This window comes from Bactrocera neohumeralis, unplaced genomic scaffold (genome assembly GCF_024586455.1).
Source record: "Bactrocera neohumeralis isolate Rockhampton unplaced genomic scaffold, APGP_CSIRO_Bneo_wtdbg2-racon-allhic-juicebox.fasta_v2 cluster09, whole genome shotgun sequence".
NCBI classification, from domain to species: domain Eukaryota; kingdom Metazoa; phylum Arthropoda; class Insecta; order Diptera; family Tephritidae; genus Bactrocera; species Bactrocera neohumeralis.
In genome coordinates, this window is record NW_026089622.1 from 19,844,805 (window position 1) to 19,916,893 (window position 72,089).

At 37.2% G+C, this 72,089-nt stretch overlaps 1 protein-coding gene across 5 annotated transcripts; it reads left to right on the forward strand.

Annotated features, from left to right (window-relative positions):
* Nucleotides 1-25,759: 25,759 nt before the first annotated feature.
* On the forward strand, nt 25,760-48,277 carry LOC126764137 (spermidine synthase). 5 transcript variants are annotated; one of them, XM_050481938.1, is made up of 2 exons: nt 25,760-25,954; nt 47,460-48,277. In XM_050481938.1, exon 2 carries the CDS (start codon nt 47,536-47,538, stop codon nt 48,196-48,198), a length of 663 nt encoding a protein of 220 aa, XP_050337895.1. In that variant the 5' UTR covers nt 25,760-25,954; nt 47,460-47,535; the 3' UTR covers nt 48,199-48,277. The 5 variants fall into 5 exon arrangements, with proteins under 5 accessions (XP_050337895.1, XP_050337893.1, XP_050337892.1 ...); XM_050481936.1 differs by lacking the exon at nt 25,760-25,954 and adding an exon at nt 27,017-27,218; XM_050481935.1 differs by lacking the exon at nt 25,760-25,954 and adding an exon at nt 30,074-30,274.
* Nucleotides 48,278-72,089: the final 23,812 nt, after the last annotated feature.

Below are 72,089 nucleotides of genomic sequence, written 5' to 3' on the forward strand. Positions count from 1 at the left end.
AGCGCCCATATGGTCGCCTGGATGCAGTGGCACGCAGATGAGGAAACTTCAGACCTGCCAAAATACTGCACTCCGGACCACTACAGGATGTCTCTTGATGTCTCCGATTGAACACCTCCATAGTGAGACGCGCATGCTCCCGGTTAAGGAGCATAACGAACTCCTCTCCAGGCAGTTCCTGCTGGGATGCTTTCGCAGAAATCACCCCTGCAGCCATCTGCTTGGAGCGGAACCGCCTCCTAGGAGCATCAAGAGGTCATTCCTGGATTACGTCGACGACGTCGTACAGTACGCCGACCGGACTTCGGACGCAACTAACTTTCGACAGGTACTGACCGCCATTCACAGCGGAGCCATCAACACCTTCACCGACTCCCTTCCCGTGAATGGCGTTCTTGGAGTTAAACCACCACCCATCGCAGACGAAGAGCTCCAGCTGCCGCGAGAAACGCGTGTGACCCTTGCGCAACTTCGTTCTGGATACTGTAGCAGGTTAAACTCCTACTTATCCAGAATAGACCCTGACATACTCGATGTATGTCCTGCATGCAACGAGTCTCCGCATGACACTGACCACCTCTTTGCATGCCCCACAAACCCTACCCATCTAACACCCTCCTCCCTTTGGTCCGACCCCGTCGAAACAGCACGTTTCTTGGGCCTACCGTTAGATGACCTCGACGACAACACAAATGATATTTACCATCCCAACAGGGATTGAATCTCCGTTAAAACAACAACAACAAGGAGGGTCGAAAATTGAATTTTCAGTGTTAAATGAGTGAAAAGTGATGCTAATTTTAATGTACGCCTACAGATTCGCATATTTACAATGCGCAAACGACTAAGGATATCAGTTATAGATATTCTCCATATATTTGGTATCAATGCACATATGTAAGTATATAAGTATATATGTGCAATTTGACCCATTTAATGATGAATTCCATTAAATCTCTTGAAATGTATAATAAAGTCATATTTGTATTATTACTTAAATATTTAATTAATATAATTATAATTAATATAGGTTTATTAAGTTATATATTTATATATGTTTTTATTTGCTTTGGGCATTAGAAGTTTTGATAACATCTTAAGAGGCCATGTCATATGCATAAAAATATGTGTACATGTAAACAGATTTTAAAAAACCGTGCACATGAAGTTCACATATTCACATATGTATGTAATTTTGTGTGAAGGTAAACAAATTTGAAAGAACCATTCACATAAAGCTTGGAAATTTGTCTACGCATAACTGTGTATGTAAATATATACACCCATTGTTTCATACAAAATCTCCGTTGTCACGGACAACCAATGGCCGAACTTAACGTTTTGCCAAAAAGTCAAGTTGTCGAAGAACTGACGCGACGACAAAGCGTCACAACGTTGTGCTGTTGGTAGAAAATCTGAGCTGTGCCGAAAAAAATAAACGAGTGGCCGCCGATTGTCACCGCTTCCCTTGCCACTGTACAGCTCCGCCTACAAACCAGCGTAAATATGTATGTTTTTAGGTGAGCTTGCATACATATCGACGCAGCTGCGTAAAAATATTTCAGAATTACAAAATATTTTTTACATTCCTTGACAAATACAGTCAATCCCGGTTATGCGCCACAATCAAAGATATAGATTTTTGTGGTTTGTTAAAAATAAAAATATAATATGATATACATATAAGCGAGTGCGTATACTTAAGCGGGTGGTACTTAAAACAATAATTTCTATGTATTTCAAAAAACAAACCGTGAGATGCAGCAAGATATACTTAATATAGGCTGTTAAGAGTGATGACGGAGGGATTTGATTTTCATTTGAGCGGAGTACTACTTAACCGGGATTGACTGTACATACACATAAATCAGAGAACATTGAATATTTTCTTTGAAATATTTCTAGACTTGAAAATCGACAAATAAACTATGTTGTCAATTTTTTTCTAATATACTTTAATACTTATATTTGCGGGGTTGTCACTTTTTCCTTCCATAAAATTTCAGAAATATATTCAATTTATGAATTTTAGGTATGGTCTTTGGTTTATGAATGAATCAAATTTGCTCGTTGAATGTGCGCTTGCGTTCATGAATGAAAATTTTGTTGTTGTGTAATTTACTATAAATTTTGACGTCAGCAATTTGGCTGCCATATTTTTCTAAAACAATATTTGTAATTTTTGCGGGTGACATATCTACATGTGAACGCATGTAAGTATGTATGTTGTGTATGCATTATTTGTGCAGAGAACGTATATTTATAGAGAAGGTCCAACAACGGTGTGAACTGTCAAAAGCTAACAAAATGCGATGAGCGTGTTTCACGACAGCTCTGCTAAGAAGGAGAGATTTTAACAGTGGCGCGAGTTAATATCGTTTTCACGATATGAGTTTAAGAAAACGATTTTATTTCTACGCCGAAATGCGTGCCTTTATTGATTTTCCTAAGAACTGATTTTAATATAAGATCTTACAGCTATTTATACCAGTGAAATGCAGCTGCTGCTATCTGCTTGCAACTTCTTTGTTGTAATTCGATATCTGTTATCTTGCTATCGCTTGTTGGCATTGTTGAGATGCGGAGGTGGTTATCGCAGTGGACTATTCCATTGCCAGATGTTTGTTGTTTATATGTCGAGAATGCATTTCTAGATAATGCATGTTTGGTTGGTATTGTAATAATAGTTCATTTCTATTGTTCGACTGATAGTGCATGCCAAAACAAGTTCTATCGGTTTACATAGTTCGTTTTTGTTTAGGATGTATATTAACAGATAAGATGTATGTGAGTGTGTGTGTGACCCGGAGCGAGGCTATGTCGTTAACTCGCGTGAACAGAGCTGAGCATTCAAAGAAAATTATGCTCAGAAATATACATTGCTAGTACATTGCTTTTGCTTTAATTTTTAAACGTTTACATGCCATCATATTAATTGATATGATTATCATTTTGCGAATTTTTATGAATAAATGCAAAATTGATAGCATTCTAATTAAATTATGGTATTTTCAAAATATATATTTGTAGTAAATGTGTGAATAACAGTTAATTTTTAAATATTTCTTATGTTTGGTAATATAATATAATTTCATATATGAATATGTGTGTATATATGCTATATATGTATATATATGACATACTATCATAATATCCTAAAAAACTTAATATACTATATTACAATAATATTGTATGTAAATTACATTTCTTCACTTAAATTTGCATACGCATCTAGAGATTAGCACATAGTTACATACATATATATGTACATATGTAAGCCGAATTCAAATTCAAATCGTGATATTATCATTTATCAGCAAAAAGTGTGCGCGAGTTAAGGAATGTATTCCTTATAATAGTAACAAACATCAAAACAACCTTTTGTTTCAGTAAACAGAATGCAGACAAATTGAAATGCAAACAAGTATCAAAACAACATTGAGTTTGAATACCACAACAACCTTATCCTAAAACAAAGCAATTGTATCTAAGCAAGCAATATGTATGTAAACAAACCTAAGCAAATAATATAATCTATATCTTAACCAACTATAACAACTTAACCATCAACTAGTAATAAGTGAACATACTAGTTAGTATAAATAGAAGTAAGAAACATGTAATAAGTTAGTCTTAAGAGTATAAATAAAGAGTACACATTTCGGTGCAAAATATATTCTTTTGACTCATTTTTACTTATTGTAAAAATTAACTCGCGCACTGTTCTATATGTACATACTTGTACATATCGTCACCTGAAATGCAAAATAACGTAACAACATTTTCGGAAATTTACAGTTGCTACAGTAATGAAACATGAAATAAAATGGGACATGAGTGAAACAAAATTTTAATATTGGTTAAAACTGGTTTATATCTGACCGCAGAACCTGAAAATGTTGATCATATGTAATATTATGTATGTAATTTGAAGTAGAGAAGCGTAATCAATAAGACACTCAATTTCGAACTTTTTGATGATACGTTATTTTGCATTTCAGTTTTTTTTTTTTTTGTTTTTTGTTGCCGTAGGGGGAATCTTCGAAAGATACCGTCCTGTTTCGGACGGCATGCATGATTCATCCTACTCGCGCATGTGCCGCCATTGTTAACAAGTGCGGACCGTGCGGGGTAGGACGCCCACGTACTAAACCCTAACTCCGTCTCCTCAAGCTATTTATTTTCCTTGCGGGACCGCCGCTAGGCATTTCTTCGCAAGGATAGCTTTAGCCGGTTGGCTCTCGTTCTAAGAAGTTTCCAAGTTGATCACCCGTCTTTCGCTCTTTGTTTGCCATTCCTTCCTTCTAAGCTCTATTAGGGCTGTCGCGCTCCATTCTCTAACAAACTTCCACACCTGTTGGGAACGTAACATGTGTGGTACAATATTTTCAGGGGTTAGCCGCTCTAAGAGAAATTGCTCTAGCTCTCTCTTTCATCTTTATAACGGGGGCACAGAAAGAAAATGTGCCACGCGCTCTCAATCCCGTTTCCGCAAAAAGAGCAGTTAAAGCCATCGTTATGTCCATATTTGTGTAAATACTCTCTGAAGCAGCCGTGCCCAGTCAGGAACTGCGTCAAGTAATAGTCCGTTTCACCGTGATTTCTCTCTATCCACACCTGCACGTTTCTGATTAACGTGTGTGTCCAGCTACCTTTTGTTGTTTCGTCCCATCGTTTCTGCCACTCGTTTAGGCTGGTTTGTCTTTCTTGCTGCTTCTCTTGTTTATTTAGCCGTCTGCCCACGTTTTTCGCTTTGTCATAAATTCTTTTTAGCTCCAGCGCCATAATATCTGGAGGCATGATACCTGAAATAATTCCAGCCACTTCTTGTGATATAGTCCGGAAAGCGCAAGCTACCCTGATTGCACTTAACCGAACTACTGCTTTTGTCGTATTCGCATATGTTTTGCGCAGCAATGCTGGTCCCCATATGGGTGCGGCGTACATAAGTACTGACTGGCTAACTTTTGCCAGAAGAGCGCGTCTGTTTTGACTAGGTCCACCTATATTGGCCATTATTCTAGCTAATGCAGCCGTCACCTTTGCTGCTCTCTCATAGGCTTTTTCGATGTGGGTCCGATAATTTAGCCTCGCGTCAATAATTACACCCAGGTATTTCAACGATTGTTGCGTTGGGATATTGTCTCCATCGATGTTGAGCGTAGTCGCCTCTAACTTTTTTCTACTTGTTATTAGTACCGCTTCAGTTTTTTGGCCTGCTAGCTGGAGCTTTGCTTTTGTGAGCCATTATTTTATTTTTATCGCCACGTGGTTGCATAGGTCCTCTATCTGGCTTATTTCTTTTGCCACTACCGTTACTGCTATATCCTCAGCGTACCCGATTATTTGTATTTCTTTGGGCAAAGGGAGGCGGAGCACACCGTCGTATAAAACATTCCACAGTAGTGGCCCTAGTACTGAGCCTTGTGGTACACCGCCTGTTACAGTGTAGTTTTTAGGACCTTCTTCTGTGTCATATAGCAGTAATCTGTCGGAGAGGTAGCTAGATAGTAGGTAGAGTGGTGTCTTCTTTTGTTTCAGGGCTTCCATGATATGCGGCCAGTAGGCCGAATTGAAGGCATTTTTTACGTCGAACGTCACAACCGCGCAGTATTCTTTGGTGCCATATAACCATCTGGTTCCTTCAAGTGCATTGCTTGCGACCTCTGTTAGCTTTTTTATGGCGTCTATTGTCGACCTGTGCCTTCGAAAACCATATTGGTTTTCGGCTTAGCCCGGTGACTGTCTTTCTAGATGTTGTTCTAGCCGCACGCAGATTATACGCTCCAGTATTTTCCCCATTGTGTCCAACATATATACATAATGGTCGGTAGGAGCCTGGCTCTCCTGCTGGTTTATTTAGCTTTTGTATAAGCACCAGCCGCTGCTTTTTCCAAATCTTAGGGAATACTCCTTCCTGTAAGCATTGCGTATAAACTTCCGTAAATGGGGTGGGTTTATATTTAATAGCGAGTTTCAGGGCCTTATTTGGTATGCCATCTAGGCCTGATGCTTTAGTGTTTGCAAATCTCTCTGTTCCTTCAATAGTTTCTTGGTCAGTAACTAGTGGTACGTTTGTAGCTTCTTTTATTTGCTGCCTTTGTATTAATCGCGTCGGAAAGAGCGTTTGGACAACCGTCTTTAATAGTCCAGGGCATGTAGGCGCTTGTCCTTTATGGTCTTTAAGCTTTGACATGACGATTTTGTATGCATCACCCCACGGGTTTTCTTCGACCTTGTTGCATAGCTCTTTAAAGCAACAGGCTTTGCTCTTCTTTATTGATTTCTTCAGTTCACTCCGTTTTCATTTAAAGTGCTCGTTGTGCTTTGTGGCATTCACTTCTCAGGGCCTCAATAGTCTCATTCCACCAGTATGCGGGTTTCCTGTATGTGCCTTGTTTTTTCCTACACATAGCGGCATCGCAGGCTTTACTGGCATGTTTAACTAGGCATTCAGCCTTCTGTTCTATGTCCATAGCGTAGTTCGGATTGTCTTCTAACATTAATTTGTAGATATCCTCATCAAGTGTTTCGGCTTTCCAGCCTCTGGTTTGAACCTTTTTAAGAGACTTAGGCAATTTGTGCGTTCTGTCGATTTCTAGCAGAATTGCCAAGTGGTCACTGTGTGTGTACAGGTCGCTCACTTGCCATGTACACGACCGCACTAGAGAGCTACTAGCGAACGTTATATCGATTACAGAACCGCAGCCGTTTTTTTTCGAAAGTATTTCTGTTACCAATATTCAGCAAGACGGTGTTCAGTACCGAAAAGGCCTTCAGAAGGGTTTCTCCCCGTCTATTTGTGTACGCGCTACCCCACTCCACTGCCCATGCATTGAAGTCATCTGCCACTATGTTCATTGCGGTGTTCGACACTTCTCGTACTAGATTATCGATTATTCTTTCATATTCGTCTTTTGCGATGCTTGGCGGAATGTAGCAACTATAAAAGTTTATTTCGCAGATTTTTGCCCACGTTTAATAGGCTTGTCCTGTTAGTGGCTTTTCTTGGAACATGTTTGTTCCACAGGCACAAATGGCCGCTTTGCCCGTTAGGTCGGAGGTCCACTTTGCTGAGCTAATGTTTTTATATTGTTCGCAGACTATTGTCACGCCGATTTTCTGCTCAAAAACTGTATGCGTAAGTAGATCTTGAGCTGCTTCGCAGTGGTTGAAGTTGAGCTGTAGAACTCTCATATGTTGGCTCTTTTGCACGCTTCTTGGTAGATAGGACATTTCTTGCTGCCTATCTGATGGTCAGACTTCTCTTTTCCTTGTTTTTTACATGCACTGCAAGACGGCTCCTTGCTGCATGTCTTTGCGAAGTGCCCTTTCTCCCCACAATTGAGGCAGCACTGACTCCTATCGTCTGAGTTTTTGCAGGTTTTCGCTGGGGTGGCCATATTCCAAACATCGGAAGCATTTCTTAAGGTTCGGCTTCTCCCCAATTCTACACACAACCCATCCTATTTTGGTTTTTTTGGCTTCAATAAGTAGCCTAGCCTGTAAGGCGGGGAGGCTTATCACAGCTGTTTGGGTGCCTGCGTATGACGCCCTAATGCCTCTGATTGAGGCTTTATCAAAGTCCTCTAGTTTTCCTATTTGCATGCGAATAGCATAGGCAATGTCTTCCTCTCCGGTTATTTCATCCAGATACCGGATTTCCACAGTGGTCTCACTCGTTAGGGCTTTAATTTTGGCTTGATCTCCAAGCACTTTGCCTATTTTGCTGGTGTAGTCAGCAGTGTGTTCCATTTGCGCGCTCTTAAGTTCCATTAAAATTTCCCCTTTAGCTGTCTTCCTTATCCGGGTTACACTTTCACCCAGTTTCTGGAGCGCATCTTCTTTTTTAACCGCCTTTAGGATATCGCTGTATGTCATGTTAGCAGTTCGCTCGATCACTATCGCACAAGGCCTTGGTCGATGCTTATATGCAGCCTTCTTTTTCTTTTTTATTTCCGTCCAGTCATCTTGCTTTCCCGGTGTCTTTCCTTTGTTGATTGAGGTTAACGTATCTACTTTTTCCTCGTTATTTTTACCCTTCTTTGGTTCTTCTCCATGGGAGGTTTTATTCTTTTTTGGAGGAGTCTGCCTTTTCGCCTGTTTTTCCTCGCGAGGTTTTTTAGGCGTTATTTCCGTTGTTATAGGCATATTTAGAATATTCCGTCTTGCTTCCTTGCTCTTCTGGTATTCCTCGTTATATTGCCAACGAGGTCCCTAAGATTGTTGTTTATTGTTCGCTGCGGTGGGCGCATCAAATCTATCATCTTTTTAATTTCCTCACCAAGCTCCGTCATGTAGTCGCCGCAAGGTTTTACTGCCTTCGCTGGCGGCGAAGTCTTGCAGCGCCGGTGGCGAGGATCTTGTCAGCGTCGGTTTTTCTACGCTTAGCATCTTTATTGGAGATCTACTAAGTCGCGAGGACCGCTTGAATGGATCTATTTCAATTACGGGTGTCCTTTGCAAGTCAGTTCCTGCCGCTTTGGTATTATTCGGGTCTTTCGGGTTTCCCGTGTCATTTCCCAGTATAGTAGCGTAGATGTTACTGCTACTGTTGCTGCTACTTCTGCTGTCGTTTATGTTGTTGTTTTTTCTCATATACAAATCCATTCCTTTCTATTGTACCAGCGCATCGTGTGTAGGGGGGCGGGCCGAAATAAACAGGAGCGGGTGTACCCTCGGTGGCTATGGTCCCGGTAAACACGGACGGACCAGAGCTCGCCCGGGGCAACGCAGACTACTAATCTTGCGCCCAATGCACACTCCTTGACCAGATCCCGAAGGGGTTGGTTACTGATAGAAACCGCGGCTAACACCTCGGCAGAGCAAGGCATCACCCTATCCATCTCGACAGCAGAGAAGTCGCTGAAAAGATTTGAAGGGACTCCCAGTGCGCCGCGATGTACATCGGTCAAAACTTTAACAGCCGCACCTGACATGGTGAACAGACGCTGAGAAGGAAGCCCCTCATTGTGAGTCTGTCGCGCCTGGATTTTTATATTACCCACCATGCCCATGCATGATGGGGTGACGATATGCATATCTGTACGACATTGCCGAACAAATAATGTATACACAAACTAACATACAAATATGCGTACACATGTAAATATGTCACCCACAAAAACTACAAACCTTGCTTTACAAAGACAACAATCGTTTCAAATAGCATCATACATACTTATTACATTAAAAATTACAAATATTGTTCTACAACAACAACAATAGTTTCAAATAGCGTCAGCAGCGTCACAAGTCAATATGGCAGCGAAATAGTCTATGGCCAAATTTGTAGAAAAACACACAACAACAATATTGTCATTCATGAACGCAAGCGGACTTTCAACAGGCAAACTTGCTTCATTCATTAAAACAAACACCATTACATCTCCCGATCATGCCTTTGCCGAAGTTATTTTTGGGTGCTCGGTTCCTCAAAAGGCCTATATCACCCAATAAAAATTTATTTACATAAAAAAATGAAAAAAACAAAACGTTAACAATTCATATATAATAGTATAAAAAAAATAACAAAAACAATATCACTTCATATCACAGTATATTAATATAATACTTAAAACTATAAAAATAAACGTATATACAAATGCCAACATTTAAGCCCCAAATTCTATTTCGTAATTAAAAACTTTCTTATCTTTATCGTTCTAACTTTAGAGCCTCTTAATGCGAATCTGCTTAAAGAATTTTAATTTAGTATAAAATATTTAGCTCATTGCAACCACTAAAAGAGGAAGATAAAAACTACAAATGTGAAACACACAAATTTTTATTCTTAAAATTGGGTAGAGATAAATCTTTATTTAAAAATTTTGTCACAAAATAAATTCTAATTCTAATAAATAGAGCAATAACTACCTTTGGGTCACTTCACAACACAAGAAGGGCCTAATATCTTTTAATTTAGAAAAAAGAATTTCACCTAATCCTATTTTATGACAATTTCTGTCAAATTCCTCAACAAATTTTGTTTCTAAATTATTAATAAATGCAACAAATTCTTGAGGCGGCTACACTAAGTTGCATTTATCGATCTGGTTATGGTGTATGAAGATGAATTCATCAGAAGGAATTTCATCTCCTAAATAAGGTAATGGCAGGAGGCATGTGTGCATTTTAAAAATTTTCAAATAAAGGTATCCGCAAAAATAATTAAAAGCATTTTCCTTTAAAAAGTTAATTTATATACTACTATCTAAAGTAATGGATCTAACAATGGAGTGTTAAACCCTGGAAATCCTGCCAAGAAAGGTCACTTAAAAAGGAATCATTGCACACATTAAGAAGAACATTATAGCTATGTTCTGAAATAACTGTGGCTTCTCACAGTTACCTTTTGTTACGATATTTACGTAACGTAAACCCCACGACTTCCTAAATAAACTAGAGAACATGAAAGGTGTTACTCTGGTACCTCCCCTACTTCTAATCTTACCAAAAAAATGCTCTAAGCTGTCCTGATATAGTCGTCTTGTCTTTAGGTAAGGATATCCTGAGTGTGACAGCAATCGCCACAATCGTCTTAAACTATTAATTTTAATTAACCACCCCTTAATAAAATTTAAATTATTTGTTGTGTTGCTTCCTAACTCATCTACGACCCGAATTTGTTTTAAGAATTTTTCTGCCTCATCCAAAAACTGGTTTTGCTCTGGGGAACTTATAAAAACTCTTTTAGTGGGTGCAATGGCCTCAGTGAAACTACTATTAAAGATATCGCATAATTTATTGAAAAAAGAAACGAAAACCGCAGTATTAATAAAGCTCATACTATTTGAGCTTAAGGCTCCCGAGCTGTAAAGAGAAAGCATACCTGAAGCGACCGTATTACTTAGCACTTGAGACGCGAATTTAACTTTCATTTTTTGAAAGGTATTGGGGTAAATATGAGCATCGGTTGATTTATGCGCACACCGATAACTCGACCTGTTCTGTTTATAAAAATGGACTATATCTGACCAACATACGCGACTATTTTTAAAATCATCTTTATTTTTCATATTTTGTAAGCAGTTTCGACTACATTTTAATAAATGGGGGCTATCGTCAAAAAAACATATTTCCTTACCATTAACGTTGAAAAAAGGCCGTGACATTGAAACACCTAACAAATTGGCTAAATTTTGAAAATTGGTACCCTGGTCACAAACAAAATGGCAAGGAACTAGCCCTATTTTTTTAAGGTGGGTAATAGCTTCAAGAATATATTTCGTGAGGACATCCCCTTTACCTGAGCCTCTAATAAAAAAATAAGCTAACGGCTGGGACCAAGGTTCCCACCTATACCCTGCACCATTATGGTCATTGCAGTTGTGGCTATTCTAGATGTGAGATTTTCATCGCCATATCATACTGCAAATGACATTTCAGTGACATTTCATCACAAGAAACTGATATGAACTTTTTTTCGAAAGAAAATCCCTTACTCCTAATTTGTAAAGACTTTATGCTGCTTTGGGTGCAACCTGGGAAACGAGGCCAATCTGCGACAAAATTATGTAACGTATTTTCTGAGGGAAAACTAAGTTGGTGCTTTAGGTAGCGGTAAGCGATTGGCGACAAAAAAAATACAACCAAAGCTAAAGTTTTAAAAAAACTATCATATCGCCGACCGTGATTTTGGCTATTACTATTTAAAAAACTACTCCTTATACAAACACCTAACTGAGGAGGAACTTTGCTGCAAACTATCTCAAGAGGATCTGACTCTTCCCTAAATGAACTACTTCTTAACATTTCCCTACATCTTTCTAATTCGTGTGCACTTTGCTAACTTTGCTGGCTAAAAATGTGCCCATCCCTGATCTAAGTGTATAAATTGGATGCTCAATTTAGTGGGAAACATCTACCACTTAATTTTTAGTTCAATAAGCACCCATTAGTTATGCAAAAGAAAACACATTATTGTTTTAATAAGTTATAAACCATGCGACCATATCGCGCAGGACCGCTAAGAACTTAATTGTATCTCCGTAGCGCACAGGATTGGTGTTGATCGAAGTAGAGTTACGAAATTGTTCCTGCCCGATGTCCATCCTCTTTGTTTAGTGAGTACAGGTGTGGTGAGTTGTGTTGGTATTTTATTGTGGTGCCATCGGCTGTGGTGTACTGAGCTGTGTTTAGCTAGGAGGCGCCAGTTTTTCCCGGTTAGAGTGGATGGAGGCTCAACTCATTTAAACATCCTGGGCCCACTAGGCGAATATTTTGCCAGTATTACATGTATATGCTGTTGTATTTATTTCGGCGTACTGCTGGTAGAGTTATACAAATGTTAAAAACGGCTTTGGTTTTAAACATAGTATTTGGTATGTATAGTATTTCCTTTTACGAGTTTGTAACTGCTTTTCGTATTTTTATACTCTCGCAACAAAGTTGCTAAGGGGAGTATTATAGTTTTGTTCACATAACGGTTGTTTGTAAGTCCTAAAACTAAAAGAGTCAGATATAAGGTTATATATACCAAAGTGATCAGGGTGACGAGTAGAGTTGAAATCCGGAAGTCGGTCTGTCCGTCCGTCCGTCCGTCCGTCTGTCCGTCCGTGCGTCTGTAACGTGCAAGCTGTAACTTGAGTAAAAATTGAGATATTGTGATGAAACTTGGTACACGTATTTCTTGGTTTCATAAGAAGGTTAAGTTCTAAGATGGGCAAAATCGGCTCACTGCCACGCCCACAAAATGGCGAAAACCGAAAACCTATGAAGTGTCATAACTAAGCCATAAATAAATATATTAAAGTGAAATTTGGCACAAAGGATCGCATTAGGGAGGGGCATATTTGGACGTAATTTTGTGGCCCGCCCCCTACTAAGTTTTTTGTACGTATCTCGGAAACTACTATAGCTATGTCAACCAAACTCTATAGAGTCGTTTCCTTCAGGCATTTCCATATACAGTTCAAAAATGGAAGAAATCGGATATTAACCACGCCCACCTCCCATACAAAGGTTATGTTGAAAATCACGAAAAGTGCGATAACCGACTAACAAAAAACGTCAGAAACACTAAATTTTATGGAAGAAATGGCAGAAGGAAGTTGCACCCAGGCTTTTTTTTAAATTGAAGATGGGCGTGGCGTCGCCCACTTATGGACCAAAATTCATATCTCAGGAACTACTCAACCGATTAACTTTACTTTACTTTACACAAATACGGTATTTGAAAAATATGTAAATGACGGATAATGAAATCTCGATTATCACTCTATCATGCTAGAGTATAAAATGTTCGGTGACACCCTAACTTAGCCCTTCCTCACTTGTTTATATTTGCGGTTGTTTCTTTGATAGGTTTATTATTTGAGTTTTTATTTAAAATGTCTTTACCATCGGCTTGTTAAACTAGCTGTTTATTATTTGCTTTTTCTATGTTATCCACGATTGTTGCAATGTTTTTTATGATCAGCTTATTAAGGACAGTAACTCCACGCCTGGCTCAGGTTTGGTCGGAATGGGTGCTCTTTTGAAAATATACCCTGAGGTTAGTGCTGTTAAATGAGAGGGATCCTGCGAACGTAAGGTGAATGGCCGTGAATTGATATCGACTTCGATTCTTGTTAATAATGACACAATTTTTCATAATTAATTTGAAGCTTTTACAGCTGATTCCCATAAACACCAATGAGAGGAGCGCTTATGTAGATTTGATATGAGCGACCTTTTCTTTTTGTAAGTCCAGGTGTGCATAGTATCGCATTGGGCATATGGTGATCCCTTAACGTTAATTTTAAGTTTTCCCATATTGTATTATAGGTGTCGATTTTTCGACTTTTTGGGGAATTTTGTTATATGTTATATTTAAGTGCGTATGCACTAATTTGCCAAGTAGCAGAGCGCCACCTCTTAAAGACTGTTCAGGATTTTTTTTTCATTATTGGCGAAAGCAATGCTGCGGAGTCGAAAATGTGTATGTGTTTTTAATAAGTGCATAGTTCTGACTTTGTGTTTTATACTAATTTTTTCAAAATGGTGGCTGGGGTGGGAGTTGTACGACGTAAAGGCCATTATTTAATCGAGTAGTTGTGGCTTTAGAGAAGTGCTCACAATACTGGTCTTATATAGTTTTGTTTGTTATGGAAGGTTTCCCTAACTATTGAAATTTCCTTAATTGTGAATTAAGGTATTCGTCCTCAACTTGAGTTGGCATGGTGGTAACTGGTTTCTGACTTTTTGTGCCTTTGAGCAACATGGTGTCTCTTGGCTATTTTTAGAATTTTGGTTTTCAGTATTTGCTTTTGCAATTAAAGCGTTTGAGCATTTTGTGCGTTTCAGCAACATGGTGTCTCTTGGCAATTTTTTTGAATTTCGGTTTTCGGTATTTTCTTTTACAATTAAACCCGTGGTTCTTGTTTTGTGACTTTTGTAACAGTATAAGCAATTAAGTTTACTTTTGCGATTTGTATATGTATGCGCGTGTGACAGGCAATCTGCGCAAAGGCTTTGTGACCTGACAAAATTATTTCGTTCGTTATCTTTAAGTTTTTAAACTTCTCACAAGATGTGAGTTTATGCCTTCTTGTACACAGTTCGATGTAACGTTGTTTCATAAAAAAAGCTTCTACAAGTATTTAATTTATTGTTGCTACTAGATTGGTGTCTATTGAAACTTCTATTGACGTCGTTTTTTACGTTTTTTGATTTTACTAGTATTTTAACTACCCTTTCATTTGCAGCCACGTTGGGCATTTTCTCCGGGGTGGAAACGATTGCTCCCACAAAACTAACGATTTTTCTGGTAATTCTGCTGTGCTTATTTTTACCAAAATAGTGTCCCAATTGTCTGTGAGAAAGTTTTGTTTCGATAGAACTGACAAACAGTGGATTGAAATTTAATAAATTCTTCACTTGTTTCGTTTGGAGTTTTTGGTAAGTTCATTAATATCGTCACACACTTCTGGACTGTTCGTATTGACTTCAATATTAATTTTAGTTTTTATATTTAAAATGATCTTTTTGATCAAAATTATTGCTACGATAATAAGTGATAATGCTATTCTCGGAGATCCTTTGAATAGGCTGACTATATATTTGGTTTTGATTTCTTTAATCTGTTGAGTCTTTGAGGTCTTTTAGATCTTGTAATGGAAGTACTTCCTTTTGAATTGATTATTGCTGGTAATAGTTTTACAAACAATTGGTTTATATTTGTAATATTTTTGTTTTCTATTGTTATGCTTCAGTTGTAGTATTTTATATAAAACTTTCAATTTTCAATTTATTTCCGTGTCAATTTTAAAATATATGGAGAGCTATTATGTTAAGCAGTAGACTTTATGAAATTTCTTCAACCACTTGTTTAAACACAGTATTTTTTTTCTCGAATATTTCTTTAAATACACTGATTTCTTCGTTTCATAACATATGTAAACGAGTTTACAGTTCCGCCCTTAGACCATTGGGTTGAATAATCAAAATTCTTTTATTCATCTTTATTAAATTTAAATTTAATATTTCAACATTTTCTTTTTAATTCTAATTTAAAACTATCGCTCGATTGTTACATTACATATTCTCTCTAAAATAGATGTGTTAATTATAATTTGTTCCTTATTATTGATTAAGACATTATGAATTATAAAATCTTGGAGGAAGTCATGTGTAGAAATTCACGCAAGTGAGGAAAGTTATCTCATCGCCATTCACTTGTTAGTGGCCAGAAACGCTCAAGCAGCTCATGACTTTCGGTATTAGACCAAGTAGGCGAGCTAAAGTGAGAAGGCGAAACATCCTCTCCATAGTGCTTTGCGCCCCCAATGAAAAGGAACAAAAAGACTCGGAGGAGAAACTCCCCTTTTGATTACGACCATGGCAAACGAATTTAAGATTACGATTTGAGGGCATGCACCTGGCATGTTCGGTCTTTTAATTGGGGAGGTGCCGCTGCCCAGCTGGCTGATGTCCTCGTTAGAGTGAAGGCTGACCTCACCGGCATCAAAGAAATGCGATGCGTGGTAGGAGAGAGACTCGATCGCCGAGTACTGCCATTCACTCTGGTGAATGAACGTGTGTGTCTAACCACAGTCCACATCAAAGCGAAATTCTCCAACATATCGCCGATTTGCGCCCACGCCCTGATGGAAGAGAAGGACGAAATGATCTAAAATGCTGCCCCCGTCACAATGTCAAAATAGTCCTTTCAAACTTAAACGTCAGGGTGGGCAAAGAAGGTATCTTTTGCAAAACGGTCGATAAATTCAGCCTCAATAATGAAACATCCCCAAATGGGTTAAGGCTGATCGAGTTCGCCGGGACCCAAAATATGCTTATCTGTAGTACTAGATTCCGGCATTGGAAAATTCACCGAGGTAGGTGACAGTCTCCGGATCAAAAAGCCTTCAACCAGATCGATCATGTTGTGATAAACGGAAGACGCGTCTCCAGTGTTTTAGAAGCGCAGAAAGAACATCTGGTACGATGAGGAGTGCCGTGTCGCAGCGAAGAGAAAGCAGTCGGCTTATGTGACAACGTTACAATCGACCACAAGGGGATGGGAAAGATACCGAGAGTTGAAGAGGGAAGCGAGACACATTTGCAGACAAAAAAAAAGAGAAGCCGAAATGCGTAATTATGAAGAGTTTGACAAGCTGGCCGAGGGTAATGCTAGAAAATTCAGACACTCCTTGACTCGACCATTACCCGTCTGAAGAACAACAAAGGGGGGTCAATGGATTGCCGGCCGAGCTTCTCAAACACGGCAGCGAAAAACTGATAAGGAGCATGCATCAGCTTCTTTGTAGAATATGGTCACACGTAAGCATGCCTGACGACTGACATTTAAAGCCCACCGTCAACAAACACATTGCACCATATCAGTGTGGTTTCGGACCTTGAATATCAACAACCGACCAGATATTCACCATGCGCCAAATTTTAGAAAAGACCCGTAAAAAGGGAATCGACACGCACCACTTCTTCGCCGATTTCAAAGCTGCAAAACTAACATGGCTGTGTAAACGGACATCGCTGAGCCGTTCGATCTGCAGAACTTAGCCGAGCAGGTACAATCTTCTATAAGAGTATAAAGCAGCTGGCTTATTGGCTTCAACAACCGCGCCGTTAGTTCTGCTTTCTTCAGAATGGATAAAGCAGCGAAGCAAATGGGTCTGGTGGTGAACGAGGGCAAGACGAACTCTCTCCTGTCATCAAACAAACCATCGCCAAAAATAAAAAAAAATAAAAGTTTGAAATTTACCACTGTTTGTATAAAGGCTATTTCTTAAAACACCAATAAAACTAACGGTAAATACATTTTTGGTCTATCCCATTCCACTGTGGATCCGCTTGTATGGAACAGCGGCCAAAAATAATTTTCTTGACATAGCGGGTTGAAATTCTTTCCAAAAATAAAGATAAGAAATAATAAAAAAATTTGACAAATCAAACGACTATATCCAATAGCTCCCATAGGAATGATCGAAGCAAACTTAATAATTTTTTTTTTTTTAAATAAAATTGAAATTATTTTATTTTATCTACATTGCAGTTATATTTTTAGAAAAATCTTGTTTTACATATACATACACACACACACACATATCATCAAAAATCCAATATAAAAAAACAATAAAAGAAATATTAAGGAAACAAAAATTATATAGAATCATCTAGTAATTCATAAACAGATTTCAACAAAGTCGACTTGTCTTTTTTTGGAAGTTGTCTCTATCCTGTTATAAAGGGATCTGAGCGCAACAATAGTGCATTAATGACATCTGTGTTTGTTAAAGTACGTGACACTTTCCGACCGTGCTGAAGTCTACATTTTTTTAATTCCTTGTTATTGGACTCTGCAGCTTCCTCCGAAAGCTCTCCAATCGACACTAATGCATGCTCTATCACAGCAGAACCATGTAATAAAACCTTGTGAACGGTTGCCGGCAAATAGTACCATGGATATGCAGTTATCAGATCTTTAGCTGTATCCAGCGCGTGGAGTTTAAATTTCTCCGTATTAATTTTATACTCCGATGCCAAGGCTTGCAATAATGTTGCACACCTATGAATCAAACATTCGTCAATTCCTGTGATTTCGGAACTCACGGCTGCATTAGAAAAGAATTTTCTTGCGATATTTCCATCGTTGGACGATCCTCTACCTCCATCTCTAGGTTTGTCCACTATTATACCCATTTTTTCGCGAAATTCCGTCTGAATTTTGTTTTTTCTCTCCAATACTTTACTTTTCTTCTCTGTGTCTCTTACTTGCCACATTTCAACCTCTAGTTTATATGAAACATGTAAAAAGTATTCAAAGAAGCGTATGTATGAATGCAGTGGAGATAAGCCAAATTCATAAAATGTTGTGCGAACTTCTTTACTCAAACATTTTTGAAGATCGTTCATTTCTGTTGGCCGTGCTGAACATATATAACACTTTGCTGCGGAAGATTCGCTGATCGCGTTGCACACTTTTCCATCTACCATAGTAAGGTGCAAGCTAGGTGTAATAACTATTTTTCTATTAGATAATTATTCAAAGAAAACATAAACAAAATTTAGATATTTATTTATTAACAGTTTTGCAAAAATATACACAGCTAGAAAAGACGAAGACAGACCAACACAGCACAATAGACAAAAGGACAACTTAAACGGCCTTAGTATTTTTACGATTATACAGACATCTGCACATTTCTGCAGATAAGTTTAACACATTCAAACCTTAAAAGTAAGACAAACACAATGACATACAAACCAATTTCTGGATTTTCTTGAAACACAACTAAAACTTCAACTAAACATAAAAAAGACGTTCACAAAATACACAAAATAGATACTATCAATAAAACTAGTTTTTCATGAAATACTTTTCAAGGATGTTAATTATTAACACCTTGATTTAAAGTTAATACCTTCAACTTCAAATTGCATTTTAAATAATCCAATTCCGAGCACTCTAGCAAACGTTTGATCTCTTTGAAGTTCGATTTTAATTTGACAACATCACTCTGCGCGCAGCTGCGTTGCGAAAATGAACACGTGTTCACGCTTTCAATGCTGTTTTTAGAAAGTCCCGTTAGGTTTTCAGAAAAATGCGTTATGGTTTAAAGAAGATTGGACATTTAAGAGACAATTGGTTTACATTTTGTTTCAATCATGTGTGGTTGATTTTTTTTGATTTTTGGCCTCTGACGAATCCACTGTGCATTCGTAGGGGCTACGAAAAGCAAAAGAAGTGAGACAATAGAAACACACGGACTGTGCAGGGAAAATAGCATAAAAATTAGCTTATATAATAAATTAAATTGCAACATAAAATCGTGTTTAATTCCCATAAATCGAAATGAGTATTTATAATAAAGGCATATGTTATACCACAAAGTAGTTTTTATGTAATAATATGTTGTTTTATTATTTTAAAACAATTGTTTTTAAGTGCCCTTTTGAGTGGTATGTTTTCCTTATACATCGATTTAAAATATACAAAAGGTTGTGATCTCTGTCTCGCCCTTAAATGAGTGAAGTTTGTTTATATTAGTTAATGTTTTCTAAGTCTATGCTTTTGATTTCACGCAAGTGGGGAAAGTTCTCTGATCGCCATTCACTTGGGAGTGGCCAGAAAAGATTCTTTTAATATGACTCAAGCAGCTCACGACTTCCAGTCTTTGACCAAGTATTCTCTGGGTAGCCCAAGAACATCCGTTCGAAGGCGAGCTAAAGTGAGAAGGCGAAACATCCCCCACATAGGGTTGTGCGCTGGGTTTGGGACCCGCCACGTAAAAAACACCCCCAATGAAAAGGAACAACGAGCCTCGGATGAGAGAATCCCCTTTTGATGACGACCATGGCAAACGAAATGAGGACTACGATATCAGGGCATGCACCTGGAATGTCCGGACCCTTAACTGGGAAGGTGCCGCTGCCTACCTGGTTGATGTCCTCGCGAAAATAAAGGCTGACATCACCACCGTCCAAGAAATGCGATGGACGGGACTAGGACAGAGACAAGTAGGTCTTTGTGGCATTTACTACAGTGACCATATAAAGGAGCGCAAGTTTGGTGTGGGATTCGTGGTGGGAGAGAGACTCCGTCGCCGAGTACTATCATTCACTCCGATGAATTGACGTCTAGCCACAATCCGCATAAAAGCCAGGTTTTTCAACATATTGCTTATTTGCGCTCACGCCCCGATGGAGGAGAAGGACGATGTGATCAAAGATGCCTTCTATGAGCACTTAGAGCGCACCTATGAGAGCTGCCCCACCACGATGTCAAAATCGTGTTTGGCGACTTTAACGCCAGGATGGGCAAAGAAGGTATCTTTGACAATACGGTCGGTAAATTCAGCCTCCACAACGATACATCCAAAAATGGGTTGAGGCTGATCGACTTCGCCGGGGCCCGAAATACGGTTATCTGTGGTGCTAGATTCCAGCACAAGAAGATACATTAAGCTACCTGGCTGTCTCCGGATCGAAAAGCCACCATCCAGATCGCTCATGTTGTGATAGACGGAAGACACGTCTCCAGTGTTCTAGACGTGCGTACGCTCCGAGGTCCTAACATCGACTGCAGCCAAAACTCACGTCAACAAACACAAGGAAGGTTCCACGTCGAGAAGCTGCAATCGCAACAGACAGCAGAACGATTTTCAACTCGGCATGCACTCCTGCTCTCTGAGAGCACTCGTCAACAACTCGGTATAAGGGAACTGTGGGACGGCATTTCAAACTCCCTACGTACAGCTGCAACCGAAACCCTTGGTTTTCGGAAAGTGCAAAAGAACAACTGGTACGACGAGGAGTGCCGCGCCGCAGCAGAGAGAAAAGAGGCTGCCTACCTCGCAACGTTACGATCGACCACAACACTTGCGGGATGGGATAGATACCGAGAATTGAAAAGGGAAGCGAGACGCATCTGCAGACAGAAAAACGAAGAGGCCGAAATGCGTGAGTATGAAGAGCTTGATAAGCTGGTCGACAGGGGTAGTGCTCAAAAATTCTACGAAAAATTTCGTCGTCTTACAGAAGGTTTCAAGACCGGAGCATACTCTTGTAGAACCCCCAAAAGTGATCTAGTCACCGATGCCCAGAGCATACTTAAATTATGGAGGGAACACTTCTCCAGCCTGCTGAAAGGCAGTGCACGTACAACACCAGGAGAAGGAGAACCCGATTCCCCAATCGATGACGATGGAGCAGACGTTCCATTGCCTGACCATGAAGAAGTTCGAATAGCAATAACCCGCCTGAAGAACAACGAAGCAGCGTGGGCCGATGGATTGCCGGCCGAGATATTCGAACACGGCGGCGAAGAACTGATAAGGAGCATGCATCAGTTTCTTTGTAAAATATGGTCGAACGAAAGCATGCCCAACGATTGGAATTTAAGTGTACTACGCCCAATCCATAAAAAGGGAGACCCCACAATCTGCGCCAACTACCGTGGGATAAGCCTCCTCAACATCGCGTATAAGGTTCTATCGAACGTATTGTGTGAAATATTAAAGCCCACCGTCAACAAACTGATTGGACCTTATCAGTGTGGCTTTAGACCTTGCAAATCAACAACCCGCAAAACTAATACAGCTGTGTAAACTGACGTTGAGCAACACGAAAAGCTCCGTCAGGATCGGGAAGGACCTATTCGAGCCGTTCGACAACAAACGAGGTTTTAGACAAGGCGACTCTCTATCGCACGACTTTTTCAATCTGCTGCTGGAGAAAATAATTCAAACTGCAGAAGTTAATCGAGCAGGTACAATCTTTTATAAGCGTGTACAGCTGCTGGCGTATGCCGATGATATTTATATCGCCGTCTGGAACGCACACAGCCTCTATTGGTCATCATTCGTGATGGAGTATTATAAATTTTGTTTGGTTTACCGGAAAAAAACTCCAGGTACCCCTTAAATTTTAATTTGGAATCAATGACCATTTAAGCTCTCATTGCATTTATTTCTTAGGTCGGCTAATTGTTTGGCCGCTGCTGCACCAAGAGGTCGACCGCATACGCTACTAGTTTCATGTTCACACATGAGGTTTTATAATAGTGGGCCTAGCACTGACCCTTGGGGTACTCCGCTCAAGATAGAGAAGCTCTTGGTGCCTTCGTCCGTATCAAAAATCACTCTTCTATTTTTGAAATAACTCCTTAAAATATTTATGAGGTATTGAGAGGCGCGTAACTTCAAGCGGTTTCTAATTATATTTTCGTATACTTTACCCCTAGTGTCGAGCATACATAGATGTCGGTACGATGAATGTTCTTTAGATGGTTTCTTAGGTTTTGGAAGTAGAACCAAACGCTGTACTTTGCAAGTGCCGAGGAACATCTCTTCCCTTATACAAGCGTTGTACATTTTAGCAAATAATTGAGATTTTGAGATTATAGCTTCCTTCAGGGCTCCGTTTGGTAGCCATCCAATTCAGGCGCTTTCGTGTTTTTGATTTTCTTTGCTTTGGCCAATAGCTCCCCTTCCGTGACTAACGGGGATGATTCTGCAGCTTCGTTTCGTCGCTTGGCATTGGAAATCCGGTCCTGTTTCGGGAATAATGTTTTGATGACTTTTCCCATAAAAGAGGCATCTTTAGTTTGCTGCTGCTTATTTTTAAATCTTTACATACAGTTTTGTAAGCAGTTTCCCAAGGGTTAATGTTTGCTTCGTCACAGAGCTTCTCAAAACATGATTTTTTGCTCCGCGTAATTGCCGACTTCATCCTGATTACCTTGTAGAGGCCGTCTATCTGAGTGACAAAGTTTTCTCAGCGTGGAAATTTCCTCATTTCACCAATATACCGGTCGCCGCTTGTTGTGACGTGATGTTCTATGCATTGTTGCATCGCATGCTGCGAACATTTCCTTTTGCAAAGCTAGTGGTGTGATTGCAACAACGCTGAATGGTAAATTCTAAGTGTTACTCAACCATTTGTTTGCCAGTTGTCTTTCAAGAAATCAGGAAACCAGCCACCGCGGACGGATCACTCTTCGCCTAAAGCAACTACATTTTTGAGCCCTTAAACATCTATTTGAAGCACCGTTAAGTCCCCATACGAAAAAAACATCAACATTTTTCAACACCTGAAGAAGGTGTTAATGATGTCGGAATGCATGTTTAGCTACTCCGCAATCAGAGTGGCCAAAGTGCTTGGACAATTGGTTCAAAAACATTCAAAAGTATATACTTGAAGATCTTGATGGACATTATGGATTGATGCTAATCCATTAATATAAAACCTATATACATATATGTAGGCAACCTACATATTGTTCAATGTGTAAGGTACCCTAGGAAAATTAAGTAAAAATATAACACTGAGTATATTATAGTTTAATTCCGAAAATGTCATGTGAAATTAGTCAATAACCTAAGCCCACCTTTTATTACCTGTAATAATTTTCATTATTTCAGCAGATTTCGTGCCCAATGTCGATAAATGTGTGACTTATTTTCACACAATTGTCCTTGAGTATGTTTTAGTAAAGGGAAAGGTTAATGCAATCAGACCTTTTTCTGCCAACATACACTGTATAGTGATTTTGGGACTTTCCAGTTTTAAAGTGTTTATATATGTTATAAGTGTATTCATTGTTTTCTTATAAGGTTGGCCTACACCTCTTATCCCTTGTATAATGAATTCCGATCCTTGGTAGACGTTTTCCACAACAACTCAATGTACAAGTATGTATAACATTGGCTTCTGCGGTTGAATTAATATCAAAAAATCTCATTTGAAGATGATTTTAATACTTTCTCAAATTTGTTTTCGGACTTTTTCATGCGTTCGGGACTTGCTTCAGTTTTGTTTTTTTTTATGTTTTTAGTAAGCATAAGTAAACTAAATAATATTATCTAATTATGATTATAGTTTTTAATTTATTACGTTTAATAAGAAAAACATAAACAGGCTTTTCTATGTGTCCAAATGACTCTTAGTCTACACCGTCATGAAACACAGCTATATCACATTTCAACACCCCACATTGGCAGGCAAAATCATCATAAACGAACAGCACACCTCACTGAAGAATGATAGAGAAAGAGATTACGCAATGCGCATGTTTGCTTTCAGTCAGCTGTTCTTGCTGACGCCACGGTTGACTTATTATTCGCCCGCGGTATTGAAAGTGAATTCGAATTGTGTTTTCAAGTGTTATATTATTTGTTAAATTCTATATTTTTAAAATGCGTTGTGCAGTGTTCGGTTGTAACAATAACAATGGTAAAAATACTGCTACGAAGTGGAGATTTTTTCAGTTCATTTCATTACTGGAACAGATGACGGAGCTGGTTTCATCAATGAGAGTCATTGGTAAAAATGGTTTGCTTCCATTCCAAAAAGGTAATACTCAGGCTACATATATATTTAGATAAGTTGATTTTTTACAGTTTTTGATTTTACTTATGATTTACAGGTATACTCCAAAGCAATAATGCTTTGAAATTGCTGCTGGATGACTTAAGACAGCAGCACAAAATTGATTACGTTTTGACCTATCGATTGAACCAGGACGTTTTGGAATTTTTTTTTGGCGTAATCAGGTCAAAAGGCGGTCTTCACGATCACCCTGACAGGCAGGAGTTCAAATATAGGCTGCGTTCCTATATACTTGGTCACAACGAAGGAGCGATCACAGAAGAAAGCAATGTTGAAGGTGACAACACACCAGATTTGGAAGGAAATTACTTATCTCTAACCGGTAATTATCAAAATATTACACGTACATAGTATTATAAACCTAAAACTACAGAAAACATTATTATATAAAATTGTATTGATGTTAACAAATGCAAATATGTACTTACATACCATCTAAGTTTTTGCATACTAACCACTGTTTTTTATCCTAATTATACTAATAATAATAACTAACAATTTATTCCATTTATTGATACGCATGTACATATGTATGTTTATTATATTTTTGCAGGTAATATTTTTCAACGTGTGTCAGTTGATCTGAATTCCACTGACCCAATCGAAAAAAATGATGACTTGGAGATTCTCAACAACGACGGACTTGAGAATTTGGCAGGGTACATCTGCCACAAACTCGGTAAAGACAACCCCGAAATTTGTACCAATTCCGAAAATTGTTCGTCCCATACTTGGGTGGATCACCTTTCTGAAGGAGGACTCTCAAAACCAACAGATATGTTGATGGAGCATTTGAGAGCCTTGCAAGCAATATTTGTTGTATTATATTGTTGTATTATATGTACAAATTATGTTTAGAAACATAGATTTAAGTGATTTTGTAAATTGTAGCTGTAAATAAAAGAACTATTTTTCAGAGCTAGAATGTATTTTAGGATTCGTTCCTTAAATAAAAACATAATTGAACATATGTTTAGTAAAAAAAGAAAATTAAATAAAACAATAAATTGATACTTGGTTAAAAAATATTCAATCTTTTTATTTACATAAATGTATATGGTTGAAACAAACACAGCAAAGATTGTCTCTTTTTAAATAATACAATGAAAATTCAATTAAATGAATATGTAGATAAATGTTCACTATAAAATATTCACTAATATATTGATATCTTTTATTAATATTCACTTATATTGATGTTAAATTTGATGATATTCATGATTTTGTATGCCTGCAATACAAATTTGAACTCGTAATTGCGCAATCTTTGTTTCTATCATTCTTGCACCTCACTCACCACTCACCTTCCACATCACACCAATACACTCAAACATGACACCACACTACCAACTAGAACACAACAACTTTCAACAAAAGGGACGGACAACTCCAGCCGCGCACACTTCGTTTTTGGTTTCCGATTGGTGTACATAATTTATAATTTTGAAATCGTTGTTATAATCATTTTATTCATCCGCCGATTGGTGTAAATTATAATTGTGAAATCTTTGCTACATTTAATCCGAAATATAATACATATACTCATATAAGAATATTTAAAGAGAAAAAAAGCCGTACTTTGCGTTCTTCTTTAGAAAAGTGAGTTTCGGTAAAACAAAAGGTGAGTTCGCTACTTAAGAAAACACTATGCTTAGACAAAAGCTGCCCATTTCATTGTTTTCCCTTAAAACAAAAATAAAACATTAATTTCAATTATAGTGTAAATGAAATTAAATAAAAGAAATGAAATATATAATTTTTTCTACTCATGTCAGTCTTTTATATTTCGAGCTCGTTTGTAAAGCTTACTAACTTTCGAATGATTTTGTCTATAGCTGAATGTGTTTTATTTTCAATTTTTAATATTTTTGATAAATGTCATTAAATTATTTCTAAATAAAAATTGTCTATACCGCAAAAAGGACCACTATAAAGTGTTGTCAAATATGCACAACACTTGAAAATTTTGAATCGTAAGCTTTGCGTGGCCACGAGTGTATATACATATTTGTATACATACTATATATAATAAATGCCCGCTCAAAATCAAACTATTCGTGGAATCTTATTTCTTTTCACGAGTATTACAGCTTCGGTGCAACCGAAGTTCATGTGGTTTCTTGTTTTGAATTTAAAATGTCAAAAAATTTCTCCTTGAAGCAAAATACAAAGGATATAATGATTTTAGACGGTTTATGAATAAATCTGCCATTTTTTACTATAAGATTGATTGCCGTTCCGTTAGCCAATCTATGTAATAATAAATAATATAAGAGGTTTGTCTGTTCACACACACACTTAAAATTTGTCGCTCTTCCAACTCGGAGAAAAGGAAAAGAGCACCGAGTTTGCACGTTGGCGGGAAAGACAATTTTATTCTTATTCGCCTTTCCTTTACAATTTTTTGGGTTTTTTGGATACACTTATGTAACAAAATTAATTTAGAAGACAAAGTATCATAGGAAATTAATATTACAAACGAGTTTTAGTCTTGTCACATAAATACAACATAGAAGAGTTTGTGAAGCGTAAAACCAAAAGCTTGAAAGAAAGTTGATCCATGTAAATACAATATACAACAGCACAGTAATTTTGCTGATAATGAGCAACAAAAATCTGTGTGAACTGATTAAAAACTGTGCATTTGCCAACATTGTTATCGCAATATGTTAGGGTCAATAAGCACATTGAAGCAAAAGTTATGGCAGTACTGTTGTGGACTACTGTGAAATAGAGTGTGTTTTCATAATGGTGGACCAAATCTTAAATGGGTGGTTCAGCGAAATTCAAAATGAATTGTGGCCGGGCCAAGCATTTTCATTAAAACTATCGAGAGTTCTTCATGAAGAAAAGTCAAAATACCAGGATATCAAAGTACTAGACACGTGAGTACTTGTAAACCTCATATAATTTTAAATCTATATATGTGTATATAGAAAAATTATGCGAGTGGTTGTTTGTCTGGGATAAAGTCTCAACCTACTAAAGCGATTAAAAAAATTACCCCACTTTTTACAGTTTGTTACAACTAAAAAGATCGGAAAGCGTATAACTCATTTATGATGTCTGTTAAAAGCCAAAAAAATTAAAAATAAATAAAAATTAATTTTTATAAACATAAGCATATGTTCAAAATAAAATAAGAAACTTTAAACATTATAATTTTTAGTAAAATGCCAAATGCCAAAAACAAATCAAACCTCAACAATCAAAGGTAGGTTCACTTCATCGTCGAAAAGATCACCGGAAATATTTTGACTGGGGAGTTAGTTTAATGGAAAAATGGTCCTTTTGCAGCAGTCTTTAGAATATTATACTTTCCCACTGAATTAACTAGTCTTGTCTATAAATGATTTTACTTTTAAATAACATGTAAAGTTATATTTTAGTAAAGCGTTATGAAATTTTTCAGATCTATTAGATTATAAGAAACTGGCTTTGAACGGGTACACAAATTTCTTTAATATGTAAACCGCTAAAAACTTGAAATATGATTCGCCAATTTAGATTTTCAAGAAATGTTTCAAACATTTTTTATACTATAGATATCGCCTTAAATAATTAATTAAATACCTCACTTCAAAAACCGTTGATTAAATCAAATTACCTTAATAAGAATACCCTGAATAAAAAAAGTAAGTGAATAAAACAATAGTGTACTGGAAGCCACCATGAAAGTAAAACTTTTCACAGTTGTTAATTGAAAGTTTTCGAAAAATTAATTATTTATTTAATCATAAATTGTTAATTAATAAGGGAAATAAAAACACTGGTAAGCAAAACTTGTTTTTTGTGACATGAACATAACAAAGTGTTTTTTATATCTATCACCTATAGTGTTTTTGCTATGAGGATTTTTGTTAAAAAAAAATTGCGATTTATATATATTATTGGTGTATTACTTTATTAAACAAAGAGCACATTAAAATGTTACTGTCGATGTTTTTCGGCAATATTTTGTTTTTGGAGTATCCCTTACAATGTTCAGCAGTAATCGGCAAGCAAACTGGCACTCCACTTGCCTTGGTTCCGTTTCTCCATAGCAGAAATATCTTAGTCGAACCGTTCCCCATGTTCGTCACTTACGGCACCTAAATTTTCGGGGAAAAAATAGTGAGCTTTAAGGGACATGTTGCAACCTTTTTTTATAGGCAGTAAGTAGTTCAGTCATAAGATCTTTGTAATTGTCAGCTTTCACATATCCAAGAAAATTTTTAACAACGCTTTTAAAGGCACTCCAGGCTCGTATTTCAATTTCATTACTCTCTTACTTGTGGACCCATAATTATGCCCTCCTCAATCTTTGCTTTACTGACTATTGGATATTTTTTATTTCAAATACAAGAACTCTCTTCCATTTATGTCCATTGCCTTAACAAAACTCTTCATTAAACCCAATTTAATATGCAAAGGTAGTAATAATACCTTTTTGCGATCAACTAGAGGTTTTGTCCCGGAGTGAGTGCCTGACGTACTGGCCACTGCTTCTATACATAATGACAGTCTGTCGTACGGCTGTCCCATTCGCAAAGCAATCAACAATATTTCGTATATCTTAGTTGCATTCCAAGAAGAAAGACTATTACTTTCAGGTCTCCACATATCGCCCAACCATACCCATGATAACGGATGTGCTCTAAAAGAACTCTCATATTCGTGTATGATTCTTTCATATGAACCGCATTAGCTAAGGGCACAAATGGATATTTGTTACAATTATGAACCAATACCGCATTTATAGTAAGTTTAGAGGAATCAATGAAAAGACGCTAATCAGATGGATCATGTTTCTGTTCTAGTGCGTTATACAAAAGGTTAACTTCTGAACAGAATACTAGATCCCCTTTTTGAAGAAAGCAATTTGTGAATGTGAAGGTTCCAACATTTTAGTCTGGATACTAAAAGAAACTGCAATTTAGAAAGGCTTAGATCTCGAACTTAGTCATTAAGTTCGCCCTGTGAAATGGTGAAGATCCTGGTAAATCAAATAAAGGATCAGTTGTCATTTCCTGTGAGGTTTCTGTAACATCACTTGAAGAGCTAGCCGATTCTAGTTCCCCATCGAGACTCTAAGATTCTGGTGCTTTTGGAATAGGATGTTGTTCACTGTGTTTGACAGGTCTTAAAGCTGATGGTAATTTACAGTACCTAACTGTATGTTTAGACTTCGGTTCAATATCTTTAATATTCGTAGGGCAAAAATTGCAGTCAATAACATGGTCTTTAGGTTTTCCAGGTTTAGGTTTTTAACGATTTGAACCTTTTAACCAAACTGTTAAAAATGTTACACAAGTTTTACAACAGATATGAGGGGCCCATGCTTTGTCTTGGTCTCCAACTTTAATACCAAAAAACAGTTCGTAAGCTTTTAGCAAAAGCGGAGTAAAATTACGTTTTTGCGATTTAAGAGTTAGTTCACCGCACACATAACAAAAACCGTTGGCATTACTTACGCACTACCTAGACATTGTACCTAAAAATCTTAAACAAAATTAATTTAGAAGACTAAGTATCATAGGAAATTAATATTATAAACGAGTTTTAGTATTGTCACATAAATACAACATAGAAGAGTTTGTGAAGCGTAAAACCAAAAGCTTGAAAGAAAGTTGATCCATGTAAATACAATATACAACAGCACAGTAATTTTGCTGATAATGAGCAACAAAAATCTGTGTGAACTGATTAAAAACTGTGCATTTGCCAACATTGTTATCGCAATATGTTAGGGTCAATAAGCACATTGAAGCAAAAGTTATGGCAGTACTGTTGTGGACTACTGTGAAATAGAGTGTGTTTTCATAATGGTGGACCAAATCTTAAATGGGTGGTTCAGCGAAATTCAAAATGAATTGTGGCCGGGCCAAGCATTTTCATTAAAACTATCGAGAGTTCTTCATGAAGAAAAGTCAAAATACCAGGATATCAAAGTACTAGACACGTGAGTACTTGTAAACCTCATATAATTTTAAATCTATATATGTGTATATAGAAAAATTATGCGAGTGGTTGTTTGTCTGGGATAAAGTCTCAACCTACTAAAGCGATTAAAAAAATTACCCCACTTTTTACAGTTTGTTACAACTAAAAAGATCGGAAAGCGTATAACTCATTTATGATGTCTGTTAAAAGCCAAAACAATTAAAAATAAATAAAAATTAATTTTTATAAACATAAGCATATGCTCAAAACAAAATAAGAAACTTTAAACATTATAATTTTTAGTAAAATGCCAAATGCCAAAAACAAATCAAACCTCAACAATCAAAGGTAGGTTCACTTCGTCGTCGAAAAGATCACCGGAAATATTTTGACTGGGGAGTTAGTTTAATGGAAAAATGGTCCTTTTGCAGTAGTCTTTAGAATATTATACTTTTCCACTGAATTAACTAGTCTTGTCTATAAATGATTTTACTTTTAAATAAAATGTAAAGTTATATTTTAGTAAAGCGTTATGAAATTTTTCAGATCTATTAGATTATAAGAAACTGGCTTTGAACGGGTACACAAATTTATTTAATATGTAAACCGCTAAAAACTTGAAATATGATTCGCCAATTTAGATTTTCAAGAAATGTTTCAAACATTTAATTTAAATTAGAAATTTTAATTAATTTAGAAAACAAAGTATCATAGGAAATTAATATTACAAACGAGTTTTGGTATTGTCACATAAATACAACATAGAAGAGTTTGGGAAGCGTAAAACCAAAAGCTTGAAAGAAAGTTGCTCTATGTAAATGCTATATACAACAGCACAGTAGTTTTGCTGATAATGAGCAACAAAAATCTGTGTGAACTGATTAAAAACTGTGCATTTGCCAACATTGTTATCGCAATATGTTAGGGTCAATAAGCACATTGAAGCAAAAGTTATGACAGTACTGTTGTAGACTACTGTGAAATAGAGTGTGTTTTCATAATGGTGGACCAAATCTTAAATGGGTGGTTCAGTGAAATTCAAAATGAATTGTGGCCGGGCCAAGCATTTTCATTAAAACTATCGAGAGTTCTTCATGAAGAAAACTCAAACTCAAACTCAAACCAGGATATCAAAGTACTAGACACGTGAGTATTTGTAAGCCTTATATAATTTTAAATCTCTATATACGGATATATAGAAAAATTATGCGTTGTTTGTCTGGTTGTTTATCTGGTATAAAGTCCTAACCTACTAACGCGATTAAAAAAATTAGCACACTTTCTCCAGTTTGTTACAACTTAAAAGATCGGAAAGTGTATAACTCATTTAAGACGTACAAGGTGAGTTCCATAGTAAACAGGACTTTTAAAAACAAAACAGAAAAAATGGGTTTTTCGGCAAAATAAATTTATTTATTCAAAATAGTCTCCTTCTGCTTCAATACAGCTATACAATACTAATACAATTCTCGCTAGACAATCGATAAAGATTAGAGCAGATTCCAACGCATCAGTCGACATATATGTATATTCGCCACCAGGGGGCGCTAGATTCCAAAAGTCCTGTTTAATTTGGAACACTCCTTGTACTTCGCATTATGCCATTTTTACTATAAGATTGCTTGTCGTTCCAGTAGCCAATCCATGCAATAATAAATAATATTACATATTTGTCTGTTCACACACACACTTGAAATTTGTCGCTCTTCCAACTCGGAGAAAAGGAAAAGAGCACCGAGTTTGCACGTTGGCGGGAAAGACAATTTTATTCTTATTCGCCTTTCCTTTACAATTTTTTGGGTTTTTTGGATACACTTATGTAACAAAATTAATTTAGAAGACGAAGTATCATAGGAAGTTAATATTACAAACGAGTTTTAGTATTGTCACATAAATTCAACATAGAAGAGTTTGGGAAGCGTAAAATCAAAAGCTTGAAAGAAAGTTGATCCATGTAAATACAATATACAACAGCACAGTAATTTTGCTGATAATGAGCAACAAAAATCTGTGTGAACTGATTAAAAACTGTGCATTTGCCAACATTGTTATCGCAATATGTTAGGGTCAATAAGCACATTGAAGCAAAAGTTATGACAGTACTGTTGTAGACTACTGTGAAATAGAGTGTGTTTTCATAATGGTGGACCAAATCTTAAATGGGTGGTTCAGTGAAATTCAAAATGAATTGTGGCCGGGCCAAGCATTTTCATTAAAACTATCGAGAGTTCTTCATGAAGAAAAGTCAAAATACCAGGATATCAAAGTACTAGACACGTGAGTACTTGTAAACCTCATATAATTTTAAATCTATATATATATCTATATATATAAAAATCAATGCCACTTTCTTTGTAATTTCATCACTCATAAACGGCTGAACCGATTTGGCTGATTTTTTTTTGTTGTATTTTTTATTATTAGGAGAAGGTTCTTATGTAAGAAAAAATTACGAAAGTTGCCGGAAAACCTCCAAAAACAGCCCTTTTGTTTTTCCCATACAAACGTTTTATTTTGTATGTATATACATATGTACATACATACATACATACATATTTACATATGTAAGTAAAAATGATTGTTTGTTTGTTAGTAACGCTAATGTTCGAGAACGGCGGAACCAATCTTCATGAAAGCAGAAGTTGTTCGCTGTGGATCTGGAAAGGGTTAGATATATGTACCATACCATATACTTTTCATAAGGAAAAGTCGAAAAATTGGAAATTTCCAAAAAGTGACTTTTCATACAATTATTTTTTGTTTTGTTTTTCAATATTTTGATTAGTAAATTATTTGAATCGTTCAATTTCGGTCGCTTACTTTTTTATTCCGGCTATTTAAAAGAATAATTATTGAAAGTTCTTCAGTGAAAACTTTATGTGTGTTTGAAACGAAGTGATCATATAAGAAATTATTTTAAAGAAAATGCCGGCATGTCCAAAATCAAACATAGGTCGACGTACTCGAAATGCTCGGGGCGTGTTGTCACAAAGAGTATCACAAAGTGCAGTGCGACGTCCCCGAAATAGATTTGAAGAAGCTCATCATGCAAGAAATCCAGCAAGACCTACGTGAATACGACGTCGTGTTTTGGAAGATATGTTCCGTGCTGCATTTGATTACGACCCTTCAATCGACTATAATGTACATGGATATATTGGAATGATGGATGTTATATGCCCACATTGTGAAGCGGCTAAATTCTCGGGTGAAACGGCTGGAATGTGTTGCGTTAACGGGAAAGTAAAATTGCCGGGAATTTGAACCGTCTCCTGAACCATTACAATCATTAATTTTTGAGACATCACCAGAATCGAAACATTTTTTAAATCATATACAAGAGAACAATTCGTCTTTTCAAATGACTTCTTTCGGCGCTACAAAAATTATAAGAGATCAATTTATGCCGACATTTAAGGTGATTGCATGGAATATTTGATGGTTTTTTTAATGAATAGGGAAAAATTTATTCCTATAACATTGCATACATATTACAGATCCAAGGTCAAATTTATCACCTAGTGGGTTCATTGTTACCGCTCCCCGACGCTAACCATCAATTTTTACAAATATATTTCATCGGAGATAAAAATCGTGAATTAAATCAACGCTGCACAATTGGTTCTCACACAAAAAGAGAAATTCTTTGCGAACTACAAGATTTTTTTCATCAGCACAATGAATTAGTCCAGTTGTTCAAAACTGCTATGGATCAGTTGCCATCTGATAATCACAGAATCGTTATAAGAGCCGATAAAACTCCAACTGGAGAGCATTCAAGAAGATTCAATGCGCCAACCATTGATGAAGTGGCCATTGTGATTGTTGGCGATCATTTTCAATCTCGAGATATTATTCTTCACCGTAGAAATGAACAATTACAACGTGTTTCGGAGCTTCATCGTTGTTACGATGCGTTACAGTATCCTACATTGCACTGGAATGGCCATGATGGATATAGTATCCCAATGATTAATCCAAGCACAGGTACATAATACATATCGTGCTCATAAATATTTCGTTTAAATAAAAGATTTCGATTTTGAACTGCTTCTGTACATAATGACAGTCTCTCGTACGGCTGTCCCATTCGCAAAGCAATCAACAATATTTCGTATATCTTAGTTGCATTCCAAGAAGAAGGACTATTACTTTCAGGTCTCCACATATCGCCCAACCATACCCATGATAACGGATGTGCTCTAAAAGAACTCTCATATTCGTGTATGATTCTTTCATATGAATCGCATTAGCTAAGGGCACAAATGGATATTTGTTACAATTATGAACCAATACCGCATTTATAGTAAGTTTAGAGGAATCAATGAAAAGACGCTAATCAGATGGATCATGTTTCTGTTCTAGTGCGTTAAACAAAAGGTTAACTTCTGAACGGAATACTAGATCCCCTTTTTGAAGAAAGCAATTTGTGAATGTGAAGGTTCCAACATTTTAGTCTGGATACTAAAAGAAACTGCAATTTAGAAAGGCTTAGATCTCGAACTTAGTCATTAAGTTCGCCCTGTGAAATGGTGAAGATCCTGGTAAATCAAATAAAGGATCAGTTGTCATTTCCTGTGAGGTTTCTGTAACATCACTTGAAGAGCTAGCCGATTCTAGTTCCCATCGAGACTCTAAGATTCTGGTGCTTTTGGAATAGGATGTTGTTCACTGTGTTTGACAGGTCTTAAAGCTGATGGTAATTTACAGTACCTAACTGTATGTTTAGACTTCGGTTCAATATCTTTAATATTCGTAGGGCAAAAATTGCAGTCAATAACATGGTCTTTAGGTTTTCCAGGTTTAGGTTTTTAACGATTTGAACCTTCTAACCAAACTGTTAAAAATGTTACACAAGTTTTACAACAGATATGAGGGGCCCATGCTTTGTCTTGGTCTCCAACTTTAACACCAAAATACAGTTCGTAAGCTTTTAGCAAAAGCGGAGTAAAATTACGTTTTTGCGATTTAAGAGTTAGTTCACCGCACACATAAAAAAAACTGTTGGCATTATTTACGCACTCCCTAGACATTGTACCTAAAAATCTTAAACACAGTAATTTCAAAAACGTAAAAGAATGTGACCTCAAAAACGTTTTGCTATCCAAACATAGAACACGTAACCGATTCGGACACCGTTAGTCTACTGATAAATTTTGTAAAATAAAATGATTATAAATACCACGTTTACTTCAAACAAGCAGGCAGAACCGGTTTAAGCCGGATAAATCCCTGATCATATGAAAATATGAAATGATGCAATATAATGATGTATGTATTGTAAAATCTAAAGCCGCAGGTAGCAGAATATCTGTGGGTGATAGAAAAAGTATGTTTTCAGATTTGACGTCAGGATATCAAACTGCATTAGAAACACCTAAGAATTTTCATGTCACAAATTATGTGTCTGCCAGTGTAACAGCTGACCAGATATCGAACTACTGCTATGAACAAAAAGTAATAAGGCGTTGTTCATAATTTTAAAATTCTTAATTTATCTTTTATGATCTATGTCGTCGCCCTCAAAATAATCCCCTTTGACCCGAATACACATTGAGAGTGTGTGTTCCTATCCTCGAAACAGTCAGTTTCCGGAATAATCATCATTGAGCTTAGCGATTTAAATTTAATGTCATCAATTGACTCAAAACAGTTTCCCCGGAATGGTTGTTGGAGTTTTTTGAATAGCCAGAAGTCACACGGACCCTAATCAGGCGAATACGGTGATTGCAGCACGATGTTGGTTAAGAATTTGGTCAAAAAGTCGTGAAGAATTAATGCAGTATGCAATGGTGCATTATCGTGGTGTAAAAACCAAGATTTATCGACCCATAATTCAGACCTCTTTTTACGAACCGCGCAAACGACGTATAACATTCATATAGTATTCTTAGTGGACAGTTTGGCCGGTCGGCAGGAATTCGCAGGGTGCCAACCCTCGTTTTCGTCTTCGGCTCAGCTTTTTCGCTATATTCGGCGACTGATCGTCTGTTTTCAGGTCGTTAGCAAAGATACAAGGGTCTTAACCAGTAATAATACGTTTCTCGAGATTATGGTAATCGGAAAGCATTTTTCCACAGACGTAATGTGATGCTGTTTTCCGAAAAAGTTTAATGATTTTGGAACCAGTCGCGGCTTTACTTATCGACGAATGGGATTTCGCTCGAAATTTAAATTTAAAAGTCTTACTTTATATTTCCCACAGTAGTAATCGAAAATAGTTCAAGTACTAATTATTTCAATTAATCTCTCAACGTCATAGAGTCAAATATAAATTTGGTCACACAACACGACTGCGCGATTTTAAATTCATCATTTAGTATTTTAACTTTGCTAATGATTCTCAGCTACCAATTTCACAATATATACTTGTATTGGTTATTTTGGATACACTTCTGATTGGTAAATTCGCAATGACAATGGAATGATCCTCAGTAGCAATCAAAGCTTCATTGTGTCACTGAACGATATCGTTGGATCTTCTCTTGACCTTGTACGATATCGTTACAATATATAATATAGCATACGTATCATCGTCCATCGAATTTTGTGATAATCGTCGGTACCATAGAAAATGGTAGACGATTCTGCTACTTCAGGTCTGATAACTTTAACAAACAACCGTCGCAAAAAAAAGCAATCAGACTTTCCTGAGATGACAGTACATACATAAGTTAACAATAGTTAACGTACTGAAGTTCCCATGCTGCCAAAAATTGCAATGAATACAGTCTGGATCGTTCACTTCATGCGCGATCAAATTAAATGTTTGGTCAGCCGTTGTAATTCGATGATCAGCTCGAGGCATGAGCATGACACATGAGCGTGGGAATCCTTATGAAAGTAATTAGAGACCGACCCTAACGGCAGCAGCGATGGTAAGACTAATAGGTTAGCTTAGTTAACTCATTTCAAAGTAACTTGGGTAGTCGACAACACCGTCGCTACCGCTAAAGATAACTTAGGAAGCTATCATTAAAAATAACTGGCGCCCAACCAGAGGAAACCCACGCAGAAAGGACCACCACTACCACCATCACCTGGAGGCAGAGGAATCAAGACCCCACCGATAAATTATGTAAGTGAAACTTTTTTTCTCTCCGCCTTCTGTTTATAATTATATTAGTGATAATTTGACAATTTAAGTGTGGTTAGTGTGGTTGTAATAAACAGGGTTGTACTTTGAACTCCTGTTTCCCTTTTTTTTATTTTTGTGTACTGACGGCCGCTGCCCGTCCGTGCCATCTTAACTACCTTGCATGAGCAAACTTGAGACGAACGAACTGTTGGACAGACTTGACAACCAACTTTTGACAAGCAAACGTCTCACACGCGAACAAGATATGAAAGAACAACGACTGCAGGGTTTTATCAATGCGGCAGTCAGCGCCGCACTACAAGTACAAAGGAAAGACTTTGAAACCAAGCTAGAGCAGCTTACAAACCAGTTTCAGGCCACAACTGTGGCAGCTGCTGAAATTAAGACTTACGAACCAATAAAAATCATAGACGGGCCTGGATGCAGTTAAATCACTTCCAGAGTTCGATGGCTCACAGATATGGTATGATATATTTAAAATCTACGTGAGTAGTTCAAAACACTACCAAGCAGTCCTCATAATTCGCAACAGAATTAGGGCATCGGGTGATGCAGTTTTAGCATCATTCAACACGGTCCTTAATTTCGACGCTTTCATTAGCCGTTTAGATTTTACATACTCAGACAAGCAACCATCGCATCTGCTCGAGCAAGACCTAGCAACGCTAAGGCAAGGACAATTGTCGATTATTCAATTTAATGAGGAAGTTGAGAAAAAACTCACTCTTCTCACAAATAAAACTACAATGACGTTTGACACCGACCAGGCACGGTACATGAATGACAAGTATAGGGCCGATGCACTGCGCGTATTCGTCTCTGGGTTAAAGAGAAACCTCACGGATGTTATTTTTGCGGCCCAGCCCAAAGATTTGCCCTCGACTCTTGCAATGGCCCAGGAGATAGAAGAATAGAATCACGATAGGCACGCATTTGCGGCCCAGTTTGCAAGATCGTTGGAGGAAAAAAACCTCAGACAACCTCAATACCGATCTTATTAGAAGCAGTCCGACATTCAGTACAGAACTGGAAGAAACCCCTATTTCACCAGGGAGCAAGGAGACCGCCCTCCAAAGCGCGACCAAGTTGAGAAAATGGAAGTCGGTCCATTCTCGAGGTTCCTGGTAAGGTCCAACAAGAGACTAGGCGACAAGGTCACTCCACCGTACGTCGAGGAAAGAATGGACGCTGATCTAGGAACAACCGTTCTTATTAAAGGGAGGGTGGTCCACAAGGACAACCTGAAGTGAAACTCTCGACATAATACTTTTTTTTACTTAGTTTTGAATTTCAGGCATACGCCCATCTTCGCACTTTTGACTTGGGCTGCGCTGACAGCTTCCAAAAACACACTACTCGCACGCGGACTACATACTGATCCTGGACGGTACTGCAGTAATATGGAACGAGATGAGGTACATAAGGCACATATCAAACTTAACGGAATATGGACAATACATACAAGAAACCACAGACTTCATTAGCGTCTTCCGACAATCACACATGAGGAAGATCTTAAAAGTAGACTCCAGGCATTTATGTACTTTATTAGGGACATTAGGAGTACACCATAGGCATGCTCGGAGCCTAAACTTTTTGGGCTCCGCCCTGAAGGTAATAGCCGGCACGCCTGACTTCAATGACTTACTACAAGGAAGACTAACGGAGCAAGAGCTAATACAGTCAAACAATGAACAGATCGTCATTAATTCCAGAACTCAGGAGCAAATTAACGCCCTCACGAATACGGTCAGTAAAATTCTCAATGTAAAAAAAAAGGAAAGAAATAGATTCATTGCACCTCTATGAAACACGTTTGGCTAGAAACAGAATTTTAACACTAGAGATTCAAAATTTAATAATTGCAATCACACTGGCAAAATTTAACATAATTAACCCAGCTTTATTGATGCAGATGATTTGGAGGCGGTTATGAAGGAGAGTTTCACAGGAGTTACAATAACCCAATTGTTTGGCATAGCTATAGTTAAGGTTTTAGCAAGTAAGGAAATTGTAAGTTTTGTTATCGGTTTTCCTAGACCTAAGTTATTATGTAAGAAGATTACTATATTCCCCGTATCACATGCTGGCCGTATATTGCATTTATTGAACAACATTTTAACTGCCTGCGGAGGCAACATTACTGCTGTTATATCCTGCATTGATACGCCAATGGTAATGTTATGTAAAGAAGCCGAAACTGAAGCTTGCGCACAACACTCCGGCGCTGTAGCACACTGTGCCACCAAGCCCAGCGACTTATCCCCCATTGTCGTCGTCGACGATGGTATAGTTTTGATAAACGATGCAATAGTCAAGGCTAGCATAGATAATGGCCCTGAAATGTTTATTAATGGCACTTATCTTGTTACATTCGAACGCACCGCTTTTATCAATGACACAAAATACGTTACTCTCAATGGATACCCTAAGAGACTGCCACAACAGGCTGCCTCCGCACGGATCAGCATAACCTCCCATCACACCCTACTAAGCCTACCATTTCTCCACAAGCTAAGTGAAACAAACTTGCGACACATCGCTGAATTACGCATACGAACGATAGCTACACCACTAGTAACCACAGTTATTTGTGCCACAATCGCCGTAATCCTTGCTGGATCAATCATCTTACTAAAGCGTAGGCGACGAAGAGAAACTTCTAAGGCGGTGCGTCAAGTGTTGGAAAGGTTGGGTATGGCCGAGGACGACCATGTTTTGAAAGAGGGAGTAGTTAACAATAGTTAACGTAATGAAGCTCCCATGCTGCCAAAAATTGCAATGCATGCAGTCTGGATCGTTCACTTCATGCGCGATCAAATTAAATGTTTGGTCAGCCGTTGTATTTCGATGATCAGCTCGATGCATGAGCATGACACATGAGTGTGGGAATGCTTATGAAAGTAATTAGAGACCGACGCTAACTGTTTATTAAATAAACAGTTTTAGAACGAAACTCAACGCGTTAACTCATTTCAAAGTAACTTAGGTAGTCGACAACACCGTCGCTACCGCAAAAGGAAATTTATTAAAAAATAACTAAAAGTAACTTGGGTAGTCGACAATACCGTCGCTACCGCTAAAGATAACTTAGGAAGCTATCATTAAAAATAACTTATACGAACCATTGAATATGCAATGTTTCCACTGGGGTGCCTTGCTTACTGGGCATTCATTTTTATACTCTCACATGTTGCTACATTGTTTGCTCACCTAATGGATGCTTGTATTACCTAAAAGTAATCGAGTAAAATATAAGGACCTATAAAATATGGGTATAAATAATCAGAATGATGAGACGAGTTGAAATCTGAACGGTTGTCTGCCTTTCCGTCTGCGCAGACGATAACTTCAGCAGAAATTAAGATATCTTAATGAAATTTGGTTCACGTTTTCCTTGCAGCGCTCGCAAACGCAATTAAGAGAAAACTACAGTTTAAGCACTAGATTAAGGTATAATCCATGGTACAGAGAATTGCAGTAACAAGGGGCTCCTGTGGGCTAAAAATTCTGAAAAACGTGCGTGGCCCGTTCTTTAATAGTTTGTATGCACATATTGCACAGGAAAAATCCTTTAAGGATAAAATAGGATTAAAACCCGCCCACCCATAATTTATCGGCTTTGTTGAAAAGCTGCTGAAAGCTCGATAAGTAAATCCACCAAAGACATTTAGTTGTACATTTAGGACGACACAAGAAGACTTTTTGGGAGCTGAAGTCAAAATTATCTCCAGCTGCTCGATTAATTTCAACTTCAATCGGATTACAACCCCACCTAATTCCTATTTAGCACAATTTTAATCTCAGCATGATTCTTTTATTTTCCAGTATAAAAATCAAGGACCAATGCATATATTTGGATAAAACTTTTCAAAAAAAGTGTCTTTAAGGTTCAGATCTAAACTCTGTCAATTTCATACCCACACACTAAATATGGGGTCCACGTATTGTATGTGACTGACTTTTGTTGAAAATATCGGTCATTGTGAGAGATATACATAAGTATAATTAAAATTAGTAAATATGCCTTTCCTAATAAACGTTTTAAATTATAACATGCCATGGCTTACAAAAATCTTCTAAAAATTGTTTTCTCTTGCAATTCACTGCAATTGTTCCCATTGAGAATTATTATATTTCATAAGATTATTTGCCATCCGAATGCACGAAAACATTCCAGCTCTGAATGTATTTATCGCCTGGGGAAGCAGAGCAAGACCTCTACTCCGGTAGAGAGATCAGTTAGAGGAAGACCTGGCTGCACTTGGTATTTCGAATTGAAGCCAAATTGCGAAAAGATGAAACGACTTGCGTGCTGTTGTTAACTAGACTATAATCGCGTAAGCGGTGTCTACGCCAATAAAGATGAGGTATACTTATCTAAAATGGACTGAATCGGGTAAATAATTCACCTAGCTCCCATAAACCTTATCGAAATATTTTCGATCTTCCGTTTACTTTAATTGCTATTCGGACTTTTCATGGTAGGGCAATGGAACGTCTGCTCCATCGTCATCGATTTAGGAATCGGGTTCGTCTTCTTCTGGTGTTATAATTTTACTGTCATTCAGCAGACTGGAGAAGTGTTCCCTCTATAATTTTAGTATGCTCTGGGCAACGGTCACTAGATCATCTCTGGGGGTTATACAAGAGTATGCTCCGGTCTTGATACCTTCTGTTAGTCGCCGAGTCAAAACCTCTGAGCATATGTGCACCTAAAACAGACGTACCTTCCGTCTATCACAACATGATCGATTGTTGACGGATTTTCGATTCGGGGACGGATAACTTTTTTGCCCACTCTGGCATGAGAGTCGCCGAACATGATTCTGATATCGTAGCGGAAGCAGCTCTAATGATCACATCGTCCTTCTCTTCCGTTGGGGCGTGGGCGCAAATCAAAGATATGTTGAAGAACTTCGCTTTATCGAAACCAGCATTACGAATGTCAAATTCCGAGGCGAAAATGTATTACACATCACAGTCGTAAAATTACTGTAAACTAGTGTTTGGAAAATTTGCCGTATAAAAAATACTGGGTGTGTAAAATTACTGATAGATTTCAGCACAATCGGCCATAGCAAAATTAAGGGGTTATATACCATTTTCAATTTAAAAAAATCAAAATCTTTTTATTGCTTTATCTTAAAGAACAACTCCTTCAGAGTATTTTCTCAAATTTTCATAGAGATTCGAGCAGTTGAAAAAAAGTTACAGCACAAACACAAGCGGCCAGCGTCACGTGCGAATATCTCGAAATGGTTTTTTTGAAAAATGACTTTACGGTGACATGGATTGGTGGAAAACTACTAAACCTATTTTCTTCAAATTTTTTTTTAAATGTTCGAAATTAAATTTTTCGCACACTTTTTACGCACAAACTTTTTTTCGCCGAAATGAATTTTTTAGTGAAATTTCTAGTGACCAAAAAGTTAATTTTTTGCATAAAACGTTCACGTGTGCACAAACAAAAAAAATCATAAAAACTATAGTTCAAACACAAGGAATTACACTAAACTAATGAAATTTGTTTACTTTTATGGTTTTAGTTGACTTGTTCGACCTGGGGAAGTGTCACCGCAAGGCTCTGCCAAAAAAGGCCTCTAAGGGAAACAGCCACCTCTTAAAAACTATTTGATATTTTTTTACAAAATTTCGCACAAACATTGCTAATAAAGTGTACTATCAAAACATAAAAACATTCGTGCAATGAAATAAATGCTACATACCTAAAAAAAATCCAAACTTTCCATTTTTTCTTCGACAAAGAAGGTATATAACCCCTTAATGTAAACAAGTAAGGAAGGGCTAAGTTAGGGTGTCACCGAACCTTTTATACTCTCGAACGATAAAGTGATAATCGCGATTTCATTATCCGTCATTGACATATTTTTCAAGAAAATGTTATATACCGAATTTCATTAAAATCGGTTGCGTAGTAGTAGTGGTTTTCGGTCCATAAGTGGGCGACGCCACGCCCATTTTCAATTTTTAAAAAAAGCCTGGGCGCAGCTTCCTTCTACCATTTCTTCCGTAAAATTTAGTGTTTCTGACGTTTTTTGTTAGTCGGTTAACGCACTTTTAGTGATTTTCAACATAACCTTTGTGTGGGAGGTGGGCGAGGCTATTATCCGATTTCTTCCATTTTTTAACTGTATGTGGAAATGCCTGAAAGAACCGACTCTATAGAGGTTGGTTGACATAGCTAAAGTAGTTTCCGAGATATGTACAAAAAACTTAGTAGGGGGCGGGGCCACGCCCACTTTTCCAAAAAAATTACGTCCAAATATGCCCCTTTCTAATGCGATCCTTAGTGCCAAATTTCACTTTAATATCTTTATTTATGGCTTAGTTATGAGACTTTATAGGTTTTCGGTTTTCGCCATTTTGTGGGCGTGGCAGTGAGCCGATTTTGCCCATCTTCGAACTTAACCTTCTTATGGAGCCCAGAAATACTTATACCAAGTTTCATCATGATATCTCAATTTTTGCTCAAGTTACAGCTTGCACGGACGGACGGACAGACAAACATCCGGATTTCAACTCTACTCGTCACCCTGATCACTTTGGTATATATATAACCCTATATCTGACTCTTTTAGTTTTAGGACTTACAAAACTATAATACTCTCCTTAGCAACTTTGTTGCCAGAGTATAAAAATTTAGATATCTTAATGAAACTTTGCACACATGTTCTTAGCACACTGATGTTGGCGATTGCTGATGTGCGGAATCGGACCATAAAATTGATTTACTTTTGCATGATAGTTTTTTTGACTGGTGATGAAAGGATCTAAGCTCAAAGCAATCGGTTTAGGAAGTTCTGATTTGAGGTGATCCGTTAGTTTTTTCATGTATGATGGAGTCGATACATCTTAACGTCCTTATTGCTTGACTCAGCAGATTCTTATGAGAGCTCTTCAATTGAAACTGGTGAAATTGAATAATATCAGGAGCGTGAATTAAAATTTTACGGACTGACGAAGGAAGATAATACCAGAAATATTTTGAAGTTAATTCCTTTGCAGGATCTAGCGCAAATCTAGTGCATTGAGGGTTTATTAAACTAATTCATTTAGAAATTGAATTCGAACAGGACGGCAATAGTGGGTGGACGTAGGTCGGTCTGCAGTTTTTCCAAATTTGTTTGTGCTCTTCATCATTTTGCGATTTTATTATCAGTTATACAGGGACATATGCCGTGACAAATAAATTATTGTCTTCCAAATTATTATTTTTAAATTTCTGCTTATATTCGCTCTGACCAGAATTGCCATCAAAGCCACATATTCCTATTGATAATAGGTAATTAGAGGACTCATTCCGTTCATTAATTACATTTTTGACGCAATGTAATCCAATAATTTTTTTATCTCAACTTCAAAATCAGATTCTGAGACCTTTATTGGCTCAGGATAACTGTTTTTCTTTGAAACTTTTTAAAAGTTAATATCAAGTTTTTTGTTAACGAAGCTTGTAATAAGTAAATAATGAAGCTTTATTAAATTTTTTTCGGTGATAAGTTATATTTCTTCACACATTTCCTAAACACCAAAATTCAAAAATATATAGGCGTGGAAGTTTATATCGATATGATGTGCCTAAATAAAAGTACGTATAAAACAAAGATTTAATAAAAGTGAGAAAATGATAAAATGAAAACCAAAGCTCAAATATGTGTATATATAACATAAAAAACAATAAAAAATGCACGAATATACGTACACTTAAATACAAAAAATTATAAAAAATAACACACAAAAAATCGCACGCCTGGTAGAATTACATGAATAACAAAGAAAGTTGTAGGTGAAACCAAAAGCATAGACTTAGAAAACATTAACTTATAGCCCTGACAGACGAGCAAAATTAATGCGCTTTAAGCAACGCTAATGCGCATTGAAATTTTATGGTGACAGACGGCAGACTTGTGCATTTGGACAGCTGATAGTGAAATTTGTGTATTTATTAAAACAAAAAGTGAAATGAAAGTGTGTGAAAAAGTGAAGAATATTGGAAAAATGGATAGCAAATTGTGCGTTGTTTATTTTCTGCCATCTAAAAATAATAAAATTTGTTTTTGTTAATATACTTGCACATAATTTAATTAGCAATATAAAAACTGTTTACCTCTGAAGCTGTAAACACAAACAAGGCGGCAGATTTCAAGCGACATCTGTCAAACAATAGCAAAAATCTGTCATTTTTAACCAATGTTGCCTACTAAATTCAGCCAAATGCACGAAATTCTTGTGCATTACAAACTTGCATTCACATGGGTAAATGCGCAAATAAATGTAATTGCCCGATAATGCATATTAGCGCTGTCGTCTGTCAGGGCTATAATATAAACAAACTTGACTAATTTAAGGGCGAGACAGGGATCACAACGTTTTGTATATCTTCAATCGATGTATAAGGAAAAACATACCACTCAAAAGGGCACCTACAAAACAATTGTTTTAAATTAATAACACAACATATTATTACATAAAAACTACTTTGTTATATAACATAAGCCTTTATTATCAATACTCATTTCGATTTATGGGGATTAAACACGATTTTATATCGCAATTTAATTTATTATAAGAGCTAATTTTTATGCTATTTTCACTGCACAGTCCGTGTGTTTCTATTGTCTCATTTCTCTGGCTTTTCGTAGCCCCTACGACTGGGATAGACCAAAAATGTATTTACCGTTAGTTTTATTGGTGTTTTAAGAAATAGCCTTGACACAAACAGTGGCAAATTTCAAACTTTTATTTTTTTATTTTTGGCCTATGAAATCGATCAGTGTGCATTGCCAAAAAGTGGTTTGGCTAATTTTGAAAAAGTGAGCGTGATCCCGACTTCTTACAGGTCTAATATACATTTCTGACAAATCGCTAAAGCTAAATCAACCAATTTTGCATATGTTAACTATATTCAAAATTTGCTCATGATAAATGTAACCCAGCTCATTCCCTAGGACTCTGAAAATTTCGCTAAGTCGCTGATTTTCAAAAATTTTCATTCGGCGAGGGATCAGACGCATACCTCGTGATATAAATATTTCGTCAAAATTAATTTTTTTGGTAATGTTATTTGAGGTTAAATTTTAGTTCACGGAAAAATGGCAAAACAATTTCCTCATAAACTACTGCAGATAAATCAATGAAATTTTTTATAATCAAAGAAAAACGTTCATGCTATATCAATAATATTTTTTCATGGTCAAATTGTTTAAATAATAATATTTTACATACATTTTTGTTAACAAACTGAAGATTTTTATTCCTTCTTCACACTAAAACAAAAATGCAAACTATGTGATAGGTGGTTTAATGAAATTTTCGGAGTCTATTTGACCTGGTTTGACCCTATTATGGTCTGTTTCTGTAATCCTGTATTCCTAGCCTATAGTCCTAGCCTTTATATACCAAATTTATTGACACATTCACAATTTCGTCTTATAACGGTTGCTTTCTTCATTCATAAAAATAAAAATTTATTCTTATCCCTTCTTTCCTTGTTCATCAATAATTTCTTACAGTTATAAGGAAGTGTATTCTAATAACGCTATATGGCAAAAACGGGATATTCCAAAACACTTTTTTCGAGGTTGAGTTATAGTAAAATAGTTATTTTTCCCTTTTTCGAAGTTAAAATAAATAAATCTTCTGTTTGCCTTCCAAGTTTGAAGTTGATCTAAACTTAGTTACTAAAACGGTAAAAGTATTGACATAATCTACTTAATAATAATTAATTTTTGTAGATAGATATGGGAATATCCTAATGGAAACCCTTTTGAAAGGGAAAGTGCATATGACGTTAAAGTTCATTTAATATTTGCTTATCCTGAAATGCAACTTTCAAGAGAAAAAATATTTTAAACAAATTAGTGATAGCAACAGGAAATTTGGATAAAGACGATGATGATGATGACGAATACGATATTAATTTAGAGGATAACAAAAGCAACGATTCAAAATCAATTTCATAAAAACTTTATAATTAAAATTACAATTTTGGGGCTAACTTGAACTAAAGATTGGTTTATCCTAAGACTAGATGAGTGTTGTGCAGTGTATTTTAAAAATAATTTTGTTTTGTTTCTTTCAGTGCCACGTATGGGACATGTTTAGTTTTGGATGGAATTATTCAGTGCACTACTCGGGATGAGTTTTCCTACCAAGAAATGATATCATTTTTACCGTTAAATAGCCATCCTGCTCCGAAAAAAGTTCTTATTGTGGGAGGTGGTGATGGAGGTGTTGCGCGAGAAGTTTCGAAACATCCTTTAGTTGAAGAAATTCATCAAGTAGAAATTGATGAAAGAGTAGTAGAGTTATCAAAAGAATTTTTACCAAATATGGCCTGTGGATTTAAAAACCCCAAAGTTAAGCTTACCATTGGAGATGGATTTAAATATATGAAAGAACATGCAAACGAATTCGATGTAATTATAACTGATAGTTCAGATCCTGTTGGTCCTGCAGAATCATTGTTTCAAGAAAGTTACTATGAACTCATGAAAAATGCGTTGCGGCCAGGAGGCATAGTGTGCTCCCAGGGAGGAAGCTTTTGGTTGAACTGTGCGTATGTTAAAAAGATTATGGATGGATGTAAAAAGCATTTTACCAAAGTATCATACGCTCATACATCAATTCCATCGTATCCATGTGGACATATTGGTTTCGTGATTGGTTGTCTTGATTCGAATACAAATTTCAAAACCTCGTTACACAATCTCAGTGAAGCGGAATTGGAAAACATGAAACTGAAATATTATACCAGAAATATACATTCTGCGGCTTTTTCATTACCACGATGGGTAGAATTATTTCTCTCTAACAAATAAGTAGAAGTAAAACTTTAGTTTTGTTTTAGGTTTTTAAATGAAAAAACCCAAACAATAAACGTGTTTTTCGCTTCGAAAACGCTTTCTACGTGTTTTTTATCACGGCTTGGACGATTATTTTTAAAACGTTTTAAATACATATATTGGAAATTTTAGAAAACCATTTAATATTCTTAAATTTACAAACCCTATTGCACCGGCTAGTCATTTGGTATTAAAAATTTGTTGGTTGATTGATTACATGTTTGGTTAGACATTTGTGTAAACTGAACAATCTTTTTCCTAATATTAATAGTTAACCTTGTTGTTAGCAAACGACACCACTATCGTAAATAAAAGTTACCTGTCTTTTATAAAAATGGATAAATTTTCATCTTATTATAATACTATTAATGTTATGATGAGACTTTCAATCTCTTATTTTATATTTTTGAAAAATGTCTGTCAATATTTGATTTTATATATCCATTATATGCTAAATTTTGTTTCTTATTTTGTTTCGTTGTATAGTGAATTAAAAATCACATCTTTTTCTTTCTGAACGGCGTAGACACGGCTTACATGATTATAGATGAATTAACAACATCGCGCCCGTCGTATCTTCACTTCGCTAATTGGAATCAATTGGAGATTTCCAGCTGCAGCCGGCTTCTTCTTCACTTGATCTCATTGTCTACTGAAATATAGTAATGTAATGTATGCGGTATTCGACGTTGCCAATGTGCAAAAGACCTTAAAACTTCTGCAAAACCTTTGTCTGGAACACTCCTAACGGTGACTCATGAAATGTTGTCATTGTCCATTCCTCCAGCTAGATGCGAGAGTGCCGGGTGGCGCCTTGGTATGCACAAACACATAAGGTATGCCGACGGATGGTCTGCATCCCTCTATAAGGTGTCGGTAGCCAAGGTGGAAGGGAAAAAGACTAGAGGCGGTGGCCAAATGTGATCTTCCGATGAAGGCTTGTACTCGAGTCTTGCTTCGAGCGTAACCTCCACATGTTATGAAAATGAAGAGATGTTGCGATACCACAATCTTTCCATTTCCACCCAAGACTGGAGGGTGATACCGGATAGCGCTGATACTCCTTAACAGATCGTAGAGGAGACCAGTAACTATGGTTTTGGGAGGGTGGTCCTGCGAATGCTCCCAACTGAAGCCAAGATTCTGGCTTTAGTGGGGCGGAAGAGGATACTGGATAGTGACTATATCCTTTCGGACAAAGAGACCGCGGGGGGAGACTAGGCTCGGTAATGATATTGGTGCACAAATCGCAATGCTGGACAAGAGTTTGGAGCATGAAGATTTTTCAAATTAATCGCCAACACGCAAACATATCCTCAGCCGAACTCTTGCTTCCTCTAGGACGGCGTGAAGCTGATGTTGTCTTTATCCAAGTGCCATGAGTAAACAGCAATGGCATCTCTAAATTAAGGGTAAAGTAGTACATGTAGAACTAGAGCTGGTTTGTTGGTCAGAAATGAACTTAACGTTTTCCTTTTATCTAATTTCATCAACGAGGATATCGTCACTACCAGGCTGGAGTATAATGCTGGAGAAATCTCGCTTGTCTGCCTATATGCCGCATGACGACAAGTTGGAGTAACCTCCGAACCTGATGAGAGGAGCTCTGGTGGAGGCCAAACGAAGAAGAGCCGTAAGTTTTAACGCTCGAATCCCAATAATAGTAAAAGGGGAAATTTTCTCACTTTTTTGACTGATAACAGAGCCGAAGTCCTTGACGATTTGGAAAGTTCTAGATGACTTTTCTTTTCTGATCACATATATATTGGTTTCAGCCTTTACTCCCGTAGTGCAAATATATAGAAACTTTAGAAATACCAAGTGGGGCCTGTATTGCAGGAAGCTCCGATCAGCTCTTCTAGCCCGACTTGGAAGCCCGTAGAAGTGGCTCTAGTATATGCAAATACTATTAGGTCCTTATTTCTTTTGATAACGTTAGAGACAAGAAGAACATTATTCTTTTTTACTGGCGTAGACACCGCCTAGGCGGTTGTAGTGAAGTTAACATCAACGCGCCAGCCGTTTCTTCTTTTCGAAAGGTGGCGCCAATTGAGGTTCCAAATGAAGCTAGGTCCTTCCAACTGAGTGGAGGTCTTCCTCTTCCTCAGCGCCTCGCGGCGGGTATTGCGTCGAACACTTTTAGAGCTGGAGTGTTTTCGTCCATTCGGGCAACATGTCCTAGCCAGCGTAGCCGCTGTCTTTTAATTCGCTGAACTCTGTCAATGTCGTCGTATATCTCATACAGCTCATTGTTCCATCGAATGCGGTATTCGCCGTGGCTAATGCGCAAAGGACCAAAAATCTTCTGCAGAACATTTCTCTCAAAATCTTATAACATCGATTCATCAGATGTTGTCATGGTCCATGCCTCCGCGCCATATAGCCGACGGGAATAATGAGTGACTTATAGAGTTTTGTTTTTGTTTGTCGAGAGAGGACATAACTTCTCAATTGCCTACTCAGTGCGAAGAAGCAGCTGTTAGCAAGAGTTATCCTGCGTCGGATTTCCAGGCTGGCATTGTTGGTGGTGTTTATACTGGTTCCAAGATAGACGAAAATGTCTACGACTTAATATGAGAGCCAAGTCGTGAGTGCGACGACTGTTCGTTTGATCATAGGAGTCTTGCCCTCGTTCACTGCCAGACCCATTTGCTTGGGTTCCTTGTAATATCTGGAGAAAGCAGAACTAGCGGCGCGGGCGTTGAGACCAATGATATCAATTTAAACGACATACGTCAGCAACAGTACACTCTTATGGAAGATTGTACCTTCTCGATTAAAATCTCGAGCTCTAATTATTTTCTCCAGCAGCAGATTGAAAAAGTCGCTCGATAGGGAGACCCTTTATATGAAACTTCGTTTGGTATCGAAGGGCTCGGATTGCTCAACGTCAGTTAACGCAGCCGTATCAGTTTTGAGGGGATACCAAATTCAGACATCGCTCCTTTTCACGCTGTCAAAAGAAGCTTCGAAATCGACGAAGATATGGTGTGTGTCAATTAACTTTTCACGGGTCTTTCCCAAGATTTGGCGCATGGTGAATATCTGGTCGGTTGTTGATGTTCCAGGTCTAAAGCAATGGAGGAGGATGGAGTCATGTGTAGAAGTTCACGCAAGTAAGGAAAGTTCTCTGATCGCCATTCACTTGGGAGTGGCCAGAAACGATTCTTTTACACATGGCTCAAGCAGCTCACGACTTCCGGTCTTTGACAAAGTATCCTGTGGGTAGCCTAAGAACATCCGTTCGAAGGCGAGCTAAAGTGAGAAGGCGAAAAATCCCCTACATAGGGTTGTGCGCTAGGTTTGGGACCCGCCACGTAAAAAAACTCTAGCAATGAAAACTAAACGACAGCCTCGGAAGAGAAACCCCCTTTTGATGACGACCATGGAAAACGAAATAAAGGCTACGATATTAGGGCATGCACCTGGAAGGCCCGGTCCCTTAATTGGGAAGGTGCCGCTGCCCAGCTTGTTGATGTCCTCGTGAAAATAAAGGCTGACAGCACCGCCGTCCAAGAAGTGCGATGGACGGGACAAGGCCTGAGATGAGTACGTCCTAGTGGCATTTACTACAGTGGCCATATAAAGGAGCGCAAGTTTGGTGTGGGATTCGTGGTGGGAAAGAGACTCCGTCGCCGAGTATTATCATTCACTCCGGTGAATAACGATTGGAAATTAAATGTTATTTGGGGCACCCCGGACAGTGGGGTACTGTCTCCACTGTTTTGGATATTCGTTGTTAACAACATCCATAAAGAACTCGAGGATCGGAGCTATCGGGTCATAGCCTACGCTGACGATTCCGTTCTTATGGTTAACGGAAATTTCCTAAATACCGTCTACAAAGTAACTGAAGTGTCATTTTAATCATAGCGCCCGTGGACATTGCTGATATTGCTGCGAGGTGTGGTATAAATTTTAGGGAACCGACATTCTCTCCTTTTTTAATCGCTTTCCTGGAAAATTTGGACTCCCACTCGGGAGATGTGAATGGGAAGAAGAGACACATTGAGCTCTTTCATGGATTAAAGGAGGGAAAATTACAGCGTAAGAGATACTGAAGTACTGTCCTGATCATTGTCCTACATCTTACATCTTGTAGGAGTTCTTACTGGACACCGTCCCATAGGCAGTAATGCGGTAAGGCTTAACGTTTTGTCAGTTGGTAGTCTTTTAGGCAGTTTCTCCTCTGTTTAGCCTTTGCAAGGCTGATTATCAAACATTTCGGTAATCTTACATTCGGTAAACCATAAGGCATAACCGAAACTGATATTAGCCGCCCCAAAAAATTTGTGACAGGCTTAAAGCGCTTTGCCGATCTTAAGATCTTATGATCCAGTATTTAAGAGTTTATAGCTAGCACAACTGACTAGCGTTCTAAGTTGTACAAATGATATCTTCCCTAGGATCGACTTTTTAACCAAATCTAACCTAACAGTGCGTCTGCAACATATATTTAGCAGATCGGAAATGATGAAGGACTTGTAGAGTTCGGCCTTTGTTCATCGAGAGAGGACTTCACTGTCTACTTGCCTTGGAATATGAGTATATATACAAAGCACTTATAGAGATTTATTTCACTGATTATATCACTCACCATTTAACAGAGCACTTAACCTTTAAACATAATACAAAACGCAAAAAAAGTATTTATAATTTCGGAATCGGATTTTATTTTGCCCTCTGTAATTGCAATAGTTGTAAATTAAATTTTTCAATATTTATTCGCATGAAAAAACGAGAAGCTGCGACGGGCGCTGTGTTGCCAGTTCAAGAGCTGAAATGAAAACGAGCCTCTGTTTCTGGTCGATGTGGACGGCAGCACAGGTGGCATCGGGTTGGTAGTGGTTGCGTACTTCTTCGACGCTTCGTTGGTGTTGACGCTGGTGACATATCTACGTAAAAAAGTTATTGTGATTATTCTTTTGTTAAATTTAAATTTATACAGGCGGTGGCAAGCATGGATCATCATGTGAATCAACTTTTTTGACATATTTTCAAAGGTTATTATTATTCGATTAATCGGTTTTTTATACTGCATTTGTATTTCGGTAATATCGGCAGCTATGTTAGCGTTCTGCTTTGAGCTCTGAGATCAACAAGTCGTATATGACCGTCGAAGCATGTAATAGCCAAAGGAGGTACATCGACAATCTTCAAGCTTAGGCGTTTTTATACTCTCGCAACAATGTTGCTAACGAGAGTATTATAGTTTTGTTCATATAACGGTTGTTTGTAAGTCCTAAAACTAAAAGAGTCAGATATAGGGTTATATATACCAAAGTGATCAGGGCGACGAGTAGAGTCGAAATCCGGATGTCTGTCTGTCCGTCCGTCTGTCCGTCCGTCCGTCCGTCTGTCCGTCCGTCCGTGCAAGCTGTAACTTGAGTAAAAATTGAGATATCATGATGAAACTTGGTACACGTATTCCTTGGCTCCATAAGAAGGTTAAGTTCGAAGATGGGCCAAATCGACCCACTGCCACGCCCACAAAATGGCGGAAACCGAAAACCTATAAAGTGTCATAACTAAGCCATAAATAAAGATATTAAAGTGAAATTTGGCACAAAGGATCGCATTAGGGAGGGGCATATTTGGACCCAATTGTTTTGGAAAAGTGGGCGTGGCCCCGCCCCCTACTAAGTTTTTTGTACATATCTCGGAAACTGCTATAGCTATGTCAACCAAACTCTACAGAGTCGTTTTCTTCAGGCATTTCCATATACAGTTCAAAAATGGAAGAAATCGGATAATAACCACGCCCACCTCCCATACAAAGGTTATGTTGAAAATCACTAAAAGTGCGTTAACCGACTCATAAAAAACGTCAGAAACACTAAATTTTACGGAAGAAGTGGCAGAAGGAAGCTGCATCCAGGCTTTTTTTAAAAATTGAAAATGGGCGTGGCGCCGCCCACTTATGGACCAAGAACCATATCTCAGGAACTACTAGACCGATTTCAATGAAATTCGGTATATAATGTTTTCTTAACACCCTGATGACATGTACGAAATATGGGTGAAATCGGTTCACAACCACGCCTTCTTCTAATATAAAGCTATTTTGAATTCCATCTGATGCCTTCTCTGTATAATACGAGTATAAACATTAGGAACCAATGATGATAGCGGAATAAAACTTTACAAAAATACGGTATTTGAAAAATATTTAAATGACGAATAATGAAATCTCGATTATCACTTTACCATGCGAGAGTATAAAATGTTCGGTGACACCCGAACTTAGCCCTTCCTTACTTGTTTTGTTTTGAGTTTTTCATCTCTACTTTTTTTGAAGATTTTTTATGCATTATTTCTTCTATCGGCAACTGTAATCATAATGAAGAAGTTTAATTATTTTTTTAATTTTTCTTAATAATATTAACGACTCCATGTCTGGATCACGTATAGCCAGAATATGTGCTCATTTCAGAAAATGCTCTGGAGTTATGACTTTGAAACCGGAGCGATTTTGCGAGAGGGTTGTGAGTGGCCGTAAATTAAGAACAGCTTCAATTCGAATTAATAATGTGTGGTAAATTTTTAGTTTCCAGCTGCTTTCTTGAAATGCAATCTGAAGCTAAGTAGTAGGTGTGGTCCCGCCCTGTTAATGGTTAAATGCACATATCTATCAAACCACTACAGCTACCTAAGCAAAAACTGCAGGGAATAAGTATGTATTTTTAGAATTTCTTTATACACTCAGTGAATCAAATTTTGTGTCGAAGTGTCAAGGCGTGACAAGCAATCTTACTTTCCATGTAACAAATTTTTAAACACCATCTAAATATACACAAATACAAACATATACACTTTACAAACAGCAATTATAAATCATGGTACCAGAACACACACGGAATGGAACAGGTGAGTTTCATCGGAGCCATTGTCAGATTTAGGTGATGGACGTGGCACCGCTCATTTTAATATGAAACTCTGTATCTCAGGATCTACCCAACCAAATTTAGTATATAGTATTATATGGACGTAACTATCTTATATCGTAGAAATTTGTGAAATCGAACGACAAACATATCTTAAAATTGAAATTTTAACAGATTCCTTCTTTGAGGAGTATACAAGTCAAGTACTAATTAGTAGATCGAGATAAGACTTTGCACAAATATTGTCCTTAAATAGGCGAAATGGGTTTAATGCTTCCCTGAGTCCCCATATACTTAATATAAATATCTTCGAAGTTCCGGTTATCTCAATGAATTTCACAGACCGTGTATTTCTAATGACAAAATGTATTCGTGCTTTAAACAGATATAATTGGATAAACACTTGTCCTAGCTTAATATTACTATTTTCAAACTTCTTTTTGGGTTTAGACTATATATATTGGTCAATCTATCAAGTTTCTACGTAAATATCTTACAAGATCTTTTTAAGTAATAATACATATGTCGTAATGCCAAAATTATTTAAATCCGGTTGGCGTTTTATACACGTAAAATATTGGGTAGTCGAAAAAATATTTTCATGTTGGAAAGGTGGGACTTTAAACTTCATTTAACCAAAAAAATTAAATTCGGGAAAGTTAAAAAAATTTGCAGTTGTTCAAAAATAAGTGAAAGTAATGAAAAAATTCTTTATATTTTGAAATTTTTGTATAAAAATGGGAAGAATGTCACGCAAGCCAACCATTGAAATTTGTGAAATTTACGGAGACGATACTGTATCAGTTCATGTGGCACAACAATGGCTCGCTCGCTTCCGTTCTGGAAATTTTGAAATTTCGATTTGCACCGATGGAATTATGGCTCCAAGGGAAAAATGGCAAAAGTGGTCGACCAAAATGGTACATATTTGTTGATTTATTTATTATTATAAACTAACAAAAAAGTGAAGATAAAACTTAATAATTAAAGCAAAACGACATTTTCAACTACCCAATATTAGATATATGTAGTACAATAGTTTAGTGTCAAACATGTGTGCCAGCTAACATACAGGTATAACATATATGTACATACAATTTTTATACTCTCGCAACAAAGTTTCTAAGAAGAGTATTATAGTTTTGTTCACATAACGGTTGTTTGTAAGTCCTAAAACTAAAAGAGTCAGATATAAGGTTATATATACCAAAGTGATCAGGGTGACGGGTAGAGTTAAAATCCGGATGTCTGTCCGCCCGTCCGTCCGTCCGTCCGTCCGTCCGTCCGTGCAAGATGTAACTTGAGTAAAAATTGAGATATCATGATAAAACTTGGTGTACGTATTTCTTGGCTCCATAAGAAGGTTAAGCTCGAAGATGGGCAAAATCAGCCCACTGCCACGCCCACAAAATGGCGAAAACCGAAAACCTATAAAGTGTCATAACTAAGCCATATATAAAGATATTAAAGTGAAATTTGGCACACAGGATTGCATTAGGGAGGGGCATATTTGGACGTAATTTTTTTGGAAAAGTGGGCGTGGCCCCACCCCCAACTATGTTTTTTGTACATATCTCGGAAACTACTATAGCTATGTCAACCAAACTCTATAGAGTCGTTTCCTTCAGGCATTTCCATATACAGTTCAAAAAAAAAAGAAATCGGATAATAGCCTCACCCACCCCCCATACAAAGGTTATGTTGAAAATCACTAAAAGTGCGTTAACCGACTAACAAAAAACGTCAGAAACACTCAATTTTACGGAAGAAATGGAAGAAGGAAGCTGCACCCAGGCTTTTTTTTATACTCTCGCAACACAGTTGCCAAAGAGAGTATTATAGTTTTGTTCACATAACGGTTGTTTGTAAGTCCTAAAACTAAAAGAGTCAGATATAGGGTTATGTATACCAAAGTGATCAGGGTGACGAGTAGAGTTGAAATCTGTCTGTCCGTCCGTCCGTGCAAGCTGTAACTTGAGTAAAAATTGAGATATCATGATGAAACTTGGTACACGTATTTCTTGGCTCCATAAGAAGGTTAAGTTCGAAGACGGGCAAAATCGGCTACTGCCACGCCCACAAAATGGCGAAAACCGAAAACCTATAAAGTGTCATAACTAAGCCACAAATAAAGATATTAAAGTGAAATTAGGCACAAAGGATCGCATTAAGAAGAGGCATATTTGGACGTAATTTTTTTTGGAAAAGTGGGCGTGGCCCCGCCCCCTACTAAGTTTTTTGTACATATCTCAAAAACTACTATAGCTATGTCAACCAAACTCTATAGAGTCGTTTTCTTCAGGCATTTCCATATACAGTGTAAAAATGGAAGAAATCGGATAATAACCACGCCCACCTCCCATACAAAGGTTATGTTGAAAATCACTAAAAGTGCGTTAACCGACTAACAAAAAACGTCAGAAACACTAATTTTACAGAAGAAATTGCAGAAGGAAGCTGCACCCAGGCTTTTTTTAAAAGTTGAAAATGGGCGTGGCCTTGCCCACTTATGGACCAAAAACCATACCTCAGGAACTACTCCACCGATTTCAATGAAATTCGGTATATAATATTTTCTTAACACCCTGATGACATGTACGAAATATGGGTGAAATCTGTTCACAACCACGCCTTCTTCCAATATAACGCTATTTTGAATTCCATCTGGTGCCTTCTCTGTATAATATATACATTTGGAACCAATGGTGATAGCGGAATAAAACTTTACACAAATATGGTATTTGAGCTGAGGTAACCCTTGTGGAAAAATTGTCGCGATCGGACTATAACTTTTCAAGGTCCCTGATATCGAACAAGAAGAACTCAGTGCCTAACCTAATTTTTCACCGAAAATATCGGTAAATCTCTCAGACATTCTCATGTAATTCAGAGGGCATCATTTTTATACTCTCGCAAAAAAGTTGCTAATAACAGTATCTCGATTATCACTTTATCATGCTAGAGTATAAAATGTTCGGTGACACCCGAACTTAGCCCTTCCTTACTTGTTTTTAATTTAGCCTTATTGAGCCGACCTTTGAAAGTAGGTAGGTCCCACTATGTTAGAAAGCGTTAGACAAAAACAATTTGTGGAGAGATTTTACGACTCGTATGACTCAGAATCTGATTGCAATATTAGATTTAATAATTACCCTATTAATTCAAGTTCAGAAAGTATTTACTTTAGTTGAAAGTCTAAATATTAAGCAGAGAACTTACTTAACACGCATCTCTCTAACACTTGTCTGACGATTTTCAAGTACCATATCCTTAATATTATTTTAAACTTTCATTGGTTGAAGAGGTCGAAGATCATTCAGAACGAGCCATGTTTTCAACGATCTCTCGGCCGTGTTTGAAACACCGTAAGGCTTTTTGGTTAAAAATACAAAATTTTAAACAAATTCGGTGTTCGATATTTTTGTCTATTGTAAAAATCACAAACCACAATCGAAGTGTATCGACTTAAGCGGTTACAGAAGCTACCAGCAGTAATGAAAGTGGTTGACAGATGAATTTGGCATAGTAATTAAGGACAGGTCTATCAACTTAGCAAAATTATTTCGATGGTAAGCGCTTGTATGTTTAGCTCTGTAGATGAGAGAATAAAACAAATTTTCAAAACAATCACTTCGGTTTTATAAAGCCCATGGTGTTTAATGATTTAAAGCAACTCTCTTCTGTTGGAGGTAGGTTTTATATTCTCTTATAATCCCAATGTTTAATATAGCATTTTGGTTGGTTCCACTTTTAAGGAAATATTCCAATCCTTCGAATTAACCAGAAAAATTTGACAAATGGAAGATAAGGCCTCTATATTGTATTAAACTTTTAGGACTATGACAAATCATGAGATATTATTAACTGAAACTAGAGTAGTTAGTTCTGAGGAAGTGATGATGATATTTATTTTGTTACAACGAAAATACAAATATTTTCAATGGCCTTAAGCTCTTTGGAATCCAATCTAAGATTATCCTTTCAATTAGTAAATATGTATATCCGCACGAATACCTCAACACCCTGGCTTGGAGTGGTATTTTGCGGTTATCTTCACACTTCCCACAATAGGTGGGATTGTTATAATATAATAACTATTCATAAAAGACAGGGGGCAGCATATATACGTAGTAAAAATGTAGTTCATACTCGTCTCATAATAACATATTACTGCACTATGTCGGATCCTGTATTAAGGGAACTGATAGAATTTAACATAACTAATAGTGCGTCTTGGATTTCGATGTATGATGTGGCCGTTCACAGAGCAGGGCACATGGTGTCAGACACGCAATCCTGACTGACATGAGTCTGGGCTAAACAATTCAAACAGTGCCCATATGCCTGAGCCACCTGCTAACGTTAGTTAGGAGTCATTCCCTTAAAAATAGGGCAGTGCTGTAAACGGTTTGGACGGCAAAAGAGTGGGAATCGGATGGGGGCGGCTGCGAAGCCGAAGTCGGCTGGTGTCGGGTTTCACTTCGTGCAACGGTTGGCGCAGTTCTTACAGTGGTTGTTCAGGGCGCTACTACGGGGGCAGCCCCGTATTGTTGACGTTGGTGCCAGCGGCATATCAGCATCCATATTACCCTGTGTGAAAGGAGATTAAACGATCATAAATTTGTCGCATTCGGAGTACGTTCCGACGAAGAGTAAGTTTTAAGTAATTTAGTTATATTGTTTTATTATTTTTTATTTTGGCGGTTGTTTTAACGAGTTTTGACAACGAACGGTCTACGAAAATCGACTACTCGAATATGACCATCGCTCTTCTATGCGACCAAGCCGCCAGTCGGCAGGAGGGAGACAATCATCGGGGACACAATCTCCAAGCTTAGGCGCAGTTTCTGATGTTTTCCATAGATATCTCTTAAGGAAGTCTTTTAAATAGTCTTCTTTCCATCGGCGACTGAAATTATAATGGAGAATTTTAATTCTCTTAAGGACAGCGCCTTCACGACTGGCTCACGTGTGGCCAGAATGAGTGCTCCTTTCAGAAAGTGGCTTGTAGTTAGGGCTGTAACATCTGAGGGATCTTGTGCGAGTGTTGTAAGTGGCCGTAAATTGAATACGGCTTCAATGCGAATGTTGTGAATTCTTCGTAATAAAATTTTTAGTTTCCAGGTACTTTTTAAGTGGGATTTCAAACTTTTTACAGCGGATATGAGGAGCCCTTAAGGATATAAATTGCCAATTAATGCCATGGGGAGCGTACTTCTGTACCATCTCAGAGGAAACTTGTTTAATGAAATCTACAAACTGTTTTTCTGTGGCTCTTTGAGCCCCGATAGAAGTTTTTCCGTTGTCGCTCATGAGTTTGACGGAAAACCGCGTCGTCCGACGAAGCGTGCAAATGCCGCGAAGAAAGTCTATTTTGTCAGATTAATAAATAGCTCGAGCTGCACTGCTTTATCGTTAAACAGACATAGACAGCCACGTAGCTCTTCATTAGTGTATGAGTTGGCAAGCCGGACATTAGCACGAAGCAGACCTTTTGTATCTAGAAATGGAATTAGTACTAAGAGTGAGCTACTTTTATTAATCGGCTTCGATTTTCTTAGTAGTGTCATCTCGCTGCTGAAGTAGCGCGATTGAGTGTAAGTGATGAGAGCGACCTTTGCGTTTTGTAGGCCTAGGTACATTAGCCTTGGGAGTATATAAAAATCGCTCAAGGATGTCGGTACCATCTAATGTTGTATGAAAATAGTCGATTTTTTGACTTTCTGTGGCCATTATTTGGGCTTAGGTGATCACAGCCAAAAATATGGAGAGGTGGCAAGGTGCAGGGGTTTACTCCCTCTTGTACCTATATCGGCAAGATTGTCAGCACTCCACTGCGTGTCGCCAAGTGGCTGATCCCACTAGGTCAAGGATTTGAGACGTTCGATTGGAAATATACGTCTTCCATGCATGTGGTAGTTTTTCTAACCAGGCTAATACAATTTCAGAATCAGACCAGAGATACTATTTATATTTTACCATATTTAGATGCGTTTGTACCAAGGATACTAGTTTGGCTAGTAGTAACACAGAGCTACCTTTGCCTTGGCTACTAGTAGGTGACTCGTGGTCACTGTGTCTTATTCTGTGCGCTCATAAAAGGTGGCACAATATGCTTTTTCAGAGGCCGTCGTGGGATTTCTATCTGTAAGATATCACTAAGTTTGCCCGCGAACTGGGACCACTTCTCCAAACGAAGTGGTTTCACTTGTTCATCCCAGTCAGTTTCGTCTAGCCACAATTCCTGTATTAGGGTTTTTGCTAATATCATATTTGGCGAAAGCTATCCTGCGGGGTCAAAAAGTTTTACCACCGATGATAAAATTTGCCTCTTTTTTATGGCGGATAGTGCGGATATTGACTTAGTAGTGCATTAAAACTGGTCAAATATTGCATTCCATTGTATCCCCAAAGTTTTTGTTATGCATTCCTTTTCGAATTTAAGAAAATTAGTGTCTAATAGATTTTCTTTAGGTACATATGTCCTTTAAAATATAAGGGTGGTTCGCCGTTATCTTTTTTAACAGAACTCCTGCTGTTTTGAGAGCTTGTGTCACTTGTGCTAGTGACTCGTATGGCTGTGGCTTCCAGACAGAATATCGTCTACACATGTTAGTGTTTTTAACACTTGTGGTGCCAGGAGAAATTCTCATTTTGTGTTTTCTGCCAATTCGTGCAGCGTTCGAATCGCTAAGTATGGAGGTAACTGTTTTTAGCTTGCAGTCGCGTAGTGGACTATAGGGAGATTTTTGGAAAATAATTCGTTGAAAATATTTATCGTCTTTATGTACGACTATTTGTCTATACATTTGTCAAAAAGTTTTACCACCGATGATAAAATTTGCCTCTTTTTTATGGCGGATAGTGCGGATATTGACTTAGTAGTGCATTAAAACTGGTCAAATATTGCATTACATTGTATCCCCAAAGTTTTTGTTATGCATTCCTTTTCGAATTTAAGAAAATTAGTGTCTAATAGATTTTCTTTAGGTACATATGTCCTTTAAAATATAAGGGTGGTTCGCCGTTATCTTTTTTAACAGAACTCCTGCTGTTTTGAGAGCTTGTGTCACTTGTGCTAGTGACTCGTATGGCTGTGGCTTCCAGACAGAATATCGTCTACACATGTTCCCCTTTGAATACGTATACGGCAATTTAAAATAAGCAGCAGTAAATTTGGTTGGAGCGTGGGTCCGGTAAATAGGATATAATTACGGGAATTCCCTGAGTTAGTGGATCTTGAGGCATTGAAGACAATTCTTACTTTAGTTGTTTTTTTATTTGGCCTTACCACTGCATGATATGGCAAGTAAAATGAGTAGTATTTGTCGTTGATGATTTATTCGAATGGGCTTACTTCCTCCAAGTGACCTGAAAGGAGGTATTTTTCAAACACACCATCATATTCTGGTTTGAGGTCAACTTTTTTAAGTAGGTTTCTTTCTATACTTTGAAACTGCCGTATTGCAGAGGTGCACTGACGACGTTGCGACCATTATTTGATCTAGTAGTTGTGGCTTTGTAAAAGTCATCACAATACTGATCTTTAGGGGTTGTTATTATGTCAATGAAGTTTCTAACAAACCTTACCGGGGGGGCAATGATAGACTTGTATCGAGGGAGAATTTATTCAAGCGCTGAACACATAGAGAGCGACAGACTGCAAACTACATCTGTCAAATATTAAAATACACACGTTTTTATGGGCAGTGTTATTTTGACAGCTGCACGACTACACGACTTCAGGCCGACAGTTGTCATTCTCGCTAACTTCAATATCCTCCTATATTTGCCAACGACAGTAGAGTTGACAGTAGAATGGAAGATAGAGAGATGAGGCAGAGTGGTGATGCCACTAATATATAAAATGTAAAATTATTCACAGCTCTAACAAACTTGAAGTTATTTTACATATAAAAGCATAAAATAGCTATATTATAGCTCTATTATATCATTTGTAATAACAATTGATAATTTAAAGCAAAAATATTGACCTATTTACTTATTTTTTGCATAAAAAATTTCACTTTGAACCAAATATTAAAATTTCATTGAAGTGAAAGGAATTAGTATGGCCACAACGAAATTGTGTACATACAAAATGGACAACTGCGTTGTTTTGTGTACATGCCGGCCATTGCGTTGTTGTTGCTTCTCAAAATGTACATGTAGTAAGATGAACAACGACGTTTTCAGTCCACTGTCGTGCTGCTGCAGTCTGTCGCAGTCATTGTGTTCACCACTTCATTCTAATTTTATTTTGATATTTTCATTACTTATATAATATACTATTTTGGGAAACTATCTTAAATAAATAAATATATGTGTATTTGTATATGTTTGTATGTATAGCAGCATATTGCTTATGATGTATGATATGGGGTTGTTTTTAAGTGTACAATTCAATACATGCGTGTGTGTGCATTGCTTGTAAATGTGTCTGTTTATGTTCATATGTATACATATGTATATATTCAATATATAAATAAATATTTATTATGGAATACTGCTTTGCTGATACTAAATAAGTAAGCATGTTCAATGATATTTGAACAGGGGTTGTGATTGAAATGGGGGCGTGAATTGAGGTACTCATTTCAGATTTCGTCAACTTAAGTTGTAATTCTTGGGACTGGTTCCGTAACTAGTCCATTTAGGACTCAACCGAAAATAGTATTTTGTGGTAATAGTTTTTGAAACTTTCTCAACACCTTCGAGTATTATCTAAGGTATGAGATCGCTGCCTAATAGGATATCTATTTGAGCAGGGGTGTTCCAGTTGGGATGCGCTAACTTAAGGGGCTATACCAGTGTGACACTTTCAAAAAAAAAATTTCTTTAACTTTTTCGATAGTTTATGTATTCAAAAATATCCTGTGAAATCGGCAAGGGCGTATCTTGAATAGTTTATGAATAGCAGCGTTCTAAACAGCGACCGCTCAGAGGTGCAAACACATATAAGTGAAACTTTAAACGCGTTTTTCTCGAACCGACATTTTTAAAAATTGCTGACATCATAACTCAACGAGAAATTGACCGATAGACTTCAAATTAAAACTGGGTATAGTTGAATACATTCGCTATATATTGGACTACGATCTTTTTGATTGGTTGAAAATTGTCAATTTGGCATTAAAAAACGACCATTTTTTTCGTAAAAAACGATTTTTTTTTAAATTACGCCATTTTCTTAATTTCAGATATTTTTCAAAAATCGTAGTTCATTGTATAGAAAATATATTTAAGTTTAATAAACATTTTGAATTTTTTTGTTTCAGCTACTTATTCCATGGTTAATTTATGTATATTTCGTCAACCGAAAATAACAAAACTACCTTTGTTATTTTCCGACGAAATTATAGTAAAATAAAATTTTATTAAAAGAGAAGCACGCCCAATTTTAACATAAATTTTTAGATCACAAATGAAAGTATTAATTTCTAAAATCGATGTGGTGAAAAGGAGAGGTCGAGCGCGAAGGTCGTTGTTTTCTTGATCGTGATGTCGAAAAGAGACTGGGCCGGTACTCGATTTTCCTTTTTGTTAATGTTTGGTGTGAAGTGTTGTCCAGCTGCGAGATCTGCTATAGCGGTGAAATTGTGGATGATGTATAGTGTGGGTGTTGGTGTGTGGTGAAGTGATGTGAAATGGTGAATGAGGTGAGACGGTGTTGTGTGCTGGCGTGGTACGTTGAGGCTCATCTTTTGCCAAGTCATATGAAGTAAAAAAGTATCATGAGTGATATTTCGCCCATCCAAATCTTTCTACAAACCAAGAACGGTTCGTTTACTTTGATTAATTTCTGGCCTACAATTTGGAGTACGTCCAGTATAAATTTTGCAAATTCCATGTATTGAACGAACTGCTAGAAAAAAACACAGATCAAATAGTTTTTTCGGCAAAATCAATTTATTTCATTCAAAATAGTCTCCTTCTGCTTCAATACAGCTTTTTGCAAGGTCCAAAAGCATTTGGAACGAGTGTTTTAGCTCGTTGGCCGGAATGGCCGCCAGTATGCCGATGCAAGCCTTTTCAATGGTCTCTACGTCTGCATAGCGCTTTCCTTCTATTGGCAAATGCATTTTTCCGAAAAGGAAGAATTCACACGGTGCCATATCAGGTGAATACGAGGAGTGGTTAATGTTTAAAATGTGATTTTTGGCCAATTAATCGGTCACAAGCGTCGATCGATGACCCGGCGCATAATCCAAGCCAGCAACAGACACCAGAACAAACCGTGCACACACCTTTCGTAAGCCCAAATGTTCCGTCAAAATACGATAAGTCGATGTTTTGGAGATCTTCTATTCCATTTCCATGAATTTCAATGATGATTTCGGCTGATTTTTGACGAATTCACGGACAGTGTCGATGGAGCTTCCGGTGATCACGGATTTTGATTGGCCCACATGTTGATCGTCATTTATGTCTTCACGACCACTTTGAAAACGTTGAAAATACTCGTGCCCTATGCTACGGGATAGGCAATGATCGCCATAAACTTTTTTCATCAACTGAAACGTTTCGGTAAAAGATTTACAAATTTTAAAACAAAATTTAATCTTGGCTCTTTGTTCGAAGCTCATTTTCGCACCGATAACACAATCATACCGACACTTAAAACGCAATAACTTCACTTCCAATCAATGAAATGTCATAAAACTCTCACTAGACAATCGATAGAGATAGCTGATTCTAACGCACGACATATAGATGGCGCCACCAGGGGCGCTAGATTCCCGTTTACTTTGGAACGCACCTTGTATGAGGAGAAAATAAATCTTCATCTTCTTTATTTGAGCAGCCGTTTACGCGGTTATACCCGAGTCTACAACAGCGCGACAGTCATGGCCAGATTCTTTTCCAGCTGGTCTTTCAAACGGAGTGGAGATCTTCCTAAAGCGGACATTATTGTTGCTGTTAATTATGACTGTCAACAATGACGTGGAAGCTAAGTCGGAAGTGCCATGATTGTTTGTTTGATGACATGAGATATTTCGTCTTGGCTTCGTTCACCACCAGACACATTTTTTCGCTTCCTTTTCCATTCTGGAGAAAGCAGAACTAACGGTTGTTGAGGTGAGTGATATCAATATGAAGCTGGTACCTTCTCTATTTAGTTATGCAGCTTAAATTATTTTGTCCAAGAGTCCAATTTTGTCCAATTGAAGAAGTCGCACGAAAGAGAGTCGCCTTGTCTGAAACCTTACTTGGTATCGAACGGCTCGGAGATGTCCTTCCCGCTCCTGACGGAGCTCTTGGTATTGCTTATCCTCAGACATCGAGGTGGTGTTTGTCAATCCTCTTTTGACGGGTCTTTACGTCAATATCATATAGATAACTCACTTATTTACCGATATATGCGCTATAAAGTCAAGCGAAAACTTTTACATTAGCTCTATAGAGGCTAAGAGGGGTCTTAAATTGAATTTCAATATTATATCTCCTAGAATGACTATAATTTTCGATTTGAACAGTTTTTCAAGAATCAAAGCCAGGGAAATACCTTTGGCTAAATGAGTCTCAGACCCCCCTCACAATAATACACTCCCACACCACACACATTACATACACCACATCGTCATTCACCACCACATCTTAACTACACACCACATCATCATTACATTCCACATCACACGCACACAAATACTACAACATCACGATTTCAACACTCTAAAAAAGGAACAAAAGGGACGGACGGACAAGGCACCAGCCTCTTTGCATTATCGCTACGAACTCGCAAGCATCGCTTAATTCCTCCGCTCAGTCAATCGCTTTTTTCATTTCTTTCCGTTGGGCCTATTTATCTCTTTCTGTACAAGGTAAGTGCCGCTTTAAAGTGCTTATATACTAATAGCCCTGACAGACGACAGCGCTTATATGCATTAGCGGGCTTAAGTTACATGTATTTGCGCATTTGACCCATGTGCATGCAAGTTTGTAATGCACAAGAATTTCGTGCATTTGGCTGAATTTAGTAGGCAACATTGGTTAAAAATGACAGATTTTTGCTATTATTTGACAGATGTCGCTTGAAATCTACCGCCTTGTTTGTGTTTACAGCTTCAGAGGTAAACAGTTTTAAATTGCTAATTAAATTATGTGCGAGTATATTAACAAAAACAAATTTTAATATTTTTAGATGGCAGAAAATAAACAACGCACAATTTGCTATCCATTTTTCCAATATTCTTCACTTTTTCACACACTTTCATTTCACTTTTTGTTTTAATAAATAAACAAATTTCACTATCAGCTGTCCAAATGCACAAGTCTGCCGCCTGTCACCATAAAATTTCAATGCGCATTAGCGTTGCTTAAAGCGCATTAGTTTTGCTCGTCTGTCAGGGCTATAACACAATAAACCAGTGCCGCTTTAAAGTGCTTGTATTCTAACACACTAAATCATGGTCCTTCGAGCCGTACCGGACGGCACTAGTGGTGATATTAATTTAAAAAAAACAGGCAGTTTGTGACAAGAAAACCAAAATAATGTATAAACGGTGAAAAACATTTTGTAAACACAAAAAGAAACGGTGGTGATTAAGTGAACAAAAAAAGGCCGTTTGTAACAACAAATAACAAAATAAAATATAAACGGTGGAAAAAGGACAAAAAAAATTTTTTTTGTAAAAAAAAAAACAACGGTGGTGAGAAAGGGAAAAGCAAAAGAGGTTGGTGACAAAACCAAAAAGTACCGGGGGGGCAAAACCCTTACAAAAAAATATTAAAAAAAACCAATGTACCGGTAGTGTCAAAAAAAAATATATATATATATACATACATATATATTATACTAGCGGACCCGGTGCCTGCTTCGCACGGCAAAACAAAATAAGAAAAGAAACACACTTGTTTTTAATAAAGTTGGTTTTGTTCCCTATTATTCAACTTATAATTCTAGTTTCTTACAATCTTAGACTATGTATCACTTAAACTATCTTAGAGTTCTTTCGTAGACAACATTTTTGGTTTTGCCATGAGTTGTTGTGTAGATAAAGAAAACTGAAGGCTTGCCAACACGTGAGCACGAAACATATAACTGGCCGTGTGAAAAGCAAGGATATTCTAAATCAATCCCACACAATTCCAACGATTGCCCATGCGCTTTATTTATTGTAATAGCAAATGCAAGATGTATTGGAAACTGTAGTCTTTTGAACTCAAAAGGTAAATCTGATGGAATCATTGGAATTCGTGGAATCAATACATCTTCACCTTTAAAAGCAAGGATATTCTAAATCAATCCCACACCATTTCAACGATTGCCCTTGCGCTTTATTTATTGAAATAGCAAATGCAGGACGTATTGGAAACTGTAGTCTTTTGAACTCAAAAGGTAAATCTGATGGAATCATTGGAATTCGTGGAATCAATACATCTTCACCTTTAAAAATTGTTGCTTCGATCAAATTGTTCATGACCTTTTTAACCGCTAATCTTGTCCCATTGCATAATCGTGGTTGATTTATATTTCGAAGCATAATAATGGGAGCACCCACTTTCAATTGTAAACGATGAGGTTGAAATCCGGGTAAATCCAATGAATTCAAAAATTCTGTCGGATAATTAACAGCGTCGTCTTGATTCGTAACCGTGTCAACTGATTGATATGTTACAACCTCGCCGAACATGGGTTAAAATATCTGCATTCATTTGCCCAACGTCTTTATTTTTAGCGGCCAGTATAGCTCTTTAGGCTAACCAATTATGATTGCGATAATTTTCTGCAATATTTGAAAAAACACTTGACACTAATTCTTCTTTCATCGCTGCAATATTACAAAAGTTATCTGGTAAAGTGATTAAGCCAGTTTCACGATCAACAGCAAGTTGACCATTGCCTATTGCCAACAGTTGCCTTGAAAATGTGTCGGCCGATGGATCGTTTGGAATTTGTACTCGCACATTTGAAGTTAAATTGAGTATTTGTACATGTCTCCATAAATAAGATGACTTTAAACATGCTTTTGTTTCATCTGCTGGTGTTGAACGGGGAATCACAGGCAATGTCTGACGAAAATCACCAGCCAACAGAATCAAAGCGCCACCAAATATCTGTTGATCATTACTACGCAAGTCTTGTATTGTGTTATTTCATCATTTCGGTTCTCTGCAACACCAAACACAGCCATGTCGCTGCCTTTATTTACATACTTGCAGATATATTTAATCGATTTAACAGAATTGCAATATTCTACATTGATATGAGCTTTGAATGCTTTTGATAGTGTTGGCGAATAGGGGACAACCCACCTATTATCAACTGTAATATATTGATTATTGACTCGTAGATTGATTGATTTGCTATTATCATCTGTTGAGCGTCGGCGATACAATGGGTAACCATCATTTCCATTAATTGTCTCGGAAATCAAATCTCTGGGATACCGCTTCGTGCATTTCCCATCTTTCATACATGGCGAATTAATATTTAGAACACCACATGGTCCATGAATCATACTTTTTGTAACAACATCAAATAAACCTGGATCGATTTCCTGATCAGGAATTTCTGCTGAGATGATGTCATCTATTTGATGCTTGTTATTTTGTTGACTAACCATACCAAAATATGGGCATGTGGTAATCCTCACTTTTGCCATTCCACCGAATACTTCGCCGAAAACCTGATGTTTAATAATAAAATCCATCAATGACTTCAGCTTCTGTCTAAATACTCGTGCAGTTATGTCGTGACGGTCTGTAGAAGATTGCCCTTCATATTAATATTGCTTGGTTTCGTCCTATTGTGGATTACATGTAAATGTAATAAACAAATCTGGTCGACCATACAAACGAACATAGCAAATGGCATCTTGTGCATATTCATGCATATGCCTTGGACTGCCTGTGCTGGCTGGTAAAATAACAACTTGTCCAACATTGTCAACATTTCTATCATTATGTAGATGTATATACTCTTCTGATCGCGACTTCCGTTGATTGAATCGAATAAAGTTCAAACGCTCTGTTTCTATCTTTGCATACATGTCTACGACATATTGATGAAAGAGTCTCCGACATTTCAAAAAATGATTTTCCTGATTTTGTCGTATGATAATCCTATGTGCATAATAGTTCATAGCGCTGACATTTTTATTGACTTCACGTTATGAAGAAAAAAAAACAAATGGAAATTTAAATCATTTCATACTAATTCTTGTTAAACAAAATTGGAAGAGTATAATAAACACAACAAACACTCACGTGGGTTTGCGGGATCTACCATTTTTAAATTAATAGAGTATCCATCTTCACCCCGACAAAACAAAATTGGGTACTGTAGGGCATCGTAAGAGCGATGTGTTTCACATAAACGTTGTAATTGATTATTTCTTCTACGCAATACAATGTCACGTGATTGAAATTGATCGCCGACATCACAACTTCATTATTTATAGGTGCATTAAATCTTCGTTCGTGTTCTCCGATTGGTCTTCTATCAGCACGAATCACGATTTTATGATCATCAGACGGCATCTGATCAAGTGCTGTCCGAAAAGTATTAAACAAATCATTATGTTCATGAAGCTCTTGCTCTTCGTGGCATTTTTAGAAGAAACTAAACTAAAGATAATAAAGAACTTCAGTAATAAATTGATGAAATCCAGCAAATTCTGGACTCGAAAAGCAACAAAAAGTCACGAAAAGACACGAAAATTGTTAAAAATATGCTGAAAATGTGTCAAAATTCAATTAAAAATTGGCCAAAAAATCGAAGTAATAAAGACACGAAAATCTGCTGAAAATGTGACAAAATTCAATAAAAATTGGCCAAAAATTCAAGAAATTTTTAGCTCACTAATCGTATATTAAACAAAAAAAAAATCACTAAATTTTTTAATTTTTTTACAAAATATCAAATTTGAGATTATGTCACAAAATCATATGATGCACTTGTAACAATCAGAACACTTGTTTAGCAAAACAATCGATTTTTATCTCATTAATCATTGTTTTTTTTTTAATTTTTTTTTAACAAAATATTCAAATTAAAACGATGATTAGAACGAAAATTAATTTATTTTTATCAAAATACTCACCAAAAAATGCGAAGAAATTAATATTGTCAAAAATCGATTATGATAAGATCAATCACCAATGACGTCCAAAGAGAAAAGGGAAATGATAACAAATTGCTATTTGCATCACTCCGTGCAATGCTCTCCAATACACAAACGACCAAAATGTATTCAATACTAATGAATGCTGTATGCGGTACAAAAAATGCCTGCAACAAAAACACACTCACTTCACATACGCACCGCACACACATGTGTTATCGGATTTCAACCAAACTTCACATAAACCATATATGGGCCATTGCCTACGTAGTGTATAAGTTTGGTTGAAATCGCACTACGCGTTTATGATTAGTTCGGCGACGTACATATACGGACTTATTTTTATATATATAGATGTGTGTATGTCCATAAAATCTCGATTACGATAATTAAGGTGAAAAAGAAGCGGTGACAAAATCATCAAAGTGAAGTGAGAACAAATTTTTAAGAAAAACAAATAATAATAATACTCATGCATATAAAATCATCACCATACACACATCACCAGAATTAAAAGTGAACAAAAGTGCAAAAAGAAAAAGGAAAATAGTGAAGAAAAAAAAATGCGGAAAATAACACACAAAAGAACACACATGCATAGTGAAGTGACCTAAACAAAAAGAAATAAGTATAAAGTGAGGTGAAATCGGGGTGCTTAAATAATAAAAAATTTATACATACATAGATATATAATTACAAACGGGTTATAAAAATTAAAACAAATACATGAAACGGAAAGTAATAATAATAATAAAAAAACGGGGGCGAAACTAAACCAATATAAAACATACAAACAACAATTACCAAAGCGGGAGCGGGACTAACAACACACCTGAACATCTGGACATCACAGAGACCTCAGAGACCTGCACACTACCAACAAAGGAGACGAGCACAGGAAAACAAAATAATAACA

What these genes read in the sequence shown, in the direction of transcription:
- LOC126764137 (XM_050481933.1), top strand. Translation starts at nt 31,256, where the DNA reads ATGGTGGACCAAATCTTAAATGGGTGGTTCAGTGAAATTCAAAATGAA. An exon ending in GATATCAAAGTACTAGACAC is followed by an intron (nt 31,402 to 47,459) that starts GTGAGTATTTGT and finishes TGTTTCTTTCAG; the next exon opens with TGCCACGTATGGGACATGTT.